Source organism: Cyprinodon tularosa, unplaced genomic scaffold, assembly GCF_016077235.1.
Source record: "Cyprinodon tularosa strain WSP-4 unplaced genomic scaffold, ASM1607723v1 ctg110, whole genome shotgun sequence".
Classification (NCBI taxonomy): domain Eukaryota; kingdom Metazoa; phylum Chordata; class Actinopteri; order Cyprinodontiformes; family Cyprinodontidae; genus Cyprinodon; species Cyprinodon tularosa.
The window spans coordinates 901,500-973,588 of NW_024037894.1; the positions used below are offsets into that span (position 1 = coordinate 901,500).

General features: G+C 40.3%; 3 protein-coding genes across 10 annotated transcripts in view; 2 read left to right on the forward strand and 1 right to left on the reverse strand.

Annotated features, from left to right (window-relative positions):
- The window catches only part of ccdc61 (coiled-coil domain containing 61), a 16,003-nt gene extending 13,054 nt beyond the window's left edge, over positions 1-2,949 (forward strand). For 5 of the 7 annotated variants that reach the window (XM_038296963.1, XM_038296953.1, XM_038296978.1 and 2 more), the window contains exons 8-13: positions 1-173; positions 246-324; positions 401-598; positions 672-705; positions 1,931-1,994; positions 2,079-2,949. The exon at positions 1-173 is cut by the window's left edge. In XM_038296963.1, coding sequence (XP_038152891.1) covers positions 1-173; positions 246-324; positions 401-598; positions 672-705; positions 1,931-1,994; positions 2,079-2,176 — 646 coding nt within the window. In that variant the 3' untranslated portion in view covers positions 2,177-2,949. The remainder of the gene's footprint in view (positions 174-245; positions 325-400; positions 599-671; positions 706-1,930; positions 1,995-2,078) is intronic. The other 2 variants (XM_038296970.1, XM_038296999.1) reach the window with 1 other exon arrangement.
- Positions 2,950-8,815: 5,866 nt separating this feature from the next.
- LOC119791113 (transcriptional regulator ATRX-like) lies at positions 8,816-52,630 on the reverse strand. 2 transcript variants are annotated; one of them, XM_038297036.1, is made up of 34 exons: positions 52,467-52,630; positions 48,988-49,097; positions 48,851-48,906; positions 44,256-44,284; positions 43,983-44,104; positions 43,715-43,831; positions 43,396-43,505; positions 41,747-41,814; positions 39,883-41,645; positions 31,814-31,874; positions 26,705-26,859; positions 26,409-26,585; positions 26,234-26,330; positions 23,642-23,732; positions 23,377-23,565; positions 23,128-23,272; positions 19,993-20,102; positions 19,781-19,924; positions 19,542-19,707; positions 19,321-19,458; positions 14,621-14,796; positions 14,401-14,536; positions 14,121-14,248; positions 13,952-14,045; positions 13,707-13,863; positions 12,069-12,163; positions 11,883-11,988; positions 11,621-11,798; positions 11,345-11,536; positions 11,128-11,271; positions 10,977-11,048; positions 10,808-10,903; positions 9,249-9,377; positions 8,816-9,166 (listed from the first exon to the last, which is right to left on the reverse strand). In XM_038297036.1, the coding sequence occupies exons 1-34, from the start codon at positions 52,478-52,480 to the stop codon at positions 9,074-9,076; spliced, it is 5,658 nt and encodes a 1,885-aa protein (XP_038152964.1). In that variant the 5' UTR covers positions 52,481-52,630; the 3' UTR covers positions 8,816-9,073. The 2 variants fall into 2 exon arrangements, with proteins under 2 accessions (XP_038152964.1, XP_038152954.1); XM_038297026.1 differs by having other exon boundaries at positions 13,952-14,048.
- Positions 52,631-64,224: 11,594 nt separating this feature from the next.
- The window catches only part of pls3 (plastin 3 (T isoform)), a 37,159-nt gene continuing 29,294 nt past the window's right edge, over positions 64,225-72,089 (forward strand). Inside the window, exon 1 of the mRNA XM_038297047.1 lies at positions 64,225-64,365. The gene's annotated coding sequence lies outside the window, so the exon portion shown is untranslated. The remainder of the gene's footprint in view (positions 64,366-72,089) is intronic.

The window sequence follows — 72,089 nt, forward strand, 5'->3', positions numbered from 1 at the left end:
GGTCTACCGATCTGTTTTGCGTGAGAGGAGGCCAGGTTATGTAGCCGCCAGAGCTCGGTCCGGGTCCAGGGAACGGCAGGAGGACCGAGGACTGAGGTCAGGGGAGAGGGGGAGGAGAGCTGACTCTTCAGGGCCGCGTCCTCACATACGGAGGCCATCACCGTCGCCCACAGGTAGGACTGGAAGAAGGAAAAGCAGAGATCTTTTAAAGGTGGCTTGTTGTTCTGACATCTAGCATCTTGCAGGCTCTCGGGTTCCTCGCTTTGACCCCACTGCCTACATCCAGGACAGGCAGCGCAGGCAGAAGGAGGCCGAGCTCAAGAAGTAACAGTTTTCCTTTAATCAAAGCGCCGCATTCCGTACAGACCGTACATTAATCAACACCTTTTTGTTTTGTCAGACAGCGGAAGGTGCGAAGGGACGTTCTTTTGTCTCCGGTCCTCCCAGAGCGGGGCCGCTCCCGATCCAGAGAGGCCTATCCTCAGATGGTCCATGCCGGCAGCAGAGGCAGGAGTCTGTCCATGGAGCGCCGAGGCAGCAGGAACTCCTCTGGGAGCTCATTAGCAGACATGGATGACATGACCAGAACTCTTTTCAGGTGCAGGCATCACACCAGAAAGGACTTTCCATGGAAGCTCCGACTTTATTTTAATCCTTTATTGTTTTTACAGAGGAAGACAGCAGACGTACAATGGACCTAATATGGTGAGTCGTGACCCTTATCAAAAAAAAAAAAAAACAACCTGAATTAAATGTTTTCATCTTTAAAGATACAAAAACCTGATATGTCGTAACTTATGGTGACCGACCACTGATCTCATTTTATTCAGTGGATTGCTGATAGGCTGTTGGTAGTACATGGTGCTGTAAAGTCACCAGCTGCCATATTGGTACTCCCTATTTAGACCAGCTCACAATGTAAATAATACATGTGCTACAACATCCAAAAAACGATCACTTGGACACACACTTGCTGTTTTATAGCATCAGTAGGTTATTTGTCATTTATGATTAAAAAGAAAATAGGCACATCACATTACATTGTCAGCATAAAGTCAATGAAGTCTGAAAATCATGTAATATAACATAGAAATCCATCACAACAAAATCAATGTGTTAATGCAGCATAATATTAATGTAGTCCAATATTAAAAATAACACACACACATTAACAGACACACATACACACTATCTGATGATGTGCCAAAAGTGCTAAATGGATGATAAAACATTACATTGTTATGGTAATTACATTACAGGCATTTTTATGGCATGACTCTGTGAGAGTGGGGAGTACCAAGATGGCAGCAGGTGACTTTAGTTTTTTATCAGCAATTCAGTGTATAGAGATTAGTGTAGCCAAAGCCTGCAAACACTCCACAGACGTTGAAGACACATGACTGACACAAACATTGAAAAATAAACAAGAACAACACAGCATCAACGTTTAACCTTTCTATCAACTATTAGCTTAATTGTATATATTCAATGATTTTTGGCTCAATATCATCATAGACATCGATAGACCCCTCGTCATCGGGTGACAGAGCGGCTATGTTGGGTCAGACCAAGCTGTGGTCAGGTGTCTACATATTAATGTCTATGAATAGCATCACTTTGTGTGTGTCCTCTGGGGATGTGGGCTCCCCCTAGTGGTTTAAAAGGGGTTAGGCAGTGAAAGTCAATAGGCCAGGACTCTTAATCACCAACAGCCATGTTGAGGACTGAGGCCTCCGTACATCATGGGTTGTGCACCACTGCTGCAGCCTATTTGCTGCTTTCAGCACGACGTTCAGCAGTTTGCTGCATTTCTGCACCTGCCAGCCTCCTTAGTAACTCCAGCTACTTATAATTTCAAAGGGAACCTTTTTCTCTCTCTGTGTGTACTATAACAGGTGTTTATCACTTCTGAACTTCTACTCTGTTTCAGTCTAGAGGCCTTTTAACCAGAAAGCCATTAAGCAGCACTCCAACATACAGAATAACAGACAAAGGTAACTCTGTTTGTCCATTTTAATTCATTTTATTATTATTTTAATAACATCTCTGTGAAGCTAATCATGGTCTGATGTCCAAAGCAGAGAGCTCCATAGAAACTGGGGCGGAGCTGTCAGAGATCGACGCCCGGCTGCAGGCGCTTCAGGATTACATGAGGGACCTGGACACAGGACACTGATCTGCTCAGGGGGACAGAGGAGCGGCTGGTTTATCATGTGATCAACTGAGACTAGAGCTCCCTCTAGTGCTGATGTCCATGACTGCAGGACTCCACAATCATCACTGTGAAGAAAGCTGGACTATTCTTAATGTCCTAAACACTTAAATAATTTAATATCAACTTCTTAAAATTACAGGTATTTAAAAAGTTTGCAGGAGTGAGTCAATATTTATTTTCTGTGTTTTTTATGACTACCATTTTGAAAGTGCAGAGTTAGATTCCTTTCATGTTTTCAATTCTTCATCCTCGGTAATACTGGTGAAGAGAAACTGATCTTTCTGCAGATTTTATCAGGAGATCAAACAAAATCCGTGATTTATCTCTCTATGTTTGTAACCCATGTCACAAGAAAAGAAAATCTAGATGTTGGCCCTGGACGTTTGCCTTTCCCCCAGTGCATGCTGGGATTGACTCCAAGCAGATTTGCATGTTGCCAAAACCATTTTCCACCAGCGTCTTTTCTGTTTTTCCTGGAAGGCTCCTAATGATTTTACCCACATGACTGATCCACGCGTGCATTAATAATAAAGTTTAACTTGTATTGTTCCTGTAGATAAGCCTAAACCCCAGGTAGGAAGGGAACCTCTGTTTTTCCTGGTTATAAATCTGTTTACAAACCATAAAATGGCCAAATTTGTTTTATAGAAGTTGTATGCTAACTGACTGTTATTTTTTTCCTGTCTGCCTTTTATACCTCCTAAAGAAATATAAACCTTTAAGAGTAAAACGTTTCTCTGGTGGTTAATGAATGGATGAGAAACTTGGTTTACCTGGAATAAAGGCTTTGATGTTTGTGGGGTCCGTTACAAGAAGCAGGTTAAACAACCTCAGATTCAAATCCTTAACTCTAAATCGATCTAGCCTAAAGTTGGGTACTCCGAGTGCTCGCTTTCACAGCGGCTGCTATAAATTAGTTCAATGAACTCTTAAGTAGGTCAACTCAAGAGTTTTGCACGTGCATAAAAATGATAAAAAAGTCTCTACCAGTGGAGCACTGATTCAACGAGTCACCATGGCAACAGGAAAAGCCTATTTCACCCATCTGGAACTAGAGATTTTAATGCAGAAATGAAAAAAAAAAAGTGTTTAAAAGACAGGGGAACAGCTACAAAGGAGGAATATAGCAAAGGAGAAGATTTTTGCTGAGTTAAAGTGTAGGTTTAGATTAAGTTAACTATGGCAGGCCATTTTTACACAATTTAAAATGACTCTATATTGTTCCATTTGAAGATCAGTTAAACAGGATTCTTTTTTATCAAAATCTACAGATCTATTTATTCACTGGACTGCTGATAAGCCAAAAAAACTGAAGTCACCTGCCGCCATCTTGGTACTAGAGTACCAAGAGGGTACTAGTGATTTTTTTTTTTTTTTTTTTATGCCCAAAACAACGACAAATACGTTGTTTTATTTTGTAAATCAGGAAATTAAACAGCATGATCGGCTGTAAGGAGAGTGGAGACGGAGGATACTCTGAGTTTACTAAAGAAAACCTGCTACTGACCAGGTTAGCACTGGGGAGAATGTTACTATGGCAACAGAAACAGGCTGAGGAAACTCTTTGTTAAACAAAAGATTCAGAGTTTCTCTGTTTTCAGGTTTTGAAATCAGTTTCAGTAAACCTATTCAGTGAAACGGACCACAGGGTCGTACAGATCAGTTCTCCTGAGTCAGATTATTCAAGATTCTCAATTTTCAGAATATCAACAACCTCCACTCTGATTTCATTTGAGCATAAATACAGGTGCTGGTCATAAAATTAGAATATCATGAAAAAGTAGATTGATTTCAGTAATTCCATTTAAAAAGTGAAACTTGTATATTATATTCATACATTACATACAAACTCATATATTTCAGATGTTTATTTTGTTTAATTTTGATGATTACAAATGACAACAAATGAAAATCTCAAATTCATCATATCAGAAAATTAGAATATTACTGAAGACCAATAAAAACAAAGGATTTATAGAAATGTTGGCCAACTGAAAAGTATGAACATGAAAAGTATGAGCATGTACAGCACTCAGTATTTAGTTGGGCCTCCTTTGGCCTGTATTACTGCAGCAATGCGGCGTGGCATGGAGTCGATCAGTCTGTGGCACTGCTCAGGTGTTATGATAGCCCAGGTTGCTCTAATAGTGGCTTTTAGCTCTTCTGAATTGTTGGGTCTGGTGTATTGCATCTTCTTCTTCACAATACCCCATAGATTTTCTATGGGGTTAAGGTCAGGAGAGTTTGCTGGCCAATTAAGAACAGGGATACCATGGTCCTTCAACCAGGTACTGGTAGCTTTGGCACTGTGTGCAGGTGCCAAGTCCTGTTGGAAAATGAAATCTGCATCTCCAAAAAGTTGGTCAGCTGCAGGAAGCATGAAGTGCTCTAAAACTTCCTGGTATGTGGCTGCGTTGACCCTGGACCTCAGAAAACACAATGGACCAACACCAGCAGATGACATGGCACCCCAAACCATCACTGACTGTGGAAACTTTACACTGGACTTCAAGCAACGTGGATGAAGTGCCTCTCTTCTTTTCCTCCAGACTCTGGGACCTTGATTTCCAAAGGAAATGCAAAATTTACTTTCATCAGAGAACATGACTTTGGACCACTCACCAGCAGTCCAGTCCTGTTTCTCTTTAGCCCAGGCAAGACGCTTCTGACGCTGTCTGTGGTTCAAGAGTGGCTTGACACAAGGAATGCGACAGCAGAAACCCATGTCTTTCATACGTCTGTGTGTGGTGGTTCTTGAAGCACTCACTCCAGCTGCAGTCCACTCTTTGTGAATCTCCCCCACATTTTTGAAGGGGTTTTGTTTCACAATCCTCTCCAGGGTGCGGTTATCTCTCTTGCTTGTACACTTTTTTCGACCACATCTTTTCCTTCCCTTCGCCTCTCTATTAATGTGCTTGGACACTGAGCTCTGTGAACAGCCAGCCTCTTTAGCGATGACCTTTTGTGTCTTGCCCTCCTTGTGCAAGGTGTCGATGGTCGTCTTTTGGACAACTGTCAAGTCAGCAGTCTTCCCCATGATTGTGTAGCCTATAGAACTAGACTGAAAGACCATTTAAAGGCTTTTGCAGGTGGTTTGAGTTAATTAGCTGATTAGAGTGTGGCACCAGGGGCCATCAATTTTGAACCTTTTCACAATATTCTAATTTTCTGATATGATGAATTTGAGATTTTCATTTGTTGTCATTTGTAATCATCAAAATTAAACAAAATAAACATCTGAAATATATGAGTTTGTATGTAATGTATGAATATAATATACAAGTTTCACTTTTTAAATGGAATTACTGAAATCAATCTACTTTTTCATGATATTCTAATTTTATGACCAGCACCTGTAGAGGCCCTGATCAAACGAAAGCAGAAAAGTCGATCCCCTATTGCAGCAAAAGGAAAAATGATCAAGAAAAATGTGAATGACGTCGTATGGAGATTACAAAAACATAAAGTGACAGAGACCAGGCTATGCATGAGTGGGATTAGACAGAATTGAAAGTTTTCTCATCAGCACTACACCTATTTCATTTTCCTGTTCCAACAGGAAAAAGGAATGAGCAAAACACTAAAATTTTCTAAATAAGGACAAACTATACTTTCCTACAGCCTTGCTAACAAATAGACGCATATATTAAAACATCCATGCTTTTAGATAGAAGGTAAAGTGGATAAAATTCTTTCAGGTTGGAATTCTGGGGCAAACATCTTTTACATTGTCAATACTTACCTACTTTTATCAATAATCATCCTGCATAAAATTGATATTTCCGAGTACTAATATCTACATTAATTCATTATTTAATACTTTTTTATTAAAAATACTTATTTATCTATGATTTCACTAAAGACTCCTAGATGAACGCAGAGACACATCATTTTCTCTTTACCCCATAAAACACAAAATCTAGTTCTGAAAAGAGCAGGAATAATGTTAGTATATTGATGTGCATAATTAACCACAGTGCTTTTGTTATCAAGTAATTATGAATCTATGAAAAAATAGTAAGTAATATATGAAAAATGTAAGTTTTGAATATTCCACTTGATTATTGGTGGGGGGGGGGGGGGGGGGGGGGGGGTGTTGGTGGCCACAAGGGTGGCCAGTGATTGGCTAAGGGTGGCCATGGCCCCCCATCTAGCTCGGCCCCTGGAAATAACCCAACAAGCAACCCAAAAAACAACGTAGCAGTAAATCGAGATAAAATAATCAGTCCAATTATCAGCTATTCTGTTTATATTTTACCTTCTGAATCACACAGCCAGCTTGCTTTCTCCAAGAAATATGTAAAAAGTTTACTCTGATTTTTTTCACATTTTCAGTCTCTGTGTGAAATACAAAAGGTGTGTTTATAAGAAAACATATTTAATCAGAGAGGAGAACTAGAAATGTAAAAATAAAACATACTTTATTTACTGAAGGAGCGGTGAATGTGATGCTATCTGTGCTTATGCCTGGAAACCAAAATATGATTTTGACAGAAACTTTGCTGTTTTAAATTTCTCTTCTTCGAGTTTCACAAAGGAATTTCTTTTTAAATTTCGTTTTCCAGATCAGGTCATCTAAACTTCTGTGGGCGGGACTTTTTCTGGAGTAAGGAGCAAAGGCGTATTCCTATTGGCCTGCTGAACCTCAGCAACATTTTCATTGGTCAAGAGGGAGCGTCTGATTGGCCTTGAAGTGAAGGTCCTCAGTGAAATAAAATTAGAAAAGAATACAATTTGTGAAACTTTCTGAGGAAAATTGAAACTATAATTTTTTATGTACAATTTGAAAAAGAAATCAGTGAAAACAGCAAAATGACTTTCAAAATCTTTTCTTTTGATAAATATTTTTCAAAGTTCAACAATGATTGAAGAGAACAAACTCTTCGACTGATTGGGCCTCAGCCTGGATTCAAACTTTCCTTTCTACCAAATCAGGATCCATCTAATAGACATCTGAGCTGTATGCAAACAACTTAATGTTAAGTGCAGCACAAATAACTTTTCCACACTGATTTGTTGAATAATGAAAACCAATTAGAAAATAAAATGATGTAACCATATTAAAGTCCATCTAATGGTGTGGAGCGTAGTGCTCCAGCTATAGGCTCCCACAGTCAATTACAACATTTCTAACACTTTTCTTGTGTCTGATCTCAGTTCAAATGAACAGACTGATAACTTCTAGAAATCCTTCTACCAACCAGAGTTTGTTAATTAATTAATTGAACTTTTCTGAATTGTATTGATCTTACGTAAGAGAAATTTACCTCTGCATTTAACCCCTCCCCTTGGGAAACAATGGGCTGCCATCATGGGGTGCCTGGGGAGGAATCAGGGGTTAAGGGTCTTACTCAGAGACCCAGAGTGGCTGTCTGTGGGAATGGAGCTCAAACTCAGAACCTCAGGATTACAAGCTCTATGCCTTAACCACTAGGCCGCCACTCTTCATTTCACGGAGGAACTGGCTTGAAATACTCAGTTTAGGCAACTTGAGGTGAAGTTTTCTAAGAGAAGTTTCTCCTCTCATCTAAGAGGCTTTTTCAGTTCCAACTGAAGATGGGGAGCACTGGGATTAATATGCTGTAGGTGCCGATTTGTCTGAAAAACTGGCACCCTGAGACAAAAACTGGTTCACCCCAAAGACGAGACACCTAGAAACAAGACCGACCTTCTGGTTAACGCCGTTCAGTGTAGTGAAGAGTGCTCAGACCTGTACATTGGAGAGACCAAGCAACTGCTACAGAGGAGCATGGCTCAACACAGGAGGGCCGACCCCTCAGATTAGGACTCAACTGTTCCCCTACACCTGAAGGATAAACAACGCTTATTTGAGGACTACAACGTCATTATTCTAGCCAAGAAGGACTTGGTTTGAGAGAGGGGTTAAGGAAGCCATTTTTGTTAACCTGGAAAAAACATCTCTTAACAGAGGACTTGGTCTTAGACATAACTTTTCACTTACTTCCAAAGCGCTTTTAGGAACAATATCCAGAAGATTCAACTCTCATCTGCCCTCACCTGACTCACACTTCAATGAGGCATGTGACCGGGAGTTAACGACCCATCAGAACCCTCTGACGACCATGAAACCACCAGGTGACCTCCATGGCCAATCCAGTGGGAGGGATCATAGCCACCTTTCGTCCCCCGCAAAATTCTTTGTTCCACCTACAATATATTAACCTCAGTAATCTACAGTATATTAATCTCAGTAATCTACAGTATATTAATCTAAGTAATCTACAGTATATTAATCTCAGAGCTCCCCACCACCAGTTAGAACTGAAGAAGCCTTTTGGATCTTCTTCTAGAAAACTTAACGTCCAGTTGCATAAACTGAACCCTTCGAGCTTGACCCTGACCTGGATGAATGAGAATCTTCACAGATATTTAATGGAGGAACCTCCGACATTAACTTGACTGGATAATGGCTAATCCAGCTTTCTGAAACGGAAAATCCAGGATATATGAGGATTAACCCCTGAACTTATTCTGTTCTCACTTTCTAAAACGAAAGCCCAGGAGGAGGGCTGAAGCCTCTTGAGTTTTAACTAAAACTTATTTACCCACTGACACCTGAACTGGACTCGGGGGCTTTAGTGCAAAAAAACAAACTTTTAATTTATCAGAACAGTAAAAACATTTAACCCGGAGTGAAACATTATTTTAAGTCACAGGGATAAGCAGAAACTAACACAACAGGTAAACATAATTAAACTACAGGTTTGCAGACAAGAAGAGTTTCAGGAAACTAGATCTTTACATTCAGGTCTGTTTCTACAGAAGGAAAACAAATAAAGTGACTACAGAATAACACTTTCATTTCGTCTTCTTCCTGTTAAGGCTTTGGTTGGTGGTTCAGGTGGGCACAGGCTGGTGGGAGGAGCTTGGGGCGCTGGGCGTCACAGCAGCTCGTCGACTGTTGAGCAGCGCCTGAATCTGCATCGTGAGCTAAGAGAGAATTCAAAGGTGAGGTTGGCCCCGTTAGGATCCTGTGTTTACAGTAACGTTTGCTCAGGAGGGACGGACTTACAGACTCGTGGTTTCTGAGGGTTTCTTGATAAAAGACATGCATGAGAATATGTCTGTTATCATCAGACTGTTTCCAATTCTCAGCTTTCTTGTTCAGCTCGGCTTCTGGCAACAAAGGGTACTGCTGGCGCTGCAGGAGAAAACAGGAGTAAATATTAGAAAGCTCTCCTGTTATTGGAGAGGAATATTTTACACATTGTTTTATCGAACTCTAATGTAGCTTTCTGGTTTTAGTGCAATCCAACAATCAGCGCCCACAAATCCGATTTTTAGTCGGATCCAACAGAAAATTTAGTGCTCCACGAAAGTCAATGGGGATGATTTCCTGCAGGGTGCTGCATAGCTCCGACTGAGATAGCGCCCAGGTCTATTTTGGTCGGACTACGCAGCAATCCTGCAGCAATTTCACGGGTCTGGCAGAAAGAGAGCCGCGGTTAGAAAGTAAAACACATCTGCTTTTGGGGAAAATATTAAATAAATCTGTTAATCGCACAGAGAAAGAGTCAGTTTGGAGTCACACATTGTGTGGACAGCAGGCAAGCAGGACGGACTGGTGCAAAAACAATGAATGAAACATTAAAATAGAACACTTAACCCATGATAGGCGTTAAAGAGGACAGAAAATGGATCAAGTGGCAATCATCTTTGAGCCTCACAAAAAACAAATGAACCAGGGGCAGACAGAGCAGGTAAGCACGGCATATCTCTCACCTCTTTATGAAAAGAAATAAAAACTTGAATAAACTTCCCAGATCTCTCTCTGAGAATCACCTCTCTGCCTCAGTCAGAATAGAAACCATCCCATGGCGTTTATTGCTGTTTTTCTTTTCCTTAGATCGTAGATCTCATTATGTTTTTAACATATGAACATTCTATATGTTCTGGTTTCAGATACTGCACAGACTCATTAAAGTTATAGTGGAGGATTTTCATAAATTTTTAAAAAAGACCAGCCTTCTACACTGCACATGCACAACCCTATACCTGCAATAACGCCAGTAACGCCAATTAAACGCATGCAAGAGCGTGCATGAGCCCATTTCTCCTCATGCACGCTCTGTTTAAAAGTTGCTGTTGGCATCGCTCATACAAGCTTACTTTCCAAAAGATTTGTTAATTTTCTACTATGTCAGACTCATCACCAGTAAGTAATAATGGGGGCGAGCACGTAGGACGGCCTTACGTAACCGTATCACCAGAATGACTGACAATTAGGAGGACCACTTATTTTGATGATCCACCCGGAAAAAGAACATCCTCCACTATACCTTTAAATCAAGGTTTACTTTATAGGATGTGATAGTTTTTTTTTTTTTTTTACTTATTTAATAACTTATTATAATCTGTCCAAGTCAAATGTGGGAAATTGTTTCATTTCGCTGGGCACAAGGAGAGAAGTGAAAAAAATCTGCACAGATCAGGATCTGCTCACCCTGGCTAGTCAGAGCCTCTCTACACGCAGTCTGACCGAAATACTAGGAATGAGATTAAAACGTTGGATGTAACATTAAGCCCTGTAAAGACCTCAGTGAAGCATGTGAGCTGGTTGTGTTCACTGACCAGTCGTAGGACATAGTCCTCAACAGAATGAGTCCTTATCTGCTGCAGGCTCAGGAAAACAGAGCTTAAAGTCATTCTGCTTTTGTTGAGTATTTCCTGCAAAGAGAGACGGGTGAAAAATCCTTTCCAGATGTAATTTAAGCAGCTTCAGAGATTCCCTGTTAAATACCAGCAGCTGCTCGTTAGTCTTTGTCTGCAGGCCGTCTTGGTTTGAACCGGTGGGGGCGTTGGTTTTGTTCGACTGGTGGAAAACAAAGGCGGCGTTTAAATACAGAAAGCGTGAACACTGTCTTTGTAAACAACGTTTTAGTGGTGGTCACCTCGGCTTCGTACTCGGCCCACGCAGCTTTGCGATCTGCTTCGCTCAACTCCTCCTCTTGCTTGTGGTCCAGCAGGGATTGGTGCTCATGGTAGGAGACGATCCAGTCTTTACAGATCTGTAACAGCTGCGCCAGGATGCTGTCCTGTAAGAGAAGCACATGGGTCTGTAGCGTCCGGTGAGGAAGTGGCTCCGCTTTAACTGAGTTGGAGGCCAACCTTCGGCAGGATGGGAGTTGGCCTCTTGCTCTTCTTAGAGTTTGGATCATCCAGCAGGTCTGGCTCGAACGTATAGAGGTCAGTCAGCTCAAAAAGAGTGAAGTGTCTCTCTATCTGTTGATGATCTATGACTCTGAAGGACAGGGACTGCTTGGCGACTTGTCGGTCGTAGATCTTCTCCTCCATGGTTCCCTGTTGAAAGCCGCAGACGGAAAGCATGGGTAAAAACATATTATTTTTTTTAAGGGCGATGCGACTGAGGTCTCAGCGTTTTACCTGAGCCAGCAGGCGGTACACAAACACCGGCTTCAGCTGACCGAAGCGGTACACTCTGTAAATGCTCTGAATGTCATAGGAGGGATTCCAGGACGCGTCGAAGATGACCACCCTGTTGGCGGCAACGAGGTTGATCCCGAGGGAGCCGGCCCTCGTTGAGATCAAGAACAACCTGCCGCTAAAAGCAGTAAAATCAAAAGCATCAATCACTTTCCCCTCCGTCTTACTCCAGCATTGATGGACAACATGGAGCAAAGTGTACCGGTGGTTGGAGGGATTGTTGAACCTGTCCGTCCATTTCTTCCTCAGTGAAGCGCAGGTGGAGCCGTCCAGACGATAGTAATCCAAGTTTTTAATCCAGGTGCCCTCTGAAAGTTCACAAAAAAATAAAAATAAATAAATAATCACCCCCCCGAAGTCGTCTGGATAAGCGTTCCTTTTTTCTCACCTTTTACGGATGATAAAGGCTCTCTGGCTTTGTGAGAGGCGGCAAGGAAATCCTCGATGAGGTTCAGTGAGATCAAGGACTGACTGAACACCAGCCTAAGAACGCAGACATGGGATTGGCTGAATGAGAAGCATCACTGCAGACCGCTGACGGCTTAGGAACAAAACCAAAACTGAAGGAATGGAAGCACTTTAAAATGTCCTCTGTGGAGTGCCGTACAATTCCATTAGACACCACTTGTCTTCTAAACTACAGAGGGGAATTGGTTCCATTATTGTTGCAAGGAATACATAAAAAAATGTAGTCTAGAAAGAAAAACTCTGAAAAATTATCAAAACAAGGTTTTGAGAGCAACTTTACTGTTTTCTCTTATTCTATAATTTCATTTTTCTTTTTAAAGGTACTCTTTGTTTGATATTTCAGATTTCCTTTCCTTTTTAAATTTGTTTTTCAAATTGCGTTTCTCAGATTACATTTTCTTAGCACTGACTCTTTGCCAATCAGAATGTTGTAGCTAGCGTCCAGCAGACCAATAGAAATGCATCTTTGCTTCTTACACCAGAGGAAAGCTCCACCCCCAGAACTAAGGCGAATGTGACCTTGAAAATCTAAAAATAATTAAATTTTTTAATACTTAATCCAAAAAACAAACACTTGAAAAACGAAGCTTAGAAATTTGTTAAAACATTTGATGGATTAAAGATAGAGTTCTTTAAATATCTCCACAAAAAAGCGCAAAAACCATCTAATCCTGTTTTATAAAAAGGCTATAAACACCAATACTCCATCCTGATAGTGTTTACATCTGCTTTGGCCTAAATAGAATCCAGCAGGGGGCGAAATGAGCATAGACATGGCGCCATCTGATGGCAGTGCCAAAAAAAGGACGCTGCTCCTGGATAAGAGCCTCACCATCCTGCAAAACCTCGTGGTTGAAACAAATAGGCTGTCATTCATTTTAGGTGGAGGGATACACGGCTGTGACATGACCAGGAGCGCCAGCGTTGTCTGAGCTAACGTATCGGATCCTGCTAACAAAGACAGTTCCTGATGGTGACGACCAGCATCCGTCCACATCAGCAGCTACTGCAGAACCATAGAAAGTTCATGGAAATAATCCGGACCGACGCTGGACCCATTCATGGTTCTGCTCTCTGGCAACACTACAACACTGACAGAAATGCCTTCTAGACTAACCTTAACAGTTAATCTGATGAAACATATCTTAATCTAATAAACTGACAATTAAGTCCAACTTGATTATTTGTTTGAATCCCAAATTAAAAATTATATTTTCAAAAAAAACAAGAATTCTTTCCAAGTGCACCTGCATTGGCAGATTATTGCTCTTCATTTTGAGCAGAATTTTCAATTAAAGATGATTAATAATGAGCAGATCGCAGTTTAGTATATTAATCTCAAATCAAAACGACTTCTTGGGCAGATGTCAGACAGTAAGGCCAGGTTAGATGGATCTTTTTTGCCTGTGGATCAAAGCTCATCAGAAAGACGACCAGCTAATGATAAAGGCTAACCAGACTTTTCAGATTTCATTTGTATAACTAAAAGAACCTTAGAAGGGTTCAGCACTTAAACAAATAACCAGAACGGCTCCGGCTACTTTTTTCTAAAACATACACTTTATCGCCCGGGTCTTCGGCCATTCGGAGGATTTCAAACAGAAGAACCATTTTTCCAGAATGCTCCATGATTCTGGCGTCGCCTTCAGACAGCAGATGTTTGTACCAGGCCTGAGCAGGACGCCGAGGACCTGAGCTGCTGGATGCTTCATGTCCTACAGAGAACATCAGAATAGGAACATCTCAGCTAAGGACTTTGTAAGCCTCAGCATCCAGACACTCAGACAGCTGCCGCTGTAGTACCTCCCACCGGTGGCTCGGTTTGGGGTTCAACTGTAGAAACGGCTATGGTTCCGTTCTTATTCACTTCTTTCCCTTCGTTCTTCTGGAAATGTCTCTGCTGTTGGATAAATCAGAGGAGTTAGTGGAGATAAACCTTCATACTGGTACAGTGCTGATGTGATTCTTCTACCTTCATGTTGTCTTTGCTGAGGCTGCTGAGGTGGAGGCACCATGGATGAGACCAAATTCTGCCCAGGACCTGAAAATCTGTGAACACGTTGGCGCTGGTTTTGGTTTTCCCTTTCATGGAGTCTTCAGCTGGAGATGAAAACAAAAAAAACAAAAAAAAACCTGCCAACATGTTCCGGGGATTCTGGGAAAACGTCATATTTCCAAACAACCCTAAATCTATCAGGCAGGGTGAGGACGACTAAACCTCTCTATGTCTGTGATCTAATCTGTGTATTTACCAGCCAACATGTGCTTAGACACCACATGGTCGAGGTAGTAGAGGTACAGCTTATGCTGAAGCGTGGAGATCCTCACTAACAGCACGTACTCGTGTTTGGGAGGCAGAAACGTAGTCAGCTCAGAGTAATCTCTTCTCTAGGATTAAAAAAGAAAAATAACTCAGAGGAGTTTGAGAATGTAAATAGACATCCCTCAGGCCGCCGTTCCTCCTGTTCTCACCTGAACGCATCCAGCCAAAACGGAGTGGAGAACATGGGCACGCTTCTTCATGATGCGGACATCTCTGGGGGTGGAGTCAGCACACTGGCCGTTCTGGATGGGGTTGATGAAGCGGTTTCTAAACTCGTTCAGGGAGCCCAGGAGGTTCTTTTTGATGAAATTCACCATGCAGTGGTCTGCAGGGAGGAAAAACGAGTTAGGAGACGCCAGACAGTCATTGGGGAGTTTTACATCACTGACATCAGCAGCTTCCAACCAAGTTTAGTCTCCAAAGATTTCTAAAGGATTGGGTGAGATCCCATACTTTCCAGCTAAAATTTTGATTAAGGTGATTAAAGGCAAAAGAAGGTAAAACTGACAGCTGCGTCAGTTGGACCATTTGCTGGTTCTGAGTGTGAAGAGGGAGCTGGGAAAAATGACTATTGAAAGGGAAGAGGTGGAGGAGGCATGTTAAAGAGGTCAAAAACTTGAAGGGAAAAACAGATTTATATTGGAGGGGCTGCAGCCTAATGCTACGTTCACACCGTGATTAGAGCAGCAGAAGCAGCTAGTTTACATGCAAAGTCAATGGCTGGTTTTTGTGCACCAAGGTGCATCTAAAGGTCCTGCAGTTCGTCTAGAGCAGCTGAAGCATGAGCTTCTGATCATCTGAGGTGCGTGACGCACTTCACAAGCAGCAGCTGCTGGAGTTGGAAAAATTGAACTTTTGCTGCACGACGCATCACATCAACCGATCAGAGAAGCTGATCTGAGAGCTGTCAGGGAAACAGACTCCGCACTGCTGAAACAGTTTATTAACACACAAATTAACTTAAAATGAAACCTGCTGGCAAAATATGTTCTCTTATTATCCTGGTGTCTTCAGTTTGTACCACATAACTCAAAAATGCTAACATCTACTTCCAGCTGCCACCAACAGTAGGGGAAGACACCCAAGAGGCGACCAGCCCTGAGGCAGCTGCTGCTGGGGATTCCCAGTGACAGCGCACCACTGGTATGTGGGGGTCTGAGCAGCTCTGACAGAGAAATAATATGTGAAGGCAGAATTGTAATCTGTATGAACTGACTGCACAGACGATGTTTTCAGGTGGACTTCATCACTTAAAAATATATTCAAACTACTTTTGACCCACTGATCACAGCAAATATAGCAAAGCCGCTCTCATTGAACACAGGAGCAGCAGAAGCATCAGACGCATCTGGACACACGTTACTGGATGTCTGAACTTAATGTGGACAAACATCAGAAATGAAGCAGCAGAAGCTTTTTTGATGTTAAAAGCACGTTAGGTGTGAACATAGCATAAGGGGTCTTAAAATCCCACTGCCAAGGAATTAAATCATGTTAAAACTTGATCCAAACTATTACATCCTGGGTTTGTTGCCATTGGTTGAACTGGGATAAAGACAGTTACAATACTTCAGAGGTGTTGGATGGCTGCTATGAAAAGGATCACATGAACTGGATTACATGATCCCACGCTTGGTCAGAGGCACGATGGCTAAAGAAAACGTCTGAAAATTCACAAAAATGTCATTTGAGAATAGAAATGTTAACGGACTTGTGGGGTCCAATATTTAGCCTCTGTAACTCATATATTGTTTGAAATGTGACTAAACTGGGTGGAAACTTGCTAACTTTGTTACCGGCTGGGAAACCGTCTTTGAAAGCACGACTTCTAGAGTCGCATTTTGTTCTTATTTAACTTCGAACTGGTTGCATTTTTACAGGATAAAAATAAACATTGTTCAAACAATATTATGCTCAAATTTTTGGATCAGTTTTTACATTGTTATTTTTACTGTTTTATTGTTATTTATACTAGGGTTAAAACAATTTATCAGATTAATCGATTTTTGAAATAACTGTCAACTAATCCATTAATCAATTAACCATTAACTGGAGTGTAGAGACTCTAAAACATTCCTTTAGCTGACAGAGCGACCCACTTGGAGCAGGAATTATACCAAGATTGTAAAAAATTACATAAAGATTTTGCATTTAAGATAAAAAAAATACTTTTTTCGTCTGTCAATGTGCTCTATCCAGACCCCCTTAAGTGGAAAAAATTTAGTTTCACCTGGTCTCATTTCATAAAAATTCTTCTTTAAGGAACCTATTTCTATCTGATTATTAATTAATTAATTAAAAAATAATCAACAGATTAATCGATTTGCAAAATAATCGTTAGTTGCAGCCCTAATTTCAATTTATATAAACATATTTAAATTTTAGATGAAAATGTTGTATATTATTTGCATTTATTTCTCTCAAATACTGCTGTAAGCAAATTATTCTTTCAGCTAAAGGCCTGTTTTAGAGTCTGGGCCATTATAATAATATTCAGTCATTCTGCTGGTGAAGATCGTCAGTCATCCAGGTCGTAGTCATTTTTTAAAAAGTTAAAAAGCAATCCACTGGACTTTGTTTCTCAGTTTGAAGACGTTTCGCCTCCCATCCTATTTCAGTTTAAAATGTCAAAAATAGTGTTGAGTTCAAGGCTTTATAGAGTGGACCAAATGCCTTGTTTTGGCTTAGAAAACATGCAAATTGAACCGGATGAATGGGTCCACCCCTTTGGAATGGGGGTGGTTTGGGTTTTTTGTTATCCTGTAATATCCCATACCTGTCTATGTCTCTGAAAGGGGGGCCGTTACTGGGAATTGTTGGCCTGGCTGAACAGGTGAGGTGATTTGTTCCCCTGTAAGGGGGTGGAGGTTTGCAATGATAGTGAGAAGGAATCAACTCAATCAATGAATTGTAGGTTTTTGAAAGATGAAACCCGAGTTCACCCCCTCTGTTTAAGGTTGGTTTTTCTTTCTTAACATAGATGGCTTCCTTCACACCCCTTTCAAACCACCTATGTTCTTTGTCCAAAATGTGAACATCCCGGTCCTGAAAAGAATGTCCTTTGTCCATAAGGTGTAGATGTATCACAGTCTTTTCCCGAGGAGGAAAGACTGCGAAACATAAACCACGCGTTTATGGAGAGGTTGTTTGGTTTCTCCAATATAAAGATCAGAGCATTCCTCACTGCATTAAACTGCATACACCACTCTGTTCATCTTAGGTCAGGGGGTTTTGTCTTTAGGTTTCACTAGTCTCTGTTTAGGGGTCTTGTTTGGTTTGAAATGTACTGGGATTTTGTGTTTGGATGAAAGTTTTTCAAAGACTCCAGCAAAATATGTGATTTTTTTGTGTTTAATCTTCTCACCGTTATGTTCTGCGTCTTTTGGATTTCCTTGCTGATGTGTTTCTGTTCGTTGTGTTTTCCTTCTGTTTCAGTAGGGACATGTTCTGCCCGGTGTTGTAAGGTTCTGCTGACTGAGAGTTTGTGTTCCAGTGGGTGGTGTGAGTCAAAAAGAAGATATTGGTCTGTGCGAGTGGGTTTTCTATACACTTCAATGTTGAGGTTTCCATGTCCTTCCATGCTCACCAAACAGTCCAGAAAATGTAGTTTGTTGTCATTGCATCCTCTCTGGTAAATTTGATGTTGTGCTCAAATGAGTTGATGTGTCTTGTCAAAGCTTCCGCTTCTTTTATCTGGTTTTGAGGAACGTGTCATCCACATCTCTAAACCACTGGCTGTGGTGTTCCTCTGAAGGAGTCCAAAGCTCTCTTTTCCATTTCTTCCATGTACAGATTGGCTACAACTGGTGACACTGGAGATCCCATGGCACAACAATGCTTCTGTCCTTAAAAATGATCCTTGAACTTGAACAAGGTTGTGGAAAGTCAAAGGTCCAGTAGGGTGCAGATCTGGTCAGGAGTGAAATTAGTCCTGTTGTTCACTGCTCAAGGCTAACAAAGAACCTAAAAGACCCCTCTTCCAAAGGGCCGGACCTGTTTGTCCAGTTCAATTTGCATGTTTCTAAGCCAAAACAAGGCTTTGCTTTGGTCCACTCTATAAAGCCTTGAACTCAACGCTATTTCTTACATTTTGAATTAAAAAAGCTTCCTGGGTGGGAAGCGAAACGTCTTAAAAATGGAAACCAAGTCCAGTGGATTTTTTTTAACTGTTTTGGAATTTCATTGATTGATTGTTTCATTGTATTTAAAAAATACTTTTAATCCCACCAAAATAACAGAACAGCTCAGCTTTCAGTAAAAGGACTGGACTGCAAAAGTGACTGTACGGAGAAACGGGATCCAAACATCCTCTAACGGCACCAAAGCTCTGGAGAACCTGCTCATCAAGCAACACCAATGAAAGAATGAATCAGGAAGGCGACATTGAACCTTTTCAATCCAGGAAAGTCCACAGATCTGAAACTCAATAACTATCCGCTCAAGAACTAGGGCTGGGCAATTAAATGCGTTAGGCGCGTTAATATAATTGCAATTTCACAAACCACATTTTTCCAATTGCAGAGGCACTGATTTTGGTTTTATTACATACAGTATAAGAGAGCAAACAGCTAAATTTCGAATTCTAGCCCTTTAGGTGGCAGTAACATGCCTAAAGTGGGTTTGCAACCACATGGAAGAGAAGGGAGAGGAGCAGCTAGCTTGCAGATTCATGCCTGCAAATAGAAGTTAGACCTTTTTCACAAAAATGTTACAGCAAAAAAGGACTCTGGAAGAACGGAGGACAGACAGATGCTCAACCTAAACCTCTGATAGTTTCAGTGTTCGACCTCCATAGAACGAGGTTAAAGTTAAACCCGGTCACTGTTTGGACGTGCAGTTGGACACCTACACTCTACCAGGTTGTTCTGCAGCGGGGTGCCCGTCAGAACCACTCTCCTCCGGGTCTTAATGGCGTTCATGGTCTGGGAGATCTTTGAGGTTTCATTGCGAAGGATGTGACCCTCGTCACAAATGACAAAGTCTGGACCTGAGAGAAGAGAAGACAATAGATTAAAAAACGGATGAGACATTAGAGGATGAACCAGAGGGATCGGATCACAATTCCTGAACCTGGATCTACTAAGGGGCTCCTCAGCTTCTGGCGTAGGACTGGAGTGTTCTGCGTCAGGAGGCGGTACATCTCATACCCCATGATCATAACTCCTCCCTCCCTCTGCCACCTCTGCAGAGTGTTGAGTCGGTTCAGATGATCCTTGACCGTGGCCAGCTCTAAAACCTGGAACACATCCTTCTGCTTGTATCATCCAACAGGTGAAAATAATCTGACTTGGCTCGTTGTCTCACCGTACCCGGACTTTATTCTCCCCCAGATTGTGCTGCCATTTCTTGAACTCGCTGACCCAGTTGAGGATCGTGTTGAGCGGACAAACCACCAAGGCGGTTCTGAAGGTCAGCTTCGATGAGAGCAGCACCGTGTTAAGGAACGCCACCACCTGAGGAAACATGACGTTGAGCAGGAAGTCACGATGAGCTGAGAGTCTTTCTTATCTGTGTTCCCTACCTGCAGAGTCTTTCCCAGACCCATGCAGTGTGCCAGGATGCATCCTGATCCGGGGGAAGAGTTGGCCTTCTCCACAGACTCACAGCAGCTGTCCCATATGAACTTCACACCTAAGAGAGGAGAACAGGACAATGTCAGGCCACGCCTCACTGCAAAGAAAAATGGAGGTCAGAACACCGGCAGTGACCTCCAGTCTATTTAGCTCTGGTGTTTAAGGGGAATTGACTAAGACAAAGCTGCGATCTGGGCAGTCTTTTAGTAAGCAATGCGTACAGGCGTACATTGTATACATAGTTTGCTTTTTTTTCTCCCCCGGTGCTTGCAGTTTGTACCACATGCCTGAAAAATGGTAACATCTACTCCAGCCGCCACCAACAGTAGGGGGAAAGCCCCATGAGGCGACAGGGCCTGAGGCAGCTGCTGCTGGGGATTCCCAGTGACAGCGCACCGCCCGGTATGCAGAGGTCTGAGTTGCTCAGTAAGAAAAATAATATTTGAAAGTGGGATGGTAATCTGGATTAACTGACTGCACTGATAATGTTTTCAGGTGGACTTTATCACCTAAAAATATATTAATATGTATTAAAACTACATTTTACCCACGGATTACATAAAAAATAGCAAAGCCACTCTCTGCCAGCAGAAACATCTGGAAACACTTTACTGGACATCTGACCTTAACCTCTCAGAAGGCTTTTAAAGTGTTTACAAATAATAACTCAGAATGCATAAGAAAATGACACTGGTAAAATGTTTACCAATATAGACATGTTAGACATTGTTGGAAAGCTTAAATTTTCCACAATTCAACCACCTAGTTCATTTTATGGACACAGGGAGCACCAAAACACAATTAACACAGATATAGCAGCATGTCAAAATGTACCATGAAAAAGCAGCCACAACAAGCAAGCATGTCTTTATAACTGCTGTTCAAAAATACCTATTATTTTCGAGAATAAAAAGAAAACTTCTCGTTTGAACTGATGCAGCTTGGGTGTTTTTAATGTATATATTCAGAAACTAGAAGGTGTTAGCTTTCAAATAATGTACCACACATGGAATTTGGGCTTACAGTTCCTAAGTCATTTGCTTTTCTATTCGGGTATGCAAAATAGGGGAGGATTTCCCAAAATAAGGTGGATATTAAGAGGTTATGTGGACAAGCTTTAGAAATAAAGCAGCAGAAGCTTTTTTGATGGTCAAAGCGCGTACAGTGTGAATATAGCATTAGAACGACCCTCTGGAGGCAAAAACCAAAACCTTCAGAGAAATCCATCTTAAAAATAAAAATCAGTACAATCCGACTGAAATTTAACCAATTAATTAATTTAATTTCCCTTTTGGGATTTATAAAGTATTTTTTAATTGGTTGAATTCATAAAAATGGAAAATAACTCCAGTTTCTAGTAAAGCAATGAGACCCATTCTACCAAAGAAAGTATAGTTTTAGGGCTTTAGGCTTTTTATTTGTGATAATTATTATTTCATCAAATGAAGAAACATTCTGCAAATGTAAATAAGAAAAGACAAAAATGAATGCAGCAGTAAGAACTAAAAATACAAGATAATTTTAACATAATTTTTTTTTATTTTTTTCGCTTCAAGCCCAATAAAATTGGTCAACTTGACCAATAAAATGTTGTTGCTAATGTCCAGCCAACCAATAGAAATGTCCACAGCAAAGCCTCCAGAGTGGAGAAATAATAGAAAAAAATTAAAAAAGTTAAATTTGAGAATATAGAATCTGTAAAAAAAAAATGTTTTTGAAAGAATAACATTTTTATAAAAAAGTTTTTTTTTTTTTTATTCTTGGCTTGATTTCTTTTTCTAAATTTCCAACAGCAAAACATTTCCTTTGCAACAATAATGGAACAAAATTCACTCTATATTTCTAAGCTGTGAAAATGATCTAAAGATAAGTAAAACATTCTATAAATAATCATAGTTCCCTAATATGACCATGCAAGTAAAATTAGTATTCTGGCCCCTAGGACAGAATAATTGCACACACTGCACTTGAAATTAAGATAATAAAGAATGTTTTTTTATTTTTCTAAATTTAAGAATAGTTGCTCTTAGAAATAATATTGGCGCATCATTTAAAGGGGAAAACAGTTTTGTTTTTTACATTGGGCCCTTGATTTTATCATGTTCTAGTCACCCATATGAGTTTTGTGTCATTTGGAGCTGTTCTGAAGATATTCGGTTTTGTAATCCAAGTAACGTCTTTCTATGGGCAACGACTTGAAAGCACAAACTAAACTGTTCATAATTTATTCTTTATGGTACGCCAGCATTCATAACATGTAGGGAATCACTGTCCCCCAGACATCCACGTTTTTTTTTGTTGATATTTATATATTTTTTTTAAATCAAAGCGGCGCATGTAGGACATTTGTAATGTGATTTATTCAATAAAAGAATTATAAATAGACCAGTTGCATTTCCTGCAGATGCCTTTATTTCTGACTTTATTTCGGAGCATTTATCAAGCATTTATTGTTATGTAGGTAAAACTGCCCAATTGATTGTGAAATTGACATGACGTCATATCGCCCAGCCCTAGCTGGAAGAACAGAGTGTGTCAGAGTTGAGCGTGCAGTACCGGACAATTCAGGATTATTTTCACCCCTGCTGCTGCTACCATGATCTGTCTGCGTACATGCAGAATGTGCAGCAATGTACGCCAGGTGGGCGTGACCAAACAGGACGCAGCAGCACGGCTGATACTGCTTAGTAGATTACAGCACAATAATGCATTTTAAACGCCTGACAGACCACCCACTATCGTTTTTATTTAGTCTCCTCTCATCAACGAAAACTCAAACCTATGAGACGTCGAGGAAAACTACACTGGAAGTGTAGCACACTTTTTCCTTCCAGCAAACTTTCCATGAAGGCAGCCTTTTCTGGCAGCATAAGTGTCTCCATGATGGCACATACCTGACACATCATTGCTGGATCTAAACCTCCATTGTTTTGTTAAACTCTTGCTTCATTTGGGTATTTTGCCTTTTTTGTTTTCATTGAAATTAACAGAACTGAAAGCTTTGAAGTTCTCTGTTCCCAATGATTCTGTTTCCCTTATTGCGTGAAAAGGAGTAAAATAATTTATCGTATTGAGAAACTGACCGTCCACCTGGTGAGGCTTCAGGTGCGTCACCAGGTTCCTGTGGACCTGAACCAGCGGCATCTTGGTCTCCTCATCCTGGTCCAGGACCAGCTTGGTGGTGATGGGACAGTCCACCTGAGACAGTTCATCTGGGATCACCGTTATCTGAACAAGAACAAAGAATCCTCTGGAGAAAAACATACTGGTGTTTTCCAGGATGAGCTGCAGCAAAAGGAAAAGCTTTAAGTTTCTAAGGAGACCTGCTGTACCTCTTTCCAGTCCTCCATCTGTTGCAATCTGTCAGCCAGGCGCTTCCGTCTCTCCTCCTCCTCTCTGAGGGCCTCCTGGGTTTCAGCGCGGAGGTTTTCATCCTCGATGATTCTGCGGATCTTTCTGCGTCCTTTAGGGGTTCCTCTACTTTCACTGGTCTCCTCGCCTCCATCCTCTTTGTCGCTCTCCTTGAATCAAAGAACAAAAAGTGAAATATGACAGAATCTTCTTTTTTCCCCACAAACTACAGACTGAAGCTGCTACCTCTTCAATGCTGGAGTCAGACAACAGAATGCAGAACGGTTGATTCTTTCCTTCCGAACTAAAGGCTAATTCCTCATCTTCTGCTTCAGATCTGGAGCAAAAATAAGACAAATTAATTAAGGGGGAAAAAAATAGATAAAGTTCAGTAAATTAGACGAAAAAAATAATTCTAAATCAGTACAAAATTATCTGAACTGTCTTATCTCCGGTAACTTGAAAAGGAAAATAACGAGTAATATTGTCCTAAAATAAGATAATTTGATATCATGCACCTTATATTACATTTATTTTGAACATAATTTTACTTCACTGGTTATTAGGTTATCTTAGGTTTAATTAAGATAATAAAATAAAATAAAAGGCAAGTTTCAAAAGGTTGTTTTCAGAGCACAGCTGGAGTTGAACAGACAGACCTGGTCCGGCCCGGATAGAGGTGCCAACAAACCAGGTCAGCCTCAAACTAAATTATAATGGATGTCTGGTCACAGTGAACCTTCCTAAATGTTTTCTATAAAATAAAATGGATTTTAATGTAATTTCCTCAGACTCAGGATCATATATATATATATAAATCTGATCTAATATGAAGTAAAAATTCTTTAAACTAATTCAATTTACCCTTAAATTCAGCAGGTAAATAAGATGATCGGGTAAATGAGGATTTTTATGATTAAAATAAGATTACTATTATCGAAATGAAATGAATTAAAGGAATCTTTTTTTATTTTATTTATACAGCTGTTTTGGTTCATTAAGTCAATAGAACTGAGGTCTGGCTCAGAATCGAGCTTTGATGTGCGTTTTGGATTGCTGTCCTGTGTGAACGGCAAGGAGGTCGGTCAGTGTCTCTGATCACAGTCAAGCGTGTTAAATCAAGCTAGACTAAGGGGTGCCGACCCTGAAGAGAGAACTGGACCAGCCGTCCCCCCGAGCTGAGGCAGCACCCTGTTCACGCTCTCCTCTCCTGTCCTGTCAGCTTACTAACTGATAAAAGATGGAAAACTTCGGAGATCTTCAGGTTCATCCCAGAGTGCTGCATGGTGTCGGACAGGACGACCATCCCAAACAGAAACTGCGTTAATGTCTTTTTAATTTCTGTTATTACCCTGCACTGGAACCTGGGTAACACATTTTACACCACCTCCGGTTTGAAGACATATGGAAAGAAAATAAAATCTTGAACTCAGATTTACTGAAAACTAACAGACTAAAACTCACTGTAGAAACCGATCCTAAAGTATATTTTAATGTCTTAATCAGCTTATTTTATCTTAAATTGAGTAGGAAAATACAACGATCTGCAATTTTAAAATAAGATAATTACATATTATTAGGGCTGTAACTAACGATTATTTTGCAAATCGATTCATCTATCGATTTATTTTAGAATAATGGATTATTAATCGGATAGACAAAGATTCCTTAAAAAGATTTTTTCAGAAATGAAACCAGGTAAAAATAAAACTTTTCCACTTGAGCTGTTCTGGATAGAGCAGATTGACAGGCTAAAACATTTCCTTATCTTAAATGCAAAATGTTTATATATTTTAGCTTGAAAAAGTTCAGTTTAGGCAACTGGACCTGAAGTTTCCTAGAAGACGTTTTGCCTCTCATCCAACAGGCTTCTGATCCCCCTAATTCTTTGTTCCACCTTCAGTATGTTAATCTCAGAGCTCCCCACCACTAGTTAGAACTGAAGAAGCCTCTTGGATGAGAGGAGAAACGTCTTCTAGAAAACTTCACATCCAGTTGCCTAAACTGAACCCTTCAAGCTTGACCCTGACCTGGATGACTGAGAATCTTCACATATATATATATTTTTTTTTTTTTACAATCTTGGTATAATTACAGCTGTAAGTGGGTCACTCTGTCAGGCATGTTTTACAGTGTCTATGATAAAGTTAACGATTAATCAATTACTAAATTGGTTGACAATTATTTCAATAATTGATTAATCAAGTTATTTCAGCCCTACATATTATGCACTTAAAATAATAGCTCTTTATTTTAAATATAAATCCTATTATGCTATTGGAAAGTTATCTTATCAGATCATATCAATAGAAAAATCACTTATTTTAAGAAAAAACAAGAACTCTTATACCAGTTTTTGGACGAAGAATCTAAGTGAGCTACTTTGGTTAAAATAAGTGTATTTTCTCTTTATTGGAACAGATAAGTGAGTTTATTAACAAAATATGATTTCCGTTTAAAAGAAGAAAAAACTTCTCATTTCAGGAGCATCATATCTAAAATATCGTAAGGATCAAAAACACCCTTTCCATTCCCATCAACCTGCAGGTTAAATACACCAACTTTAAGAACATTTCTTTTATTTGTAGGTTTTCTGTGTATATAAATCTAACAGAGTACATGACTGAAATTCCACCTGAAGTTCTTTTCTAAGAATTAAATCTTTTTTGAAAGCCATCATCTGGTGATTTAAACCTGACATCGAGTGTCTGAGACGAGTGGTAGAAGGAAATATTTTAGCACAAGAAGCAAAGGTGCAGAAACTGTTTTTTTTTCTCATTTTTGTGCTTTTTGTTAAAGATGAAAACAATCTGTGGCTGGTGAATAAATTGAAAGTACCTGTGGAGCCCATCGTCAGCAGCCTCTTCGTCTGACTCACTCAGCACCTCGCTCATCTGCATCTCTCCACTACCTTCGCTACAAGTTTCACTCCCAGCTTAACAGGAGATAAAAGCTAAACATTAGAGCAGTCGGACCTTCCTTCTCCTCCTGCTTGTGTTGCATGTTTGCTTACAAAACAGATGTGTCCTTCTGGTCCTTCTACTAATCTTCTCCGTCTCTACTCCCCCCTCAGGTTCTTCCTTGTCATTTGAAGCTCCCTCATCTAATGTGAGTTTGTGGCGGAGCAGATGGTGCCTGGACTTTGGCTCATCAAGTTTGCCGTCTGTGGACTCTGAAACCAGGTCTTCTCCTGCAGCAGAGATACGTTCTATGTGACATCGACCCGTTCAGAGCCCAGGTTGACAGCAAGGAGTCGAGCCAACACTTAAATGAGATGGATTTCTTCTTAGAAAAAGCTGATTGACTCACCGTCTTCATTGGCTGGATTCTCCTCAGAGCCTTGGCTCGGTTCGCCGTTGCCCTCTGAATCAGACTGATCCTCCTGAGTTTCCCCTTCAGAAGAAATGTCCTCATCCGAAGAGAGGTTGGCTTTTATTTGGGCCAATAGCAATTGCTTAGCGATTCTTTTAAAAGTAAAACACAAGGAAAAAAGGTGCCTGTAGTTTACTTGGGAATCACTTCAATAATTTCTTACAGATTTAACAGCAGCTGTTTATAAGTAAGGTAAAACACAAACAGAAAAATAACAGAGATCTAAACCTGTCTGTGAAGTGATCAAACTAGGAAGTAAGGCAATAATGGACGCAGAGACATTTTAAAAGTAAATATTTATTACAACAATTAATATTAACAGACAAAACTTTGAGAAGAATCAAAATTATTTTGCATTTTCTGTGCTTTTGAGAAAGACTGTGGATAAAAATGTCTTTTTCATGCTTGTAACAGTTGATTTCCAGGAGAAAAGTCGAGGATTTCTTAATCAATCCACTTCTTGACCTTTTGGAGTTGCAGTGATGTTCAGTTCTGACTAAAGGGGCAGACCACTTCACAAACAAAACAAACAAAAACAAAATAACAATAAAAGAAGAAGAAGGCACAAAACAGCATAACAGAGAAGTTCATTCTGAAAATGTAGGTAGAGTAAAATGCCTTGTTTTTTAAACTCTGATGGGAATTAAAACAAAATAAAAGGGGGAAAAAAATCCCGAGAGATTAAAAATTAACAATAAATATATTCGGTTTAGAAATATAGAAAGAGTTTGGTTCTGGTACCGGAACCCTCAATATGTACAGGAAGACCAGCAGCGACTGCCAGCTCAGTGGTTTCTGAGACCGACTCTGCTTCAGTTTATCATTAGAATGTTTCATTTTTTGAATGATGATCACTCCCATTTCTTTTTCTTTGTCCACATGACTTGAACATGATTAGGATGGATTAGTACAGTACAGTAGTTACAGCAGAGGTGAAAGACGAGCACCATTAGTGTCAACTTAAACAAAAAACATCATCTAAACAGGGAGCAGGGTCAAAGACGACTGTGATTCTACAAAATCCAAAAAATAACCACAAACAAGGTTCACTTTACATTTCTGCTGACCATTTTCATCACTACCACTACAGCTAAAGCAGACTACAGCGTTAAAGGAGGGAGGGGAGGGGGGGGGGGGGGGGGGGGGGGGGGTGCGATAGGAGCATAATGTCCCAGATTTCCTAACAGCATTGCTTTCACTGCTGTGCTGTCAGAAATTCCAACCTGGAAAAAAAAACACGGAAAAAACAGACATGTTTGTCGTTAAAGGCATGATGGAAATGCTTCACATTTTTTTAAAGTCACGTTTCACAGCCCACTCTCAATTCCCAGATATATACAAAGTTGCCACTAAATTCTGAAGAGAAAAAAAAAGGTCTTAAGCTGCATAACTGCAGGAAACATTAGTTTTTCCAGTTAAGAAGAATTTAGGTCCTCACATTTTAGAATAATGAGATAAAAAAGGTTGTGACTGATTTAAATGGTCAGCAGAAATGTATACTCTGTGTATAGAAAGTGGTTGCAAAACAGGAAAAAAAACACCAGACCAGAGTCAGAATATCCTAGAAACGACTAAAAAAATGGACTAATAATGAGACATGAGGTGATGATGAAAAACCAAAAGAGGAGAGGACGGATCTCTGATCGCTGGGAAATAAAAAGTGGCGATAAGACAAATTAATTAGGATGTCGGGATCAGTTCTACAATACAAATCTAATGAAAAAATCCCGTTCCATTAGGTTCTAGCTTCGTTGGTTTTCAAGTGAAAAGTCACGACGCAATGAGCACCGAGGTTGTTCCAAAAGCTTTACCCAACAGCAACCTGAGTTATTATCAGCTGGAAATCATGAAGGATGCTGCTGTTATGGGGAAAGTACGAAGGCGGATCCTTTTATTACCAACAGATTTAGGATTTCTTCTGAATCTTGTGATTTTATTCATGACTTTATATTGCATAGATATTTCATTTATAATTCATGTTATATTCATCTAGAATAGGTTTCTCAGGATAAATCCCATTTCATAGGTACTAAATTCTAACATTAATATAAGGGGAAAAGTAAAGTACTAACAAGTCTGGGGAGATCCTAAGATGAGCAGAACCCAACCAGCTACAGCAAGAAGACGCTTTGAAAGCTCCTCAGAAGCATCTGTGCCCTGATTGGTCACAGCTTTCTTTAGAAGGAGAAATAAAAGCTAAGATGCAGCAGATTAAAGTTTATGCTGCTCTTCAAATGACTGCTTCTGGATTTTTTTAATACTTCATTATAAGCTTTAGAGGCAAAGCTGCATGTTTTTAATCGCCGTCATTCATAAAAACAGCCTCAAACTTCTGTTTTCACTGCAAGCAGGGATGCTGGAGCTCATTTCAACTAAAGAAGCTGAAGGACCCATTGCTTCCTGTCCAATATGGCCACCGAGCTATCGTGGGAGGTGCTGGTTTTCCATAGGATTTTTGACAATAAACTAAAGGCACACATAATGGAGACGCACATATCGACATGGCTTTGTCTTCCTGATATGGAGTTCTTGAACGGTTTCTTTCCCTTCACTTCATCATCAGCAGTCTGGCTTAGACTCTGAATTTTATTCCCATTAATGTTCTCAGTCATTCTGCCGAACACAGGAAGAGTTTAATATGGCGTCTGCCAAAGGTGCACACACACAACAAATACTCCTACGAGCATCTTTATTAGATACATTTGCTTATAAACTGATCCTCACACACATCTAATGTTCTACATGCGAGTACCACAAGGCCCCAATATATCACAAGAGTGCTTATTACTTTGTGCATGTTGACCCGTTTCTGTGCGCTCCTGTCCACTTTTATCACTTTGAAGGAGTTAACCGCGGGACAAAGCAGCCCGCCTGTGATTGGCTACTCTTCAGGAAATCCCGCCTCTTGAGGCTGCGCTCTTCTTAGCAAAGCCACTTCAGGCCGGCCGCTTCTCCTCAGGAGTTTGTAATCACACATTAAATATTCACAATAATGGTCTGTGTGAATATTGGATTCTGATTAGTTTATTTGTCTGTTAAAAAGGAAACCTATAAAAAAAAAAAGTTCAAGTCAAATAGCTCCCGTTTCTGCAGGCTCAAACATTAGCTGGACAAGGGAAGCATGTTGACACTGGTTACCTTGGCAACATGCCCCAACCCAACCTGCTACTAACTGTTCCTTGTAAAACATTAAATATGCGTGTGACGAGAGGTTATGAGCATCTGAAATAAAGCTGCTCGTTGGAGTATTTATTGCGTGTGTACGTTTGGCAAAATCCTGACGCAGTCATTTATCTGCAAGTACGCTTATGATGCGGTACCGCTCTGTAGTATTACGACTAATAATCACATATAATTATTCTTTTATTGTAGAATCAAAGACAGTCATAGTGAGTAGAAATATAGTAATACTGTAAGATATTTACTGTACTTCGTTCTAGTTAGCTTAGCTAATGTAGCTAATTGCTTTCCCTTGCAGACGCACCAAGAGTTGAAGATCCTTCACAAAGCCGTTAAAATACTGATTTTAGGCATCTGTGGATTTCCTCCACTGTATCGAAACCCAATTGTTCACTGAATAATTAACTATGTTATGAGAAAGATCCCGGTCAGCTGACATGTTTTCTTTCTCTACCACCAGTGAGAGCGTCGGCCGCGCAGCTTCCCCTCTGAGCTAAAGGGTTGATTCACAGTTTTAAAGGAGGCAGGTCTGCCTTAGATCGCCTCTGCCTAAAGAAACAAAACCCAGAACATGGAGGCTGATCAAACTTGCCCTTGATAACCATTGAAATTACAGCTTTAAAACATAGCTTGAGATTTATTATACGTTTATGAAAAGAGAAAACAAAGAAAAGCTCATTCCTAACGCCGTTAAACCAGGATTTAATTGTTCAGTAAAACAATTAAAACTGATTTGTTTTTTGATTGATGAAACCTAAAAGCTGAAAACTGGTTTTGTTCAACTAAACCCAAACGCTGAGTACGGTCAAGTTCATCTTAAAGGTATGGTGAAGGATGAGCACGCTCTCACACACGTTTAATAAGCGTTCCCTCGTGGGAGTGGATACAGGGTTGTGCATGTGCAAATTTTTTTTTTTCTTCAGAAAATCTTGAAAAATCCTCCACTATAACTTTAAGCCGTGTTGTGATCGATGGCTGATCAGACCTTAGAGCAGCATAAACACACCAAGAGCTAAAACCGCCGTCATTCGTGGAGCGGAGAGAAAATAAGGCTTTGGGTCAAAAGAATAAAAAAAAAAAAAAACAGAACCTTTTCTAAAGGTTATATGAGGCGAGAAAGTAAAAGGAACATAAATGGTGAAAGTAATGTAGAACAAAAAAAAGAGATAAAAACTGGATGAAATCGGTCGAATATTAATTCAGGAGTTCATATTGTTAAAACGTGGAAATCAGAACCGAGACAGAATCAGAACCCAGGTGAAGCATAAAGGTTTTCTTTTTGACCAGACCTATAGCTAAAAACACAATATTTCTCCAATTTTGTTTTCCCAAAAACTCGACACCTACTAAATCCAGATTATATTCTTTTTAAGCGGGTTTCTAAACTCTACAGGTTTGGTTTAATGGTGGATTACATTAAAAACAAACAGTCAGACACATTTAGCTTAAATTAGATCACATTGAAAACAAAGGTGAGAGTAAAACAAACTTCTTCATCTGTTTGGGTTTCTGCTTCAAGGTTGACTGTTAGAAGAAGCCAAGTGGATGGGGAGAGAATCCAATAGAATATCATTAAAAGGTTTTTACCTCCAAGGATATTTTTCATAAATACAAAATAAAGACATTGAGATAAAAGGTCCCAAAGCGGACATAACGGACAGAACCGTGAAGTTCTTCTGCTAAAATGTATATTTGATTGTTGGGGCTGCGCAGCTACGTCTGGGACGGGTCTGAAAAGAACGCAGCTCAGTTCTAATGACTTTGGTGTTGGCAGCTTTTGCACGGAACCCAGGATTTGAAGGTGCATCCTTTTTTCTACATCTAGACTTTTTTACAAACTTGACTTCCCGGCTTTTAGAACCGTACCTATTTTCAGGATCTTCGTCGTCTTCTGCTGCCCATGAGGGCCCAGACTGCTCCTCATCTCCTTGAGAAAGACAGAAAAAAAAAGATACTTTTTTAAGGATTAGGTCTCTATTTATCCCATTTACACTACCCTTTTGAAACCGTGCCGAGATAACTGTTAAGTGCTAATGGCAGACACAAACCACAGAGTGCTAAACTGGTACTAGTTCATCAGTATTTCAGCCAGAACTGAGGAGCCCCCCCGAGCCCTGTTCTGCGTTGATTACAGATTATTATCAGAGTGTACAAGCCCAGCTGTGAAATCAGTGATGCTTTGCGTCGTCATGGAGATGCACATTACTCTAGGGTTGATCATCGAGCATAACTTACAAAAACAACTCTCTCTAATGTGTACAACGCTTCATCTATGATTTTACTTTAAAGTCCAGATACCAAAGTGAGGACAAGAAAGGTTGATTTGCAGCTGGTGTTACCCCGGTAACGCCAGCTTGAAATCAGAGAGGACGCTGATTTTGGAGCAGGGAACTGAGATAGAATAGATTAAGAGAAGGAAATGTCAGCCCTGGAGTGCCACTGTCCAACACCCGAACAAATAGATGGTTCATTTCTAGCCCTCCACTAAACTTACCAACATGCCAAGGGAGTAATTTTGCCTTTGGTTTCAGGTGTGTTCCAGGAGGAATGCATGCAAAAGCTGCAGGACAGTGGCGCACAAGGACTGACGCTGCCAACCCCTGGACTAAATATCTCCTACTCACAACATCCTCTAAACAAGTCACTCATGAAATATTCGCCGTGTCGGTGCTGCTTAAAAATATTATCTCCATGACCATAGTTTCTGGTTCTAGGAAAATGTCCAAAATGGTAAACTAAAAGAAACATTTTAGCACCTGTTTAATGTAACCATTAAAAAGAGAAAAGTGCTGCCTTTTTTTTTTTATGAATTTTATAACAAAAATATTAAGTAGCTAACAGCTGGTGGGTTTTTTTCTAACCAAAAATCCAAAGAACTAATCATACGTTGATTCTCGTTTAACATTTGATATAATTGTGCAATTTAATTAAAAGGTAAAAGGAGGAAGAAACAGCAACATCAGCTCTAAGGACTGCCACCCAAAAAATTGGCAGCACATATTGGCCATTGGTTAGACTGGTGTTGAAATAATCAGTATTGGCCTCAAATAACCCCTATGGCTTGATCTGTGCTAAGAAATAGAGATTGACCAATAAAGATATTATTTTAAGGCCAATTTTGATTACATAAATCTGATCAAATCTGATGGATTAGAGCCTATAATTTTTTCTCCCCCATCTACATGATAAGAATAGCACAATGATTACAAATGTTACAGAGGTGTAAAAAGGGAATAAAAAGGGTAGGCTTCATTTAAAGGTCAAGAAATGGCAGCTGAAAACATTAACGAATCAGTAATTGCATACAAGTCTGGACAGAAAAAGAAAAAAAAAACACTACTGTTGGCTGGTCTCTACTATGAAAGACTGCAAAGATCTTTTCACTTCTATCGTATCATACAACAAAATAAGAGTTTGAGTCATTCTATCACACAGAATGCTGTTATAAACCCAATCTGTGGTGCATTATTTTATGAGCAGGAAAAACTTGTACCAATTGCTAGGATTTAAGTTGTGTACGAGTCACAGCAAGTCACAGTCACGCCTACACTTTAGCATGCATTCATGAAGGATGTTAGATGAACTTTTAATAGGCAATGCCGTTTGGGTTTGTCCAATTTGATGCACAAGCTAGAACCCGGTCAGATGTTAGAGGTTTAACCTGTGACCTAATCACATGGTTTAGATTTTTCTCATTGCTGCATTTCCCCACTTGCAGAGTCCAGAAGTGGTCTTTCCTTCCTGCTCCTTCTCTATGGCTCCTCCAGAGTTACCAAAATCCAGCTTCTCTTGTTGACTGAAGAGGATTTATTAAAACAATAAGGCTGCTAATTATTTTGCTATCTTTTCAATTAATATTTGGGGAAACTCTTTCATTTCTTAGCCTATGAATCTTCCAGTCCTTCTCACTGTTCATCTGTTTTTCATCAGCTCGAGCTGATGTCCCTTTCTTTTCTAAATTATATAATAGATCATATGAGGCCTGTTGGCTCTCATGCAGATTCTATCCCTCCTCGGTTGCTTAAAGAGATACTTGCTACAATTGGACCAAACATTCTGTAAAACAAATAGTAAAATAGTAGTTTTTAAGCATGTAGTTGTGAATCTTCTTAAAAAGGCAGGCCTCAACTAGGGCTGGTCAATCAATTGCATTTGCCATATAATCGCAATTCACCAAAGCGCAAATTTCAAAACAGAGACAATTTCAGTCAATTTTCATTTCAGAATAGTAATAGTGAGTTCACACCGAACCTGTTTTGGATGTCAAAGGATCTGATTTACATGCAAAGTCTATGGGGGACGGCGCTGAGAAGTCCAGCGGCGCGCCCACGAATCAGGTGCAGCAAATCCAAGCGTCCGGTGCAGGAGTTCAGAAATCTTAACTTTTGCCGCTGGATGCCGGGGCGTCAACCAATCAGAAAAGCTGATCCAAGTGTTTAGGAGGAGGCGGTATGGTGGAGATCTGGTACTCCGAACAAGAACTGCATATTTTAGTGGGATCATAACCCTGATGAACAGAGGAAGTTTGGAGGTGGAGTTTCTCGCTTAAAATGTCTAAAAACTATTTTTCCAACTCATAAAGTAAATAAAGCCAAGCTGCTCTATAGCTCGAAGCTACAGATCAGTAACATGACAACAGCCAGATGCATGTCTAGCTCCGGCTAGCTCCTCTCACATACATCTGGGACACCGCTCATTGAAAGTGATTTCCCCAACCGAATTTATGGTCTGGCCAATCAGGACGCAGGGCGGGTGTGTCCTGCATGTGACGTAGTGGAGAAGCGAGTTCTGTAAGTCCTTCGTCTATACTTTTTTGGTTGGCTTCTTTTTTTTAAATAAGTCTGCTGTGCACAATGTTGCCTTTTATCCGCACATTTTCATGGCACAAACGACACTGATCATTTACCGACATTGCGCTGATTCCACTGTTGCTATATCCAAGATGTCGGCTGTTCTGTTTTGTTTTTTTTTCCTGCGTAGCTCTCACAGCGTCACGGGTTAGCTTCGGTGTGAGTGGTTGAAATAGCACGTCGATAAAGATGACAGACAAGTGGCTTATCCAATCATATGCAAGGAGTTTTGATAAGGCCCAGCCTTCAGTAAAGGCAATTCCTATGGCGGTGTCCCAGAAGTATGTGAGTGGAGCTAGGCGGAGCGAGACATGCATCTGGCTGTTGTCAGGTTAACAGATCAGAGCAGATAAAAACAACCAGAGCGCCAAAGCAACTTGACCAGAGTTTGATCCAGTGTGGAAATTTTGTTGTTAAAGCATTTTTTTTTTTTTTTTTTATGGCCAGATAGCGTTTGGTGTAAACGCACCTTTGAGGCTGGTCTATAATCAGAAACCAGGTCATCTGCGTGTCACAGTGAACGCAAATATGCCCCCTCCACAGACACTCTAATGCACCTCTCCAAAATTTTAAGGTGACTGCAGATAGAGCCACAGAAAGGAGGGCTCTGATTGGTCAAATCTACATCTGCTCTACACAATGCATATTTCCTGTTTGGTACCTTACCGGCTTGTTTTGTTTGTATGACCTCCATTTAGAAAACGACTTGTGAAGATAGACCGGCTTGAAGAACAAGGTGCATGACAACGCTGGGACCCTTTTTCCGACTGGATCCCCGCTCTTTTTCGCCCTAATGTCCCTCTGTTGTTGCACAAACTTGCCCCCACTTCCTCACCGCCTCAGCCGTATCTAGACCCACAGCTAGTTTGTGATTATCCCTCTTGTGTTGTGGAGTGGAATAACGTAGCGCAGACCAGGCTTCAATATTGGGCATAAATCAAAAATATCTGGAACAAGCTCACTGTGACACACTGCTGCGGGAGGATAACCAGCCCTTTAGACTCAAAATGTATCCCTCCAGGCCTTTGGGCGGAGGCTATACACTTAAATCTGGTTTGCCTCAACAAAGATTAGAAGAGAGTTGCAGCTTGCATGATAGAGCATGATAGAAACAATAAATTCATGTTATGCAACTGGATGTAAAGTTTTCTAGAAGACGTTTAGTGGTTGGGGGCACCGTTCTCCCCACCACTATGTTATAGAAGCCATGTTTTTTGGACCGAGTTGTTGTCCTTCACCGTACGTAGATCATGGGTCACAGTCTGTTGATCTCAGGGACTTTGTCACAAATCTAAGGGTAAAGTTTGACTTCAATCTAAAATTTGAAAAACAGAGCAGCCGTGTGGTTAGAACAGGTTTTAATCATTTTGGTAAATAGCCAAATTAAGCAATTCTTGGCTAGACCTAACCTGGAGAAATTAGTCCACCTTTTTTTTTTTTTGTCTTTTCACGTCTGTACTATTGTAATGCACCAAATATAAGCATTAGTCAGGCCTCTCCAGCCCGCCTGCAGTCTGTGCAGAACTCAGCTGCTTGCTTGATAACCAACACCTGCAGGTGTGAATATATTTCCGCCATTCTGGCCTCCCTTCACTTGCCCCTGTTTATTATCGAGTTCATTTTAAACTGCATCAAGTAAAACTGATTATAAGAAGTTCATTCCAGCCTATGTTTCTGCACTAAGAATGGAGGAAGTAATAATTAAAGCTTTATTAGCCAACATTATAAATGACTGTCTGGAGCAGAATGATAAACTACGGTAGAATGTCTGGCTGGTCTCTGCTGTGCTTCCTGTAACTGTTCGTTGGTGTGGAAACAGCTTAGCAAAAGAGGAAGTGGCATTAAAGCGGAGGCCTTCTCAATTGTAAAATGATTTTGATTATAAATGGTTTTGACAAAATATCTATGATTCTGTCAAAGTATAACAAACTCTTATACCAATGTGTGGATGTAATACATTGTGATCCCATTGTGTTTCTGTATTAGGAATGAACAATTGATCTAGGTTTTAGGCAAGAGACAAGTTAATGACAGATTGGAGGCGACTATAATAATAAACAGACACAAGGGAGAAGCAGAATTCAGTGGATATGTCATTAACTCAATGAATTCAATATCTATCAAGTATGTGTTTAAGTTGAGGATGGGAAAAGCTGGGTTAGTTAAGAACAATACGCTTTAAATGGTGCATAGACTGTTTTATTGATCTAGGGAAGAAATGGGAAGTGGTTGAGAGGTTGCAGGACGTCCAGCAAAATAAAAAAGGTCCGTCTAGTCTGGATAATGAGTCGTGACCTTCAAATGTCCTTACATGGTAAAGTGATGTCCCATTGGCCAAGTTCCTTGTTTCCTGGACAGGTCAAAAGGGACAGGGTTTTGCTCATCTGGCTCTTACGCTCACTCACAGATCTTCAGCCAAACACTCAGAAGACAGGCTGGGGGCTAGCCCCAACCTCCCCCGCAATCCCAGCTCAACCGCATCAGAGAAAGATGAGCCAGAAGAAAGAAGACTCATGATCAGACATCTCAAATTGTCCAACTAGTGGACGAAGATGAAGGGGCTATTGGCTTCCAGGATAGAATAGGTGGCATCACCAGAAGAAGACTGACCAGAATGGTATGATGCTCTAAATATGCTCCAAAGAGATAATAGGGAAAGGAACAGGAATAAATCCCAAGAAGAATAATTAGGGAAAAGAGAGTGGTCTTTAGAGCGAATGGACAAGAAACCGAGACAGACCAGCCTGGGATGAGGCTCCAAGATGTTCAGAAGAGGCTATAGAAAGACACCTCATCATAAAGCTGAAAGCTTTAGATCATTTTTAGACTGACCTTACACTTATCGCTGAGAGGAAGGTGCTGCCTCAGGGCTGCTGGTAAGAAACTATTCCTTTTGAAAAAGATCATTTTTACCACAAAACAAAGTTAGAAAGGTTAAGCTTTGCACAAGTTCCAAAAACTGTCCCTAGCAGGATTTCTCTTAGCAAAAAGGAGGTTGATGTCCTGAGGAGTTTATTGTTTAAGGACATAAGCTAACATTGTTCCATTCCTAACATGACAGGCCAGCTGAAACAAAATTAAAAGGGGTTTTGAGATTTGAAAGAAGGATTATGTAGATTTTTCATTTCATATTTTGCTTCTATTATGCTATTTATTTTCCTGCCTGAGGCTTTATAATTAAAGAAAAGTATACTCCAGTATACTCATGGTCAGTGAGTCTCTGAGTCATCTACATCCTGAAGATGAAGACAGTCCCACTAGCTAGTCTGTTTTCACTTTAAGCGCTATGCAGCCCCTTTTTTTTTTTAAACCCCTTAACATTCCCGGGATTTTCAGCTAAAAATGCCTAAATACACCTAGAAAAGGCCTTTCCAAATTCAAACTTTTATAGCTCTTGAGCCATATTGAGTTAAAAATAAAGTTCTGGGCTTCATGTAAAGAATAAACTCGCTAGTTTTTACCTGTACATTCTGATTTACTCCAAGTGATTAACTCCATGTGGTATGCTTTATAAAACAGCTCTGAAAAGTTTTCACCTGGATTTTCTATGTGAAAATAATTAAGAATTGTACTCCAGCAGGCCAGGAAAGAACTATTTGACACAATAGAAACACTTTCTTATATCCTGGCAAGCAGCCTTCCAAATGTAATTGGAATATCTGCAAAACAGTATTTCTAAAAGTGCTCATCTAGGACTAGGCCATGTCACCACTTTTGTATACTTCAACATAGAAACAGACCTCTTTGGAAAGACAACAGAGGAATCAGACTAAACTGTCAAAATCTTTCAAACACATGTTTTTATTGAAAAAAATTAATATAAATGGAAAAAAACCACTTCAGTAAAAAAAAAAAAAAAAAAAACTATACAAAACATGTAGTGAATCATCTTGCAGCAAGTTATCTCTGAAATTTTAGGTTCAACCCATATAGAGCATATATCATCCTAAAAAAGCTATACATTGGCTACACATTGATGTGCTGAGTTTTTTTTAGGTTGGATAGGTCGGACAAGGAAGTCAAAATCTGTAAGCATGATTCGCGCCAATTGGCTTTCTGCTGTCCCAGCCTGCCCCCATCGTCCTGTAACTGGTCAAACAAGGTGTCAATCAAGCCAGAACTTTCTGTTTCAACGGGTGATAGCATCAAATGCGTTGTTTTTAGCACCTTTTGAGTGAAAATAGTCAAATGTGGTGGTGTTTTTTGCTGTAGTTGAGAGTTTTTTTTTTTGCAGTATTCGTGCCTTTGTGGATTTTATAGGACATTTGGAACCCTCATTTTACCGGATTATCTTTTTACTGGCTGGTCCGAGCAGAAAAAGGCCAAACTTGTTGGGAAATATTGGAGTTTTCACAACAACTAAAAGGTAAGAAAATTAACTTTTTGAGTTTTGTGTTGACCTTAATTAAACATCTGTGGTGTTTGCTGAGGTTCATCATGCTTTGTATCAATGGGAAGAGGAGAACGAGAGCTTTCTGTAGATAGGCGGACATGCTATGTTGACATTGAGATACATATGTGTACATTTGCCAACTCAAGGAAGTTTTAAATGGTCACCTGTAGAATCTAAATATCCTGTGTATGTTTTTTTTTTTTTAAGAATATATATTCTGGCAGATATACAACTGAGTCTTTTTAAAGCCCCATATATCGGTATCGGCCATGAAAGGCTCTACTTATCGCCCACTGACAGCTGGAGATAGGCACCAGCACCCCTCTCGACCCCAATTGGGACAAGCGTGTCAGATAATGGATGGATGGATGGATGGATGGAAGGCTCTACTTATGTACTAAACATAAACGTTCAATTGATTGTTTTTTTTTATTCTCTCCGCCCTCTGGCGCCATGTTTAGGCCTTTCCATTTGTAAACATGCACAGAAGCAATCAATGTTTCTGTCTAACATGTCCTTTTTATGTGCAATCTTTTTGTTTGCTTATATTTCACTAAAATACGCCTCTGTCATCCCACAGTTGTGTTCAGAAAATCCTGATTTCCTTTTCTAATATACCTTAAATCATTAGAACCTAGTGAAACATTTGTAGTAAGAGAGCAGCTATCAGTCACTGAGGAAGGGTGGCTCACCTGATGACTGCTGGAACTCTGCTCCTCCGAGCGAGGCCACGTTTTCTGTGATGGGCTTCATCTTCTGGTCGCTGATGTCACTCCCCGAGTCGTACTCCTGTTCGTCGTCGCTCAATGACGACGATGAGTCGCTCATGTCCTGATGAGATTTCCCTTTAGACTTGGTGGCCTCCATGGTCTTCTGCTTTCTGGTTCCCCCCTCCTCTTCTCTCCTCATGAGGTGAGGCTTCCCGATAGTCCTCACCGTGTTCAAGTTATGTATTTCCTTCTGAGAATCTTGGTCGTCGCTCGAGGAATCTGTCCCGCTCTCCTGTCTGGCTTTAACCCCCCTGCTGCCCGACTCGGACTCAGAGGAGCGGTCCATCATCTTACGTTTGCGCCGTAGCTTCTCAGGCGACATGGGGCTGTTCTTGGTCAGCCAGAACAGACACTTCTTGGCCACCTTCTCGGGCGGCGCCTGGCTCGCCTCTTCGTCGCTCTGAGGTTCGTCGGAGCTCTGCGTCATCGCCGCTCTTTCCAGGAGGGCGGCGGGGACTTCATCTGAATCTGAATCGTCTCTCGACCTGCTCAGATTTTGCTCGTCGTTGCTGGCGACAGGTACAGCGTCAGGGGTCTCCTCAGGGTCAGAGTCACTCTCGCTGTCTCCCCCGGAGAGGGACGGTTTGGCTATGATGTCACTCTGTCGCCTCAGAGGAGTGATCTTTAAACGAGGGGATCGTCTGTTGCCTTGCTTCTCCTTCAGGAAGAGAGGTGTGGCGGAGGCATCGAAGCACATCCGTTTCTTGTCTTTTGGACTTGCAACTTGCGCTTCCTGATCCTCTGTGAGTTCCTTCTCAGTTTTGTTTTCCTTCTCTGGGATGTCGTCCCCCAGCTTTAGGACATCCGCGGATTGATTCTGCTCCACAGGTACAGGTGTGAGTTGTACAATGAGTTTTTTAGACATATCCATGTCACTTGAAGACGGCTTAAGGTCGGAGCTCGGAGAACACAACTCTAGTTCCTTTTCAGAGCTGTCGCTGGTGATCGTCAGGTCGATGTAACCTTTGGAATCAGAGTCATTGTCTTCAAATTGCTCCACTGCCAGTTTCTTCAAGTTACTCAAGCGTTTTTCATCAGACACATCAAGCTCCACGTCTGAGTTCATCAGATTACAGTCGTTGCTTAGGATCTTTTCCCAGTTGCTTGCCACGTCCAGGTCTCTGAATTCCTCCTTCAGGTTCTCCTCCAGGGCCGTTAGAGACTTTCTCAGGCCTTTAACCACGGCTAAGAAGGATTTTAGATATACGGAGCGGATGCTGGGCTCTTTCTTGCTTGTCGTTACTGTCTCAATGAAACTGACGAAGGTTTGATTCAAGGCATTTGTGGATTCAACCAGATGTTTGGCCTTCTTGGTGATTTCCTTGGAAACCTGCAGGTTGTTGTAGTTGAAGATCACATTGCCGTCCATGCCGCTATGGTCCCACTTATCCAGAGGAATGTTCTGAGGCGAGTGCGGCAACATCGTATGGTACAGCTCCGACTTCTCCGGCTCTGCTCGGCTCCTTCGCCGCTGCTGAGACCACAGAGGCTCTACGTTCTCCAGGACAGTGTTGCACGCCATCACCAGGTCAAAGAGCGGCTCGGGGCTGCACACGTAGCAGTACCACTTGCTCTCTAAGATGCCGGAGAGCTCCTTCCTTCCCAAGTTTCTGAGGATGCATTTCTTGCAGAAAGCATTGCTGCAGTAGTCACAACAGATTAAGTTGCCACCTTCAGCACACCACCTAACAAAAATAGAAAAAAGAAGATTGGCAACAAGAAAAACAGAAGCTTTATACGCTTTATATTTCGGATGAAATAATTTGATATATCCTAGAAATCTCACCTGCACTGCTCATCCATGCCGTCTCCATCCTTGCTGATATCATCGCTGGAGTAATATTTGTAACACGCCTACCAAAACAAAAAGCATAGTCAGTTTCAGGCGACCAACATTGGTTCTCAAATATAAAACCTGCTTGGATATTTCTGACTCCACATTCAAATATGCAACTATTTCAAAGAGCTGTAACATTTTGTTTTTAAGATTGTACCACAAAAGGGGAAAAAATATTCATCACTCTCCATAGTTTTGATTTAAGGGAAGAACAGAAGTAAAATGCTTTGGTTTCTTGATCTGCAGCTAGATGAAACACACCGTCTGCCAAAGGATAGTCTAGGAGAGTGATGATGAGGTCTTTTACTGATTTCATCAAAATTCTTATATTTTGCAAAACTGCAATTGAATATTTTTTCATATATCACATGTCAGGTGTTCTGCAGCTGGACGTTGGCGCCTTTAAAGAAAAGGAAAACAAGACAACCAGACATAGTTGGAGGATAAAGGCACCAAAAATAGTTGTGGTTGAAATATGGATATAGTTCATGTGTTTACATCCAGTGCTGCCATGTTGTTTTCAGAGTTTATCGCTTGACAAAAAACAAAACAAAACGTATTCTTAATTTAAATGAAACCATGAAATAACCCATCCCCTTGGGTGGCAGTGGGCACCCACTGTATGGCGCCCCGGGAGCAGTGTGGGGTTAAGGGTCTTGCTCAGGACCCCAGAGTGGAGGCTGTGGGGATGTTTATCATTCCGGGTACTTGCAACCTTCTAAGAAAACAAGCGCACTGATCTAAACACCAAGCCTACACACCCCAATAAACAAACACAGCCATTAGGGCAAGGAGCAAGTGTTGCTGGTACAACATTACATTTACATTTTATACCTCTCTATTATTTTTACTTATTTTAATTTTTTAATTTTGTTTATCGTATTTTTCTTTCACTCATTTGTCTTCATTTGCGCATCTTATTAATTTACCAACTATAGCTATGTTTTAGTGTTACTCCTGTTTAGGGTTGTCAAAAGTATCGAGACTCAAAAAAGTATCGATACCAAAATGTTGTATCCGGATACAATACTCATTTTTAAAAGTATCGATACAGTGCTACAGTGCTTTGTTTCTTAACCAGTTTGGCTAGTGTCATTGTTATGTGTGCAAAGCATAGCCAAGGAAGGAACACTTCATTCTAATTTTATAAGTTTTTTATCAAGCTTGCTTAATATTGTGCACAGCAAACAACCTCAAAATATTGTTCTTGTTGTTTATTGTATTTATTTATTGTATTTTATTTATTAATGAAAATATTTCTGTAGAATTTTGGAGTCTTTGTTTTTATCCTTGTGGTATCGAAAATGGTATTGAGTATCGAGTATTTTCCTTAGTATCGGTATCGAGTTGAAAAGTTTAGTATCGTGACAACCCTACTCCTGTTTAATCATGTAAACTACTTTACTTGTAAGTTCAACCCAATGCTAATACCTTTAAAGTTGCTTTAAGTATATTGTAAGTGAAAAGCAGCAGACTAAATGTGGGATTGTATGTATATTTCTACGCAAGTTAAAAATTAAGTAAAATAAATAAAAGTTTTTTGTTTTTTTTTTAAATCCTGTTTGTTTCTGTTTACAGGTTTCTGGATTCTGACCTACCTTGCAGATGAGTACTTTCAGAACCGGATGCTGATAAAGGGAATCTCTCCGGAAGTGGTTAACTTGTCGGCCACACGCAGTGCAACAAACAATTCCCACATTTTGCTCTCCTGGGAAAAATACAATAAACATCATTATTAAACGTGCTGTTATATAAACTATCTGTTGGACGATCAGTAGCAACACAATGGTCATAAAAAACAAAAAAAAAACAACCACAAAACATTGTTCTTTTAATTCATCAATTGAGTAAAGTGATCTGTTTCGTCGACTGCTGCTGCTAATGAGAAGAAAGGATTTAAGCTGTGAAGCTGCTGACCTGAACGTTTCTTTGTAAACTCTTTCCGAAGAACTCCTGGCTTGCGACTGCGAAATTCTGGCCCTCTGAATTCATCTCTTCCGTTGTCCACTGGTTCTGGTCTGACCAGCACCGTACCTGTTCAATCAAACACGTGTTTTCTCAAACTTCTATCCAAACTTCCAATCATAATTCTATATGTATACATATCTGTTCATTTTTTTGCATCGTTAAAAGTCTCTTCAAACAAAGCAGAGGAGGCTCAGCAGTACAGAGCTGTATCAGCGACCTTTAGGCAACCTGGTGACATCCAGGTGTCCGTTAGAGCTGACAGGTCGCCCAAAGTCTTCACTCGTATTCGAGTCTCCAGATTCATCCAGTCCTGAGTGCTTCACAACGACAGAAGGTTTCCTAAAACAAATATAAATTACAGAAGAAACTATAAATAGAACCAGGGATGTTTAAATGAAACTATCTTTCTATAAAAGCAGTTCTGAGTCCTGGGGGTAAATGTCAACCTTACAGTGTTAACTTCACTGAAATAACTAAACAATAAACTCACCTCCTTGAGTATCTGCTGTCCATGTCAGCCTGCAAAACAAGGCAGATTGTCGGTTTTATTTTAGAGTTTTTTTTGTTTTTTTTTGCTCCAAGCTTAGAAGTAGAGCTGCATGTTTCTTAAAGGACCAAAAGCAGACTTTGTAACCTAGAGAGTTAACGCATACGATTTATTTTAAAAGATTCCTTAGGCTTATATACAGCACTTGACACCATCAATGCTACCAGCGGGGCTCCCCTCTTGAAATATGAACTATGTAAATTGGGATCAGACGCACTGTCGTTAGCCAGGTCCTGTATATACACTATATTGCCAAAAGTATTTGCTCACCTGCCTTGACTCACATATGAGCTTAAGTGACATCCCGTTCCTAATCCATAGGGTTCAATATGACGTCGGTCCACCCTTTGCAGCTAGAACAGCTTCAACTCTTCTGGGAAGGCTGTCCACAAGGTTTAGGAGTGTGTTTATGGGAATTTTTGACCATTCTTCCAGAAGCGCATTTGTGAGGTTGCACACTGATGTTGGACGAGAAGGCCTGGCTCTCAGTCTCCGCTCTAATTCATCCCAAAGGTGTTCTATCGGGTTGAGGTCAGGACTCTGTGCAGGCCAGTCAAGTTCATCCACACCAGACTCTGTCATCCATGTCTTTATGGACCTTGCTTTGTGCACTGGTGCACAGTCATGTTGGAAGAGGAAGGGGCCAGCTCCAAACTGTTCCCACAAAGTTGGGAGCATGGAATTGTCCAAAATGTCTTGGGATGCTGAAGCATTCAGAGTTCCTTTCACTGGAACTAAGGGGCCAAGCCCAGCTCCTGAAAAACAACCCCACACCATAATCCCCCCTCCAACAAACTTTACACTTGGCACAATGCAGTCAGACAAGTACCGTTCTCCTGGCAACCGCCAAACCCAGACCCGTCCATCAGATTGCCAGATGGAGAAGCGCGATTCGTCACTCCAGAGAACGCGTCTCCACTGCTCTAGAGTCCAGTGGCGGCGTGCTTTACACCACCGCATCCGACGCTTTGCATTGCACTTGGTGATGTATGGCTTGGATGCAGCTGCTCGACCATGGAAACCCATTCCATGAAGCTCTCTGCGCACTGTTCTTGAGCTAATCTGAAGGCCACATGAAGTTTGGAGGTCTGTAGTGATTGACTCTGCAGAAAGTTGGCGACCTCTTCGCACTATGCGCGTCAGCATCCGCTGACCCCGCTCCGATCCAACAGCTGACCATCCGATGCATCGACACCAATGTCGTAAATATCGGCAAGCCTCGTCACTGACACTTGGTAGGCCCCCTTAACAATTGTGGACTAGGACGTCTCTTTGCAGATGTAATGATGTGAAAACTTCCTTTTGAACCCACCTGACATTAAGATGACTGACCGGACCGTATTTATACCCCAACACGTGCCAGATTTCAACATGATGGTGAGCCATTTAAACGCAACACCAATAACAAAACAGACAGTGGTACTTTTATTTACTATGTTAATAACTGTGAATAGTTCATTAGATGGTTGGTAAAAAATACACTCATATGTTTCAAACTGCAATAAAGATCTTAAAAGAACGATGTATTTGAGTATTTTATTTTTTACAATACAACTTGGAATTATGGGTAATCAAGAACCATAACCGTTACGTAAAATGTGTTAGCGACGATGGATACCAAAACGAGGTACTTAAGCGGATTCCAGAAAAGAAAAAGGAAAGAAGAGCTGCTGGAAGAACAGAAAAAACATTCCACAATAAACACGTTCTGAGAAGAACCGAAGAGCAATGGTGGAAGTTGCTGCTACAGTGAGTAAAGACTGCGACCAGGAGATGAATGGAGAGCGTGGGTGAGGAGGGGAACAGTGAAGCTCAAGGTATAATGCTACGTTCACACCGCAAGAGCAGCAAAATCGCGTCTGCTGCTTCATTTTTGCTGCTTGTACCAGTTAGTTCTGACGCGCGGCTAAAGCAGCTTTGCTGCTCTGGCTGCGCGGTGCAAAAGTGTGTCTGACGCGCGTTTGGCGGAGCTTCACTATCCTTTCTCTGCCTTGCAGCTATATTTGCTGTGATCAGTGGGTATAAAGTAGTTTTAATATGTTTTAAAGTGAGAAAATCCACCTGAAAACTTCATCAGTGCAGTCAGTTCATCCAGATTACAATCCTGCCTACCAATGCTATTTCTGTCGGAGCCACTTAGACCCCCACATACCAGCGGTGCGCTGTCAGTAGGATCCCATTCAACAGCAGCCTCTGGCCGGGTCGCTGCTTCCGCCGCGCCTGATGCATCCGGTGTGAACGTAGCATAAGACTCATTTTACAGCAGAATATACTAAAAATATATACTATACTTTGTATGGGGCTCACCCAGATAATGTTGCTTACGGGCCTATTGTTGTGTCGTTACACCACTGATCGACACATCCGCAAGAGTATCAATTCATGTTTTTTTTTTCTTCTCCAGTCTCTTTTCATCCATTTGCTCCTGGAACTTTTTTATTAATATGCATAACAATATTAGAGCTTTCACTGATCTATTTGAAATTTGAAACATTGTCTAGTCTGTAATATAAAAAAAAATAAAAAATTAATCGAATCGAATCATTGGGTCAGGAAATTGATACTGAATCGAATCGCCATGATGGATGTCATTTACACCCCTTTATCTATATATATCTCTATCTATCGATCGATAGATACACTATATTGCCAAAAGTATTTGCTCACCTGCCTTGACTCACATATGAGCTTAAGTGACATCCCGTTCCTAATCCATAGGGTTCAATATGACGTCGGTCCACCCTTTGCAGCTAGAACAGCTTCAACTCTTCTGGGAAGGCTGTCCACAAGGTTTAGGAGTGTGTTTATGGGAATTTTTGACCATTCTTCCAGAAGCGCATTTGTGAGGTTGCACACTGATGTTGGACGAGAAGGCCTGGCTCTCAGTCTCCGCTCTAATTCATCCCAAAGGTGTTCTATCGGGTTGAGGTCAGGACTCTGTGCAGGCCAGTCAAGTTCATCCACACCAGACTCTGTCATCCATGTCTTTATGGACCTTGCTTTGTGCACTGGTGCACAGTCATGTTGGAAGAGGAAGGGGCCAGCTCCAAACTGTTCCCACAAAGTTGGGAGCATGGAATTGTCCAAAATGTCTTGGTATGCTGAAGCATTCAGAGTTCCTTTCACTGGAACTAAGGGGCCAAGCCCAGCTCCTGAAAAACAACCCCACACCATAATCCCCCCTCCACCAAACTTTACACTTGGCACAATGCAGTCAGACAAGTACCGTTCTCCTGGCAACCGCCAAACCCAGCCCCGTCCATCAGATTGCCAGATGGAGAAGCGCGATTCGTCACTCCAGAGAACGCGTCTCCACTGCTCTAGAGTCCAGTGGCGGCGTGCTTTACACCACCGCATCCGACGCTTTGCATTGCACTTGGTGATGTATGGCTTGGATGCAGCTGCTCGACCATGGAAACCCATTCCATGAAGCTCTCTGCGCACTGTTCTTGAGCTAATCTGAAGGCCACATGAAGTTTGGAGGTCTGTAGTGATTGACTCTGCAGAAAGTTGGCGACCTCTTCGCACTATGCGCGTCAGCATCCGCTGACCCCGCTCCGTCAGTTTACGTGGCCTACCACTTCGTGGCTGAGTTGCTGTCGTTCCCAAACACTTCCATTTTCTTATAATACAGCTGACAGTTGACTGTGGAATATTTAGGAGCGAGGAAATTTCACGACTGGATTTGTTGCACAGGTGGCATCCTATCACAGTTCCACGCTGGAATTCACTGAGCTCCTGAGAGCGACCCATTCTTTCACAAATGTTTGTAAAAACAGTCTGCATGCCTAGGTGCTTGAATTTATACACCTGTGGCCATGGAAGTGATTGGAACACCTGATTCCAATAATTTGGATGGGTGAGCAAATACTTTTGGCAATATAGTGTATATACATAGCGATACAGCTCACACTGTATGACAGCTTGCAATGTTTGTTCTCAGACTGTGCGGCCAGACGCTATAATGAAATCTACCTACTCATACTGTACATTCAAAAACTACAGGTTGGACTGAGCACCGAGAGATCGAGTTGGTCAGACTCGTCAATCTGGAAAAAGAAGAACTCCCTTGTTTGCACCTACGCATGGCATTAGGGTTCTTGTAAATCAGCTTGTAGCTCTGTCTCAACAGCAGGATTTGTCCACTGCGCCTTACGATGGCCCACTGAATTTCAAACATGTTTGATTTTCTCCTAACCTTACGATTCCTGATCGGGAGGTGGTCGTGAGAGGCTGATCACCCCTCACTACCCCTTGTATACTACACGACGCGTCATGAGGAGGAAACTCGGCCTGATTGAGAAATTCTGGCACGACTGGAGAATCAGCCCAAAGACGGGAAGAAAAGAAATAATCGTACAGTATGTGTCTAGCTTTATTTGCAGTTAAATATTTGTAACAAGTGGATATAGGCAAATTAGATGTAGGCACAGAGAAAACTGAGATTGATCGATGCATAAAATACATTACAAAGAAGATGAATAACAAAAAAAATTTTTAAACCCTTCTTATCACCATCCCCCACACCAAACCAGTACCTCTGAAGCATTATCCTGTGGTGAGTTCCCCACAGTGAACCGTTTGTTTCTCTGACCTGTGAACAGAAGATTCGTCATTTTATCAATGAACAATGAGTTTCTGTTGCTTTTGACTGAGTTTGTAAAAACAGAAATACCATAAGACGCCTCTGATGCTGGGGTGCCATTGCTGTCCTCGATGCAGGAATGAGCCAAATATTCATGAAGCTTGTTGACCAATAAATTCAGCTTGTTGCCGGAGGTACCTCTGTGAATAAAAAAAATAAAAAATAAAAAATCATATCATCTGGTTTAAAGTTCTTTTTTGCTATGTTAGAAATATAGCTGTTTGCTTTATTGGGAGATAATAAACTGGTGAATAAACCCTCATAACAGATAATCAAAAATGGCGGACATATTTCATATGACACTTGGAAAAAAATGTTGTTTTTTTTCCTGAAATTGTTTATTTTCCATGGAAAATATATGAGCTTCAGTGGATTATTAAGATGTGTTATTTTAAGTGTTATGGACAAAATCAGCCCATATATGCCAGAATAGAACGATGACAGAAGACAAAAAAAAAGTACAGAAATGAAAATAATGAGTTGTAATGTGATGACAGATTATTAATTATTGATGTTTGTGAGTATTGTTGGCTCTAGGGTTGTCAAAAGTATCGATACTCAAAAAAGTATCGATACTGAAACATTGTATCCGGATACAATACTCATTTTCAAAAGTATCGATACAATGCTACCACCAGTGGCACCTAAACAGTCATTAATCTAAAGCGCAGAATAGAGGAAAATGCACTTTCTGAACATGGTGTGATTGAATAATTCAGTGCACTTTTTAGTTTCAGACTTTTTTTGTAACAGGTGCAGCTGCTGAGAATGATTTTTGTTTCTTAACCTGTTTGGCTAGTGTCATTGTTATGTGTGCAAAGCATAGCCAAGTAAGGAAAACTTTTTAAGTTTTTTATCAAGCTTGCTTAATACTGTGCACAGCAAACAACCTCAAAATATTGTTCTTATTGTTTATTGTATTTATTTATTGTAATTTAATTATTAATCAAAATATTTCTGTTGAAATTTGGAGTTTTTATCCTTGTGGCGTCGAAAATTAGCCTGGGTGCCAGTCCGAACTTAGTCCCACCCACAAGGTTTGAGTTCGGGGAAGTTTGGTCTGGCTCTGCTCCATAGTAGCGCGAGTATTATCGCCCACTGTCAGGCGATCCAATCAAATTGTCAGGGCGGGCTTTATACGATGATGGACAGATGATCAAGAGCAACATAATCAACCACGTGACCAAAGCCGATTGGGTGACAACAATAATGGCTGCCGCTGGAGAGTTTGGGTGAGTAGATTCTGCTATTAGGTCTGTTCTAGAAGATATCGACAGCAAATTAATTTTAAAAGAGGAACAGAGAAACGCGATCAAGTCTCATCTTCTTATTCTAGGCGTGAAACTGCACGCTTTGATTTTTGTGGACAACAACTATGCCTCGCTTAACATACGTCACGCACTCCGTTGCTCTTATTGGTTGTAGATCTATCCAATTGAGTGCAGAGGCATTTTTTTCCCTGGTTCGTTCGAAACACGCCCCATAATCACAGCTCTATGGAGCAGTATCAGACTCATATTCTGACTAGAATTGAGTAGGACTACGTCAGGCTAGTCGAAAATGGTATCGAGTATCGAATATTTTCCTTAATATTGGTATCGAGTTGAAAAGTTTAGTATCGTGACAACCCCAGTTGGCTCTGAATTGAGGTGATAGTGGTTTTCTTTTGGATCGCTGGATTCTTAAGGGATACATGTTGGGTTTTGTTTACAGCTAAGTTTGCTACTCAATACAGAACAAAATGTGATAGCAACACGCCCCCAGTCCAGGTGGTGGAATATAACGCTGAGTTCAGACCGAACGCGGCGGGTATTTCACCGCTTATAACTAATGTTGCGCCGATGCCATTTTTTGGCCCCGATACCGATACCCGATACCTGGCTGTGCAGTATCGGCCGATACCGATACCATAATAATGTAATAATTGCCATCATGGCTTTGTCAAGCTGCTGCCTACCTTTGTGAAGCAGGAAAAAGACTAAAACAAAGTGAATCCAGTAGAACTTTTTATTGCCTACCTGGAATGGGTGACAATAGTTGAATAAACTTTTGGCTCTAAAATGGTATCGGTGCCCTATTGGTTGGTACTCGCCGATACCGACACCACCATTTTAGTGCTGGATCGGGGCCCCATCCGATACTGGTATCGGTGCAACACTACTCATAACTCGGATGCAGTGTTTGCACACTGGTCCGCATCATCATGTAGGAGGAGCTTTAGCAGCGTGAAAAACATGTTAGTCTGTCAATATGCTAATTTCAAAAAATCTTCAAGTGGAAAAGTTTTAACTTCTTCTGGTTTGATTCTGTGAAATGTTTTTCTTCAAGGGACTATTTTTTTATTGATTAATCGATAATAATCAGCAGATTAATCGATTAGCAAAGTAATAATTTGCTGCAGCCCTAATATCAATATCTAAGGCAAAACAGAGTTTCAGTTTGTAGACGATAAATAACATAAGTATTCATAATATATTACATCTCTCTCAGCACATAACAGTAATTATTACACAATGAAGCTTTGAGTCACATCACCCAGCCCTAGCTAAAAGGATGCTTTTTGATTATTTGCCTCATCCATAATCAATCAAAAAAAAATTGTTAGATGCCAGACAATTTATTGTGCCAAAATAAGATGCTATGAAACAGGAAGACAGATTGTTTGATTAGGTCATAAAACATATCTAGGTTAGTAGGCCTATAAAACACCATTAGCGACCTGTAATCCTTTTATCTCCCTTCACATCCTTGAACTCCTGGAAGAGGCCTGGACACGTGTATCAGCTCTGCTCGGCCAATAAGCTTCATATGCAACTGTAATACTAAACTAAGACAAGAATACTACCCTCATTTATAGAGCAATAGCAATAGATGCAGCCTGTGGGATAAACAATAAATTATCCCCATCAGTGCATTCCTTCACAACTCAACTTCTGATCACTTCAGTTTCCTTCCAGTTAGACAACATCTGTAATAAGCAACAATAATAGCTATCGGCGTTTCTGAAGAGGGTTATTAAATGTTTAATTTTATCTAGAACGAAATAATGAATATGAACGGGTTAACAACATGAGAGGGTCCAACATCCGGGTGAGAGACCTGTATTCATCAAGCAATGCTTTGAAAAAAAAAATAATATATACATTTCCATCTCCTTTTCTACCAGAATGATCTTTTAATTTCAAAGGGGAACTAGTTATCAGTATTTTATCAGCCGTTAGAAGAAACTATCCTACAGTACCGCTTTTTGCAATTAGCATGAACTGAACATTAGTGAAATATAAAGTATGTGGCACTAACAGTCTTTAAAACATTGTTTCGGCTACGTGTGTTCTTACTAAATGCTATACAACAGTTTAACTACGTTAAAATATCTTATTTGACCTATTTCTGGCTCTTCGTTAGCTTAGCTGTTAGCTTATTCAGCTAGCAGTGAGCTAAGCTACTTTACCGGTAGATTTTGCTGGAACCATGAGGCGCCCCTAATTTCAAAGCTTATTTTCTTTTACCTGAGAGCAGACATGATCCAAAGCAGCAAAACAACAGAAGTTGTTCGAAAGGTTCACATTTTTTTTTTCTTTCACTTAATCGCTCTGTCCAAAATGTGGCGCTAATTAGCGCTCAAAGGTGAGGCAGCAGGGGGAAGGAGAGAAAAAAAACACTTCTTGTTCTAACATTTTTACAAAGTTGAAATGTCGCCACCTTCCGTCGGGAGTGAGCATTACCTGATGTAGGAGCTTCAGCTCTTTAAATTTAGCAGAGGTAAGTAGAGTACCAGGAAATTGTTAACAAATAACAGTAGCGCGACTATAATTATTACTCAAGTAAACATAAAATACAATCATGCAAATAATTATTTAAGTAAGACTAAACTAATTATTATGCAAAAAAGTCTACTCAAGTTGTGAGTAATTGTTGGACCATTAGATATCCTTTAATGTTTCGAAAGAGAATAGAATTTAGAATAGAAAAGAATTCAACTTTATTGTCATTGCATTTTTGCACAAGTGCAAAGCAACAAAATGTAGTTTGCATGTATCCAGAAGTGCTATACAAGATATAAATATTTATTTACATGTGCACAGAGACTATGTCTGTGTCTACTATCAAAGGTAAATATAAACAGAGAGTAATTGTAAAAGGCTATAAGATAAATTAATATGAAAAACTATATAATATAGAGATATAGATTATACAGCAAAGTCAGGATATGGATTATATATATATGTGTGTGTGTGTGTGTGTGTGTGTGTGTGTGTGTGTGTGTGTGTGTGTGTGTGTGTGTGTGTGTGTGTGTGTGTGTGTGTGTGTGTGTGTGTGTGTGTGTGTGTGTGTGTGAGTATATACAGTGGGGTTATAATTGAGGATAAATAATGACAGATAAAGCAGAAAAGAGATTTACCAATTATATACAGCTATAGTGACGGTTAACTGTCTCTGTGCCCACCACCACAGTGTTGTCTGCAAACTTCACGATCTGATTGGTGGTGAACCTGGGGACGCAGTCATGTGTCATCAGAGTGAACAGCGGGGGGCTCAGGACACAGCCCTGAGGGGAGCCTGTGCTTAGGGTGTTGACATCAGAGGTGTTCGGTCCAACCCGCACTGACTGAATGAATGTAAAATGAACTCTTTTATTGTCTTTTATTAATTTTGGTTCTCTTTAGCTGGTTGTGTTGCCTTTATGCCACTGCAATGTTCTTTTCTTTTTTCTCTCATGTACAGCACTTTAAATTGTCTTATTACTGAAATGTGTTATGTAATTAGACTTGCCTAACCATTTAAAATCCATTTTTGTTAGCAAAAAACTTCTGAAATCAATCTTTACAGGAGAATGGTACAAATGTTAGAACCAGATAAATAACTTCCACTGAAATATCTACTGTTTACTGTATTTTCACCTAATCTCCAAATAATTCAAATAACTCACAGCCATAAGTTTAACACAAGTAGGAATACTTAAGAAGAATATTACTCAAGTAAAAGTAAGCAGTACGGTACAGTAAAACTACTACTAAAGGTACCGGTGTATGTCTTTCAAAATTTTACTCAAGTAAATGTAAATGAGTGAATATAATTAGTTACTACCCACTTCTAATTTTTGCTTAGTTTTGTTAAGAGCTGCAACTAACAACTATTTTGCAAATGTTTAATCTGTCGATTATTATTTTTGGATTAATCGATTAATAATCTGACTTCATCCCACATTCCAAAAACATGACTGTTTCTACCGAATGGTTTTTTATTTTTCTGGACAGAAGAATAAGTCAAATTTACTGGAAAGTTCCTTTTGGTGATTGTTTTGCCTTTTGCCGGCCCAGATCCAGTAATGACCTTAAGGTTGGGTTCAATACCTATAAACCAGAGGGGGTTTGGACATGGGGCTGCTCAGTGGGCCGTGGGTACCACTGCTGCCTTGCAGAAAGAAAGTTCAGGGTTCCATTCCCAGCCTGGGATATTTCTGGACCCCGCCTCTCTCCCCTAGACAGCTGGAGATAGGCACCAGCACTGTATACCAGCAGATATACAGATGGAAAGTTTTTTTTATTTTTTATCTTAAATGCAAAATGTTTATATATTTTTTTACAATCGTGGTATAATTCCTGCTCTTAGTGTGCAGCTCTGTCAGCTAAAGGGATGTTTTACAGTCTGTATACTCCAGGTAATAATTAATTGATTACTGACTTAGTTGATGATTATATCAATAATCGATTAATTCGAATGTGTTTCAGCCCTAGTTTTTTTTAAGTCAAATTTGTTTAAAATATATTCAATTTAATAAAAAGAAAACATGAAATTTGATTTTCGCACCTCATAATTATTTGGGATAATTCTGAATTGTCCAGAAGTCGCTAGTCGAGTTCATGTTCCAGGGCCGCTAGTCGAGTTCATGTTTCAGTACTTGTTAGAACAAGATGCGTGGATGTATGTTTGGGGTGTTTTCATTTGTAAAGAAAAAAGGGAAGTTTTCTGTTTAGGCCTGCTAGTCGAGTTCATGTTCCAGAGCTGCTAGTCGAGTTCATGTTCCAGGGCCAAAAGTCGAGTTCATGTTTCAGGGCCAAAAGTCGAGTTTATGTTCCAAAGCTGCTAGTCAAGTTCATATTCCAGGGCCGCTAGTCAAGTTCATGTTCCAGTTCATGTTCCAGGGCCGCTAGTCGAGTTCATGTTCCAGGCCTGCTAGTCGAGTTCATGTTCCAGAGCTGCTAGTCGAGTTCATGTTCCAGAGCTGTTAGTCGTGTTCATGTTCCAGGGCCAAAAGTCGAGTTTATGTTCCAGAGCTGCTAGTCGAGTTCATGTTCCAGAGCTGTTAGTCGTGTTCATGTTCCAGGGCCAAAAGTCGAGTTTATGTTCCAGAGCTGCTAGTCAAGTTCATGTTCCAGGGCCGCTAGTCGAGTTCATGTTCCAGTTCATGTTCCAGGGCCAAAAGTCGAGTTCATGTTCCAGGCCTGCTAGTCGAGTTCATGTTCCAGAGCTGTTAGTCGTGTTCATGTTCCAGGGCCAAAAGTCGAGTTTATGTTCCAGAGCTACTAGTCAAGTTCATGTTCCAGGGCCGCTAGTCGAGTTCATGTTCCAGTTCATGTTCCAGGGCTGCTAGTCGAGTTCATGTTCCAGGCCTGCTAGTCGAGTTCATGTTTCTTGACTTAAACCAGGGTTCTTCAACGTTTTCCAGGCCAAGGACCCCCAAACTCATGGCAAGATGGAGCAGGGACTCCCGAATATTGTATCAAACTGGTCCTATAGTCACTCAACTACAGACGGAGTAATGTAATTAAAGTAATTTCTCCCTGGGATTATTGAAGTATTTCTGATTCCTGGTTGATGGGACAGGTGTTGTGAATGAAACGGTGCCCACCTTGAAAGAGCTCCTGTGTGTCGCTGAATGTGTGCATTGATGACTGAAAGACATCTTCTGCCTCCATTTATCTTTTTACTACAGTGTGTTGAATTCATGTTAATGTATTTTTAAAGGCATTTCAATTAGTGGAAAAAATTACAGGGGAGAATATAAACAAAAATTTTGAATCAACCAAAACTTTCACGACCCCCATGCAGTACCTCCGGGGCCACCCTAGGGGTCACGGACCCCCTGTTGAAGACCTCTGACTTAAGCCATCTTAGTTTGAGACAAAGACACGGGTCAAATGAGACTGAATCCTTTTATTTTCAAATGTGACTAAGAGTCAGAATCAATCATGAAATGTGGTTTTAGTTTCCAAAAAAATTAGGTATACTTGTTAGAACAAGATGCGTGAACAAGATGCGTGGATGTATGTATTTTCATTTGTAAAGAAAAAAGGGAAGTTTTCGGTTTAGGCCTGCTAGTTGAGTTTATGTTCCAGGCCTCCTAGTCGAGTTCATGTTCCAGGGCTGCTAGTTGAGTTTATGTTCCAGGCCTCCTAGTCGAGTTCATGTTCCAGGGCTGCTAGTTGAGTTCATGTTCCCGGGCTGCAAGTCTAGTTCATGTTCCAGGGCTGCTAGTCGAGTTCATGTTCCAGGTCCACATTTGTGTGAAATTTCTATTCTATTCTATTCTATTCTATTCTATTCTATTCTATTCTATTCTATTCTATTCTATTCTATTCTATTCTATTCTATTCTATGAAACTGCCTGTGGGGCAGCTGCTCTTTGCAAATATAGCTCGGCTGCTTCAGTGTAAAGGTAAAAGTCCAAACAGCTTGTTTGCAGGCAGTGTGGGAACCCTGGACCTCAACAAGTCCCAGATGGTAGGAAGGTAAGCCTCAGCATCTTCTCCCAGGACCCATTTGCTTATTCCTGTTAGGTGGATGATCCAAACTACGAATCACACATGGACTGAATGGTGTAGAATGGCCACCTTTTACCACCATCATCCAGAATCCTGAACAGGTTAAGCTCCAGGTTAATCTCAGCGCATGTTTTCGGATCAGTCCTAGGTCGGGCTGATGACACAAGCTTAATGAAAGGATCTTTTGAAATAATTTTTCTGATTTGTAAAGCCCTTTCTTTCTGTTTTTTAATAACTATCTCAAGGCTGTCAGAATAACATTTTTCTGGTTCCTGATGTTGCTTATAAGTTACGTATTGAATTGCATTCTTTTGTTTGCTTTTTTTTTGGTTAATAAAGTGAAAGGTGTGGAAATGTTGACTTTTGTGTGGGCGGACGGACAGAGGGAATAACTCATTTATACAACAACCACCTCTGATTATCCCTTTAACACTTTGAGCAAATAAAAATCTGAAAGGACACTCAAGCATTTGTATTAGGTCTCTTTCTCTACGGCAAACCCAAATAACATCCAACGCCTTTAGAAGGTGTCTAATTGGCAAATGCCCTGTGTGTCATATATATTCATATACTGCTGATGATTAAAATGAATAACGACATGATAAAAAGGGAATTAATCTGGCTTAATGGCTTAATTACAAAAGTTGGATTCATATGAACAGTATCAGGAAGTGGGAAACAAAATCAAAGCAGAGGGAATTTTAAAATGTGTAAACTCTTCTTGACTCAGTTAATTTAGTTTATTTTTATCCCACTATTTCACAATAAAAGCTCCCTCAAACATGTCTTAAATTTCCTAACGATATACAACGGATTAAATCCATATCAAGCAGATAAAAATACACTGTAGACTCTGAAACTAAAAACATCTAATGTTCAAACTGAAGTTTCATTTAGCTTAAAGTTATCGCATTGCTGTTTTGGTTTGGATTAAATATATCTTCCTGTTTAATGAATAATACCATTTAGTTTGTTTCACTGAACTCCTGAAACACATAACTTGTTTTTAGAGTTTTCTTATTCATAAAGAAGCAAACTTAAATGCGTGTAAAGTTGCTCAAACTCTAGTGTTCCCAAAATGAGGGTTGGGACCCCAGTGGGGTGCACAAGACACCACATGGGGGTTTTCACAATCATTATGACATGAGGCCCAAAATGTCATGGAACTTGACCCACCTCCTTATTAATTAATATATCTATCTATCTATCTACCTACCTACCTACCTACCTACCTACCTACCTACCTACCTACCTACCTACCTACCTACCTACCTACCTACCTACCTACCTACCTACCTACCTACCTACCTACCTACCTACCTACCTACCTACCTACCTACCTACCTACCTACCTACCTACCTACCTACCTACCTACCTACCTACCTACCTACCTACCTACCTACCTACCTACCTACCTACCTACCTACCTACCTACCTACCTACCTACCTACCTACCTACCTACCTACCTACCTACCTACCTACCTACCTACCTACCTACCTACCTACCTACCTACCTACCTACCTACCTACCTACCTACCTACCTACCTACCTACCTACCTACCTACCTACCTACCTACCTACCTACCTACCTACCTACCTACCTACCTACCTACCTACCTACCTACCTACCTACCTACCTACCTACCTACCTACCTACCTACCTACCTACCTACCTACCTACCTACCTACCTACCTACCTACCTACCTACCTACCTACCTACCTACCTACCTACCTACCTACCTACCTACCTACCTACCTACCTACCTACCTACCTACCTACCTACCTACCTACCTACCTACCTAACTACCTACCTACCTACCTACCTACCTACCTACCTACCTACCTACCTACCTACCTACCTACCTACCTACCTACCTACCTACCTACCTACCTACCTACCTACCTACCTACCTACCTACCTACCTACCTACCTACCTACCTACCTACCTACCTACCTACCTACCTACCTACCTACCTACCTACCTACCTACCTACCTACCTACCTACCTACCTACCTACCTACCTACCTACCTACCTACCTACCTACCTACCTACCTACCTACCTACATACATACATACATACATACATACATACATACATACATACATACATACATATATATATATATATATATGTTGTGATTCTATAGTTAAATTCTATTCCCAGCCCGCTGGGAGTTTATGTTTCTGATACTTTAAGATGTTTATTGCCCTCCCCTGTAGGGGTGGTAAAATATCTTATTTAATCAGATATTATTTCAGCTGTTATATACTGTTTATGACACACAGTCCTACTAACTGTGTGTTAGAACAATAGATGAAAGAGTGATTCGAGCTCTAATCATGGTCAAACAGTTATTTCTGCACATACATGGAATAAATTCACCACAACTTCTGTTCAAAATATAAAATTTTATTAACAAAAAATCATTCAGCTCCAAGTCAAACATATTTCAGTTTAACACTCTCAACTAAGACTAGTAAAACTCAACTAAACTAAACTAACTACTATGTACAAAGAGGAAGGGGAAAACGGTTGAAAAACATATTACAGTTTAAGATGGATTCTGTGTTTGAAACCAATGTTTATCTGGAATAATTTGGAATGTGATCAAATTAGCTTTTCACTAATTGTAAAGAAATTGGAATGTTTTCACACCAATTGACAATGCAAATCCATGAGGTGAATAAAACATTATTTGGCCAAATAATGTTTTATTAAATGATTTGCTTAATCAAGAACCAAAAACCTTTAGTTAAATGATTCTTTACCCTCTTTGAAATAGCTAGCAGCGAATAGACATCAGGCTTCCACTAAATGACTCTTGGTCAGACTTGGTAATGGAAATGTAATGAGCATTTGAGGAACACATAAACACTAATGTTATTTCAGTGTTTAAATCCTTAGTGAATAAAGCTTGTCTAAGCTTTAGCAACAGCTCAACATATATTCCAGTAGCATAGCGTAGCATGCAGTCCATTCTTTAGCATCAATTGTCTTTACTCAGCAGTAAACACACGATATGATTAGCATCATCAAAAGACATATTGCTTTTCCTGTCCCTAATCATGCCAGACCTGCAAACCTTTTTCCATGTCCGTTTGGAAAGCTTGAGTTTCATCCAGTTTTGCAGCTCTGCAGTCAGGGGTTCATTGTCTCAGTCTCACAGCAGGGCATGGTCTTCATCCAGTTTGGCTCTGTAAGTTCTGAAACTCAAGAGAAATGTGTTGCAAAAGTTCTGTTTGCAGCAGTTAGGTTCTGAAGAGTTCTGACTCATCCTTGATGGTTCTGGGGATCTGGTTTCCCTGGGGCCTGCATCTCCACTGTGGGCCACAGTGGGCCCCAGCTTTGAGCGCAGGAGCAGAAGCAGGCTGGATCAGATGAGGGAGAAAAAGTGAAGAGAGGCAAAAGAGGCAGAATCCTGCGTGCTCTGTGGTTTTCTCTGACTTCACAGGGAGGGGGTAGGTTTTCACACCTCTGGTGGCTCCCATGTGACTTGCTGGTGGCTGCTTTTGCTGAAAAAAGGGGGGGCTGCTGAATTCCCCCAGCTGTTATCCACCAAAGCTGCGTTCTCTCCTCTGGTCATCCTATCAGGATGAAATATGGACACTGCTTCCCAATGTCCAAAAAGTATGATCATGGCATATGGCACAACATATATATATATATATATATATATATATATATATATATATATATATATATATATATATATATATATATATATATATATATATATATATATATATATATATATATATATATATATATATATATATATATATATATATATATATATATATATATATATATATATATATATATATATATAATATAATATATAATATATATATAATATAATATATAATATATAATATATATATATATATATAGATAGATATATAAACTGTACATCAGTTTTAGTCTTCAAAATAAAAATATGTACATTGTACATATGAGGGTAAAGTTATTTAGCATATTTTGTTTATTGTTTCCATGTCACTTCATTCTGGTTTTACTTACAAAGATATAGCCTATTTACATTGTTTTTGTGCTCACATCTCCCAAAAAAGCCACAGTAAAAATATTTTACTATTCTTTTATTCAAGCCTTTCACACACACCACCAGCCGACACAATAAATGGCTTCTGTGGTGCTGTGTTTGATGAAACTTTATTGGTTTTATGGGGAAGTAGGTCAGTTATGGAAGGTAAAGAGCACTATTTAAAAAAAATCATCACACAAAGAAAGGCTATTTAATTCTGCTTTAATCTCAGAACTTCGACTTTAATCTTAGAATTTTGACTTTATTCTCAGAATTAAAAATCAAATTACCCAGGACTGGTGCCAGCACCTGGGATTATCCCTTTGATAAAGTAGGAATATTACAAGTAGCCATAATTCCATGAGAATTAGTTTGAGATTAAAGTCAGAATCATGAGAGTAAAGTCAGAATTTTAAGATTAAAGTCAGAAATCAATAGCCTAGTGGCTTTATTCAGTGGATGCTCTTTTGTTTCATGCTTTTTTTTTTTTTTTTATGGCTCTAATCCTCCTCCGTAGTTTGGAGCCACAGCGTGTTCACTTTGGAAGAAAACAAGGCCACATATTGAAGGTAATGTGAACGACCACAAAAAATAATCAGATTTGTGAAGAAATCGAATTTTAACATCAAGACCTGCAGTGTATAATGGCGTATTAGGGTCAGTAAAAAACAAAAAACAAAAAAACAGAAATTTAAATTTTTAAGTTTAAACTAGCATATTTATGAGACTAAATATGCAAATATATGAATAGAAAACACCCAAATTCATGAGATTATAAATATACAAATAACAAATAAGTAGCAAATGTACAAGAATAAATAGGCAAATTTAAAAGAACAATAGATGCTAATTTATAAGATTATAAACATGCAAATTTAGAAGGAAAAAGAACATTTATGAGACTAAAACGTAAATTTACGAGAAACAAAACGCACATTTACGAGATTCTAAATATGCAAATTTAGGCGAAAAATGTAGCATATTTACGAGAATAAACACGTACATTCATGAGAAAAAGATGCAAATTTACGAGATTATAAACATGCAAATTAATTGTATTATTCATTCATTTACTTTTATGAGGAGGCCATTGTACCATCTAATTTCATCGCTAAAACTCCTCCAGTTAATGATATATTTGCATGTGCTATATGAAACATACTTCATTTCAATTTTTCATAATTTCATCACATCAATTTTATTATTAATCCAGAGGCATAGCCAGAAATTTTTTATAAGGGTGGCCAGGCAATGACCAATGTACACTGAGGGGTGGTCGAAAGTAGATAGGAACCTAAGGGTCAATCTACACTGTTCCAACAGGAAAATTAATGAGTAAAAGATCCATATCAGGAAAATTAATGAGTAAAAGATCCATATTTTCTAAATTTTCTAAATAAAGACAAACTATATGTTCCTACAGACTTTGCTAACAAATAGACAAAGATATTTAAACATTCGTAATTTCTAGATAAAAGGTATAGTGGATAAAACTTAGTTTTGAGTTCTGGGCATAAATCAATCATCATTGTCATTCCTTACCTTCTGGTATCAATAAACATTCTGCATAAAATGGATATTTACAACCACTAATATCTACCTAAATTGATTATTTGATAAGTTTTTAATAAAATTGTTATTTATCTATGATTTCACTGAAGACTCCTCAATGACTTGCAGAGACACATATTTTTCTCTTTACCCCATATAACACAAAATCTAGTTCTGAAAAGTGCAGGAATTCTCTACCTATCATCTTTGATGTTATAGTATATTGTGGTGTATCATTAACCACAAAAAATAAAATGTTTTGAATATTCTACTTGAGAGTATTACTGCTGCCACCGTCTGTATTACCGTAAATCCTCTAATATTGGCCTGTATTCCATTAGCACCCGAGTCTCTAATAATGGCCTGTCTGGCTGTCGGCGGAGGTAAATACTGGCCGGTCTCTTATACAGGCCGGGGCTATAATTAGAACCAACAATGTTCCTGGGCAGTCCTCAACAACTTGTCATAGTAACATACAAGTACTACAGGGGGGACATATTTGCTAACGAATCCAAGCCATTAGCATGGGAAGTCCCATCCTTAGCACAGACAGTGCCGCAGACAGGAGGTCGGCTTGTTTTGTTTTTATGACCGAAATCGCGGTAAACAACACGTGAAGTTTCACCAGCTACAAGAGCGAGGTGCGCGAGAACGCTGGGACCCTTTTTCCACCTGGATCTCCGCTCTTTTTCACCATCATATCCCTCCGTTGGCGAACTACTCGCCCCCACTTCCTAATATTTTTGAATGGGAAATCCGATCCTTAGCGCAGACAGTGCCGCAGACAGGAGGTCGGCTTGTTTTGTTTTTATGACCGAAATTGCGGAAAACAACACGTGAAGTTTCACCAGCTACAAGAGCGAGGTGCGCGAGAACACTGGGACCCTTTTTCCACCTGTATCTCTGCTCTTTTTCACCGTCATGTCCCTCCGTTGGCGGACTACTCGCCCCCACTTCCTCACCGCCTTGGCCGTATCTAGACCCACAGTCTATTATAGCGTGGACCACGCTTCAATATTAAGCATTAATAAAAGATTTCTGTGTCAAGCTCATTGTGACACACTGCTGCAGGAGTATAACCAGTCGCACAATCATTCTGATCTGAAAGAGAGATGTGATTACCAGCAGGTCCGGTGGTAACCAGGCAGCGTTAAAATGACAGAATTTCGTTGGCCTTCGTTGTTCTGAATTTCTCTTGAATTATATGTTACTGGTAGCCTGCTTCCACTTAGCCTGCCTCAAATAAAATTTCGCTCTGATGGCAGAACAGTTTCCATACTTTTTTTTAAAACTTTGCTTCGCAAGTCAGTTTGGCCAAGATTCCATTCTGTGTCTTTTTTTTTATTTTTGTTTTGCCATGTAGAAAAATTGCAGCTGCTGCAAGATGTCTGAATAATGTTCTGTATACCGTTATGGTAACTGTGCTTTTTCAATAAATGAGCCTAGTATTTTATAGGTTCAAAGAGACACAAAATCTCGTTTTTATTTATTCCACTTGTAGTCTGTTTTGATCAAATAGAAATAGAGGCCAGCCTCTAATTCTAGCCTCCCTCCAATAATAACCTGGACCAACATTCACCTGAGTGAAATAAAGGCCAGGCCTATATTAGAGGATTTACGGTAGATGGGAAAACATGGTAGGGGTGGCCAATGATTAGCTAAGGGCCATGGCCACCACTAGCGCCACCCCTGCGTATAACAAGCGTCCATATTTGAATCTTGCAAATTTCTTAATTTCCCTAAATTTCCGTGTTTTTTTTTTCTTATTAATTTGCTATATTTTCTCTTATATTTGTATGTTTAATTTTTTTTTTTATTCCATGTTTTTTTTTTTCCGTCCTTGAATGGCTGTAGTAGTAGTAATGGTGTAAACGCAGCCCTGGTTGGGGTCAAAATTTTTGCCAATATCGGCCTTCCATACAATGTGCAATGAGGTCATGATCAGGGCGGTGACATTTTTCTGTGTCTACTTTTGTCTCTACGTGGAGGAGGCTGCACCGCAAACTGAACGCTGTCCGGAGCTTCAGGAGCACTCATACCGTGAGTAGCAGCTTTCTTTTTGCCATATTATCCCTGACTGGTAACCAACCGTCCCTCTCTGCATTCCGTGGCTGCTTTCTCCCCACCCAGCCCCGGCAGACAGAGGATGGCGGCTGTCTGCCAGGGCTGGACCTCTAGGAGCAAACTGGGAAGGTTTCCTGCCTGGAAAACTTCTATAACCGTCGCTAGCGGACTAGCTTTAGCTCCACCGCTGGTTCATAATCATCTTTATCTTCTTTACGTACATTTAGTACGAGAAACAGTGTAAACTCCCTTAATTCAAATGTAAAGTTATTAACTTTGTGAAAAAGTAGCTAGAATTAGTTTCAAAATGAACTGGTGAGTGAATGTTGTGGCAGTTTTTAATAAAATAAAATAAAGTAGAGCTGTTTTTATTGTAGTAGAAGCAGTTCCAGCTGTGGAGGATAATGAGGCGGACTGAGGAAGCTGTTTAGGTGGAGTCTGAACCAGTCAGCCTGGATATCTGCTTTTCTTTAACTTTCCCACCATTTCTTTCATAATAATAGACTTTCTGCTAAGTTTGTTTTCTGTCTTCTCGCGATAACAAACAAGTTTGGTTTTTTTCTCCCCTTTTTATTGGGTTGAGTGATGTATTTCTTGCATTGTTTTATAGAAACACATTAAATGAGATGAAACATATTTTCTATTGGCTTTTTCAAGTGAAGCTGCTTGTTTACAGCCCTGAGTGACTCTCCAGATTTCCCCTCATCTCCATCTGGGGGCTTTCAGCTCACTCCCATCTGGGATCCTACTTGTGGAAGTCTGTTTGAGCCCCATCCACAAAACCCACATAACTCCACTTGAGAAATATTATGACTTTACATGGAGTGTGTTGTGAAAACAGTCCCTCAGCAGGGCAGCCACTGCTCTGTTAAGTAGCTGTTTGCTTTTAATGGTGTCAGCAGAGCAGACAATTCATTTAATATAGAAAGAGAAGGAGGAATTAAAGCTGGAAGTCATTCTTAACTGTGCTTGTCTCTGTCCTGGCTGGTGTGGTCAGATGGTCTGCTAGTGATTGCTTGTGGTATGTGCGCTATGCTCCAATGAGATGCTGTGTAAGTTTCCCTGTTGCTCATGTCTGCCTGTTTGAAAGGTAGATATTATGAGTGTGATGTTATCTGAGGAAGGATAAACCAGACCATCAGGACAGGGCGGCGTGGTGCAGTTAAAGGTTTGTTTCCACCAATGCTCATGCCTGGCTGAACAGGTCGCTCTGCTTTCTGCTGCATCAGCTCAGGTGTCCTCACCTTGTTATTCAACACAACAAAGGTTAATCAACTCACGTTTTAAAGGAGTGTTTGTCATTCAAAAAAGAAAAAGCTAAAATTTTGCCTCCAGGGTTGACACATTTAAAGGTCCTAGCTACAACGATGAGTGCCTCTCAAACGTACTGATGATTGTCCAAAAGTGTAATGTACAATAACTGAAATAAAGAGTATTTTACTTAATTTATTAATTTGAGCATTTAATTTTTTATAATTTTATGTGTTCCATCTCAAATAAAAAAAAAAAATCAAATAAATGTTGCCTGGAAGTTGGTAAGGAATTGAAATAAACTCAATTTATATATAGGGCGCCAATTCACAACACGTCATCTCAAGGCATTTTGCAGTTCAACACATCATAGTCAGTTGATTCAAAGTTTTCTCTCTAAGGAAAACCAGTTGATTAAATCGACTCATTGACTCTTCAGCAATCCATCACACCAAGCATGCTTGTAGTGACAGTGAAGAGGAAAAACTCCCTTTTAACAGGAAGAAACCTCCAGCAGAACCAGACTTGGTGTGAGCGGCCATCTACTGAGATCGACTGGGGTTCAGGGAAACTGAAGCAGACTTAGAAAAAGAAGCAGAGATACAAAAGGCAACTGTCAACCAGCTCCACAGGCGGCCCCATCCAGGAAACACACAGCTAGAAAGACCAGCTTCGAGCCAGCTCCCATGTCAGAGGATGAAAGAGAGTACATTCAGTTAGTCACAATCAAAGAAACAGGACAACAATAAAAAATAGGCCAAGCTTCAACATCTATAAACAAAGGTGTTGATGGCAGCAGCTCAGCTGATATTTCTCACCAATAAATGCAACATAAAATCCTATTATGACCAGTGTTGGGCATGTTACTTTGAAAAAGTAATTACTTATAGTTACTAGTTACTTTTCCCAAAAAGTAACTGAGTTACTGAGTTACTCCACAAAAAAGTAACTAGTTACTAGTAAAAGTAACTATTGCATTACTTTTGCGTTTCTCGCTCCGGTAGCCCTCACCACCCGGCCCCCACCTTCTCGCCGTGTGTTTCCAAAGCCAGCTGAATAGAGCGGACGACAAAGACAAGAACCTGCAGAGAGTTTAGCATTTATTGCAACTCGGTGTAAATGACATCAGGGGGGAACGCTATCTGACGGGCCTATAAACCCTGTCAGATAGCATTCCCCTATCTGACCGGGGGGAACGCTATCTGATGCGGTGTGAATATCATCAGGCTGCATTACCTCTACTCATGGGTGTGAAGTTTTTTAACGGTGTTCAGATCTGGTGAGTGTATGAAATTAATAAGTGGGGATGTCTAATTCTGAAATCCTGTGTGTTTGGGTTGTTATAGATACTGCAACATCTATCTATCTATCCATCTATCTGTCCATCCATATTTCTCCCTTTCTCCATATAGGCTAACATTTTATCGTTCAAGCTCTCCGTAGTTCCCCTGTGGTGCGAGCACAGGGCGGCTGTTACGCGCCTTTAGCGAGCATGCGCAATTCCTGTTGCTTGCGCAGTGAATCATGCCGCCTGCGATGTGCGGAGATGCAGGGGAAACCGTATCTGATGGGGAAACGGAACTCGACATAACACCGGTATCTGCATCTGCAAAAGGCTCTCCATCTCTCTGTGTGTGCTGCCAGCGGAAACACCCACCTACCCAACTGACAGACGTAATCTCACTATACATCAGCCAATCTCATCCTCCCCTCTCTCATGACAAGGTGCGCACGAGTCCTATCATGAAAAAAAAAAAAAAAAAGAGGGTGTTGGCAATAGTTACAGTCAAAGTAATTAATCAGATTACTCGCTACTAAAAAAGGTAACGGAGTTAGTAGGTATAGTGAAGTATGTTCCTTTTCCAGGTGGATCATCAAAATAAGTGGTCCTCCTAACTGTCAGTCATTGTGATGATATGTTTACGTAAGGCCGTCCTACGTGCTCGCCCCCATTTTCAATTACCGGTGGTGAGTCTGAAATAGCTGAAAAATTGCAGATCTTTAGGTAAGTAAGCTTGTATGAGCGATGCAGACAGCAACTTTTAAACGGAGCGTGCACGAGGAGAAATGGGCTCTGACACGCATTTAATAGATGTTCCCTCTCAGGAGCGGGTACAGGGTTGTGCATATGTGCATGTAAGTAAATCTAAATTTTATATATATATATATATATATATATAAGTTAAATGGAGGTATGGATGGATGCATAGATAGAAATATACCTTAACACAGAGATTTAGCCTACAATTGAAAACCAAAACAGCTTTCTGCACCTGAGCTATATGGCAGATTCCTTTCTCTATTTTGTTCAAAGATTCTTCCAGAAACTTCCGGAATGACCTCCCAGCCCTCCCACTCATAGCTGCATTTGAAGGATCATACTTGAAACGGCTCTTGTTGGGTAATGGCAAACATTTGAAGGTGTGGCTGACCGTCTGATTCTGCTACGCCCTCGCTAACCTGCTGAATGACATTCTCAGGTTTCCGTTCGAGTGGTAATACTAGTCTTCACACTCATTCAGCGATTAGTGTTAAAGAGAGAAAGTGAAGGCAGCCATGGAAGGAGAGTTTTATTTGAATATTCCAACATTGGTTTTATCATTTATCTTTGCATTATGGCACGATTTCAACCCCTGTCGCTTCAGCCTGCAGCTGAGCTCTGTGTCAGTGTGTTTAAACTCCCCCACCTTAGTCATCATCACCATCGTGGCCTCCTCACCTGTCACACAGTGAGCTTATCTCTGCTCTCCGGCTTAGGAAGTAGAGGCAGAGCGTTTGTTTCACATCTGCAGCTTTTCAAGGAGGCGTCCTCACAGACGGCACAGGGTGTGTGCAGATCAACCCGACCACAGTTGGGAAGAATGCCCGCTCTATTTGGGTGCCTAACATTTCCCACGTAAATGTGGATGAAAACGGCATCCGGGGCGGGGTGCGCCCGGCCGGCCTTTAACATCGAACTCGGCCATCTGGGAGCAGCCCTGCATTTTTAATTGGCTCCAGGCAGCGAACCAAAGGCGACAGTTAAACACGTCAGCGAAACTGTTTCTGTCTTTTTGTCTCCATGCTTAGATGCTGCTGTTTGGAGGGAAATATAAAAATAAGCTTAAGACAAAATCTGTTGAACAGCTGCTTGAAAAGCATATTAAAGCTAATTTATTACATTTCTTGTTAATTGTAGCTTTTGGTATAACCGATAAATCTCCAGCTGTACATTTTGTTCAGATCCTGCTGTGTTTTAGTTATTAAGAAAAACCCCAAAGTGCTACTTTAAAGCATCATTTTTATCTATGCAATTCTTGTTTTTGAGCCGCATGGAGATAATTTTTACTTTTGCCTGTTTTGATCATTTCTTTTCACTGTAATTTGATTCCTTAACCTTCTATATTTTCCTAGCAGATGGATAAAAGTCCAAAGGCTTCATGTAAACATATAAAACTGTCTAATAGGAGCTCAAAGGGATTGTTGGAGATCAAAAGATTAAATATTTGAACCCTGATTTCTCAAGTAAATTTCAACAATTGGCAGATTTGATCAATTTCATCATTTCAAATTATTTTATTCTTTTCTTTCTTTCTGCTTTTTTAAATGTCATTACACTGTCACAAGTACATAGCAACGAAATTAACACTATGCATTTAATCCATCCCCTTGGGGAGCAGTTGGTTGCCATTGTGCGGAGCCTGGGGAGCAGTGTGAGTTTAAGGGTCTTGCTCAGGGACCCAGACTGTCGGCCTGTGGGAGTGGGGCTTTAACTCAGAACCTCTGGATTCCAAACGCTATGCCCATGATCACACTGCAGCCTGAAGTGACCCAAATCTGATTTTTTTTGCCCATATGCGACCTGGATCTTTTTAATGACAGTCTGAACAACACAGATCAGATTTTTTCCAATGTGACCCAGGCCACTTGGCTATGTGGTCCTGAATCCGATATGAATCTGATCTTTTCAAATGCCACCTGTGGTGCATCCATCCGACCTGAACGCCATTAATACCCGACAGTGGTGAGCCTTATGCTTCTTGCTACGCAGAAGTGGCAAGAAAAACAACAACCATGGAAGACAATAATGCGGAGAGCAGTTTTTATGTTTAACCATCTTGGAAAGTTTTTTTTTTTTTTTTTACGTTGGGAAAGACCGCTAGATATTCTCCAGCACTACCATCCATGTTTACTCCCGTAAACACAGAGCACAATTGCTTGTGACGTCACTGTGCATGCGGGACACTTGTATGAATGCAGTTCACACAGGAGATCACGTACAAGTCACATATATTTGGAAAGGTGAACGGCAACGCAAAAAAAACGGATAAAAAAATGGGAATTGAGCATGAAGGCCTGTAGTGTGATCGTAGCCTAAATGACAACTCATAAGCAGTGCGTTTGTTTCTGATATTTCCTTTTAGCTGGTGATGAATCCTATTATTCCAAAGTCCTTTATGAAGGATTGCTAAATGAGAACGACCTAGAAGCAAATTTTTTTATTTTCTTTGTTAAATATAAGATTAACCATTTAACAGAAACGTTGATCTGTATGGTTTGAGAAGCGACTGATGAGCATAAAGTGATAAGATAAGCTTCCTGATGGTGGCAGCTCCTCCTCATCCTGCAACAGCCTCAAAATGGAATTTCTGGGAGAAGAAATGAAAACAGATCCAAAGCCTTCATTAATAACACTATTAATTAGTAGGGATGCAAATTGTTGATTGAATGAATCCCATTCCAGTACTAAAAAAAGACTCAGCCAGCAGTCCTCTGTTACTATAGACCTGTTGCCCTGACATCCCACACCATGAAGGTCCTAGAGAGACTTCTGTTGGTTCACCTCAGCAAGCAAACAAGCAGCTTCAGGACCCCCTGCAGTTTGCTTATCGCCATGGGGATGGAGTTGATGATACCATCATACAGCTGCTTCCAACCAACCCACTGTCCTTTAGACGAGGCAGAAAGCACTGTGAGGATCGTGTTCTTTGATTTCTCCAGAACATTTAACACCATTCAGCCTGAATGAGTTTGTGAGAAACTCCAGAAAACTCAGCTGGAGGCATTAACAATCACCAGGATTTATCATGTCTGAGGCTTGCAGGACGGTCTGAACGACCCAATTCTGAATTTTTTAGTCCCCAAAATAAAAGGATTAACTTTCAGCTTCAGTCGCTTTTAAACGTGGTGCTAAATCAGTTTTAAAAACTATGTAAAATTTTTGCTGTCTCTCGATCAGAATTGTGATATTTCCTGATGGCAGTACTATGCAATGTTTAATGAGGATTCTGTCAACCATTTTTGTCGCCATTGGTTGGATGGAAGTTGGGGTGCAATGATTGATTGGCTGGTTCATCAATCGGCCTTCATTTCCTTGATTTTAGATACAGATCTGTGGACCATCTGATGCTTAGATGTATAAATGATCTTATCTACTCCTGGAAATGTCTCAAAATCACTCACTGCCAATGCTCTAAACTTTTAACAGCAGTTGCTTTAAAGTGTTTGTTTCACATCAATTGTTAAGTGTTTTTCAGCAAGATAAGTTTGGAATATTGAAGGTGTTTTGTGATCTTATAACAAGTGATAGTATAAGTGATGTGATTAAGTATCTATCAAAATCAGAAATGGGATGTCAGGCTTTTTAAATATGGGTCATGGGTGGTCGGGGAGAAACTAGCAATCTTTGCAACCATTAATGGAAATTGTGAGTAAAGATGCCTAAAAATGGATCCAGCAAACAAAGTTACCTGGATGGAGCATCAATGCAAACAGGTAAAAAATGCCTGGTGTCTGGCAACAGCTTCCTGTTTTCCACGGTCTTATTTATGCTGTCTGACTTCCTTTTACACACCTTACTGATCCTGACAGTCCTCTTCCCTCAGTAATGGCTTCCCACCAAAGAGTTTATTGCGATTAGAATGAGGTCGGAAGTGTCTGATCGCATCGTTTCGAGGCTTATTAAGCTCAGTGTTTGTGTTTCATTACATCAAAGGTGTTCCTTTATAACCACCTATGATTTGGGTTTAAACAAAAGGTAGATTGATGGGCGGTAAGATAAATGTTTTACTAAGTGAATTCGTAAATTGTAGTAATTAAACATGAAAGTATTTAAATTTGCATTTGGAGCTTTTTGTCAGCTCATCTTTAAAGCTACAGTGTGTAATTTTCAGCGACATCTAACGTCCAGACTGCAGACTGCAGCAACATGAACATCTCCCCCCCACCGCTTCTCCCCCCCAACAATACGGCGAGCGTTACGGGACAAAATGTCTTCCACGACGTCGGAATCACCTACCTTCTCAGTTAATGAGGTTTGTTTACATAGATAATTTTACAGATAGTATTTCATTAGTCTGTGTAGGGTATAGATTTGATAATAATAAATATATCCGTTATTTTTATTCTACATCGTTGTGACGTTTTGGTGAGCTGCTTTGCATGGTGATATAAACAGACGAAGTAATTGT

Coding starts and splice junctions, on each gene's coding strand:
- LOC119791113 (XM_038297026.1), bottom strand. Junction 23,566..23,641: donor CTGACTCCAGCATTGAAGAG/GTAGCAGCTTCA, acceptor CTTTGATTCAAG/GAGAGCGACAAAGAGGATGG. Junction 11,989..12,068: donor GCCTTTATCATCCGTAAAAG/GTGAGAAAAAAG, acceptor GTGAACTTTCAG/AGGGCACCTGGATTAAAAAC.